This window comes from Ostrea edulis, chromosome 5 (genome assembly GCF_947568905.1).
Source record: "Ostrea edulis chromosome 5, xbOstEdul1.1, whole genome shotgun sequence".
NCBI classification, from domain to species: Eukaryota; Metazoa; Mollusca; class Bivalvia; order Ostreida; family Ostreidae; genus Ostrea; species Ostrea edulis.
Window position 1 is genome coordinate 23,193,523 of NC_079168.1, and position 72,089 is coordinate 23,265,611.

The 72,089-nt window shown below is 35.6% G+C and overlaps 3 protein-coding genes across 12 annotated transcripts in view; 1 reads left to right on the forward strand and 2 right to left on the reverse strand.

The window, feature by feature from the left end:
• Nucleotides 1-751, reverse strand: part of LOC125651260 (sushi, von Willebrand factor type A, EGF and pentraxin domain-containing protein 1-like) — an 8,366-nt gene extending 7,615 nt beyond the window's left edge. Inside the window, exons 1-3 of the mRNA XM_056164445.1 lie at nucleotides 525-751; nucleotides 185-380; nucleotides 1-90 (exon numbers count right to left, since the gene is read on the reverse strand). The exon at nucleotides 1-90 is cut by the window's left edge and continues 45 nt beyond it. Of these exons, the coding sequence (XP_056020420.1) occupies nucleotides 1-90; nucleotides 185-380; nucleotides 525-596 (358 nt within the window). The 5' untranslated portion in view covers nucleotides 597-751. The remainder of the gene's footprint in view (nucleotides 91-184; nucleotides 381-524) is intronic.
• A 4,743-nt stretch (nucleotides 752-5,494) lies between these two features.
• On the forward strand, nucleotides 5,495-35,450 carry LOC125652079 (sushi, von Willebrand factor type A, EGF and pentraxin domain-containing protein 1-like). Of its 4 annotated transcripts, XR_008802793.1 has the most exons (28): nucleotides 5,497-5,569; nucleotides 5,805-5,885; nucleotides 6,168-6,231; nucleotides 6,332-6,526; nucleotides 6,626-6,767; nucleotides 8,150-8,274; nucleotides 9,417-9,623; nucleotides 9,727-9,918; nucleotides 10,468-10,719; nucleotides 24,034-24,240; nucleotides 24,329-24,541; nucleotides 24,836-25,336; nucleotides 25,517-25,687; nucleotides 26,187-26,348; nucleotides 26,528-26,723; nucleotides 26,895-27,103; nucleotides 27,245-27,421; nucleotides 27,505-27,735; nucleotides 27,860-28,033; nucleotides 28,181-28,369; nucleotides 28,478-28,642; nucleotides 28,793-28,909; nucleotides 29,276-29,461; nucleotides 30,750-30,905; nucleotides 32,732-32,899; nucleotides 33,826-33,928; nucleotides 34,173-34,946; nucleotides 35,089-35,450. XR_008802793.1 is itself a non-coding variant. In XM_048881040.2 (27 exons), exons 2-27 carry the CDS (start codon nucleotides 5,817-5,819, stop codon nucleotides 34,330-34,332), a joined length of 4,731 nt encoding a protein of 1,576 aa, XP_048736997.2. In that variant the 5' UTR covers nucleotides 5,495-5,569; nucleotides 5,786-5,816; the 3' UTR covers nucleotides 34,333-35,450. The 4 variants fall into 4 exon arrangements, 3 of the variants coding, with proteins under 3 accessions (XP_048736997.2, XP_048736998.2, XP_048736999.2); XM_048881040.2 differs by having other exon boundaries at nucleotides 5,495-5,569; nucleotides 5,786-5,885; nucleotides 34,173-35,450; XM_048881041.2 differs by having other exon boundaries at nucleotides 34,173-35,450.
• Nucleotides 35,451-46,730: 11,280 nt separating this feature from the next.
• LOC125652726 (protein numb-like) lies at nucleotides 46,731-64,641 on the reverse strand. Of its 7 annotated transcripts, none has more exons than XM_048882104.2 (10): nucleotides 64,143-64,641; nucleotides 62,599-62,733; nucleotides 61,840-61,914; nucleotides 61,563-61,640; nucleotides 59,510-59,650; nucleotides 58,306-58,335; nucleotides 53,255-53,450; nucleotides 51,380-51,601; nucleotides 50,982-51,191; nucleotides 46,731-48,958 (listed from the first exon to the last, which is right to left on the reverse strand). In XM_048882104.2, exons 1-10 carry the CDS (start codon nucleotides 64,146-64,148, stop codon nucleotides 48,426-48,428), a joined length of 1,626 nt encoding a protein of 541 aa, XP_048738061.2. In that variant the 5' UTR covers nucleotides 64,149-64,641; the 3' UTR covers nucleotides 46,731-48,425. The 7 variants fall into 7 exon arrangements, with proteins under 7 accessions (XP_048738061.2, XP_056022607.1, XP_048738060.2 ...); XM_056166632.1 differs by having other exon boundaries at nucleotides 50,982-51,188; nucleotides 64,143-64,621; XM_048882103.2 differs by having other exon boundaries at nucleotides 50,982-51,188; nucleotides 59,504-59,650; nucleotides 64,143-64,551.
• Between the last annotated feature and the right edge of the window lie 7,448 nt (nucleotides 64,642-72,089).

Consider the following 72,089-nt stretch of genomic DNA (forward strand, 5'->3'; position numbering starts at 1 on the left):
CAAACCGCCGGACCCTAATCCTAATCCTAACTCGCCACCCCCGTTTTTTAATCACATGTGCATGTTTTATTGGTGTTGCCTCCTCACAATCTGAAACAATTCAATTAAATTAGCTCTTTAATTTCTTAATACATCATACATTATTCGACATTTTAAAATCACATTGACTAATTTGAAATTGTACATTTGATGTAGTAATCGTTCCACTTTCCGTCATCACACGTGACCCAGGCTTCGACGTCTTTACGAGGACAGAGCATGTTGCATGACGATCCACTGGGTACTTCCGACAGAATGGACACTGGGAAGTTCTCCATGTCAGTACAAGACAATAAATGCCCGGGTTCCAAATTTTTCACCAGACAAGTACTGTTTTCTTCCTGTATCATGAATTCACCAAACAACACATCAACATGAAAGTCAATCACGAATAAAAACTATGAATTTAGTCACAATTTATTACATCAATATATCACACACAGAATGAGAGAGAGATAAAGAAAGAGAGATGTAGAGGTACATACCTCAAAAGCTGATTCAAATCCAAATGCAAACGATATCAAAATTATTAACAAAATATTAATTGCAGCAAACATTGCGTACAGTTTTCCAAATGTTCAAAAGTATGAAGTGCGATTTCTGTTCTGGTTTGTGATAATCGTTTTTTCTGAGAACAAAGTTTGTTTTTAAGGACTTCTCTGAACTTCCTATATGCATATAAACAGTCTTTAAAACGCCAACTACCTTATTTAAATTTCACTGGGGAATTCCCATCCGTGGTTCAAAGAAATCAATAACTCAAACAATTTAAATAATTTTTAATTTCAACATTAAGAGTAATTTAGAATTTTTGTATATTGCCTATCACATCAACCATATATAACTCTCTCTCTCTCTCTCTCTCTCTCTCTCTCTCTCTCTCTCTCTCTCTCTCATTATTTCATGAATATCTCTATATCAAAATAATGAATTTCCAAATTAATAGGATATAGTTTCTATTTAACACGATACTCTTTGCATCCTATGTCAGATGCTGAGTTCATGATTTGTTGAGACATGCTGAGCAATATCAGCTATTTTCATTTTGTCCATTATCCAAGACTCTTTATGGTTATTCATTTTTATTTCGTATATACTGTGGTCACAATATGTGAATTTATACCTTCTTTGTATGTATAAATATGTGTGTATGTATATACGTGTATTTATGTATGTATGTATGTATATATATATATATATATATATATATATATATATGTGTGTGTGTGTGTGTGTGTGTGTGTGTGTGTGTGTGTGTGTGTGTGTGTGTGTATGAATGCCTATGTGTGCATGTTTATGTATGTACCGGTATTATCTACACTAAGCAAGAGTGGATCTTATATATGTACATGTCCTATAACACCGTTTCTCGTTGGTTTTTGCTGCTGACACATGTACATGCTGTAAATTGCAATCTACTACTTTTAATATATATACAGTGTGTGTTATCTGCACTAAGCAAAAGTGGATTTTATGTCCTACAACACCGTCTCTTGTTGCGTTTTGCTGCTGGTACATGTACATGTATATGTCTGTCTGTCTGTCTCTCTGGCACTAAAATAATGACCAATATTTCAGCGTTAAGTCTTTTTTCTAAAATAAAAATTATTTCTTATATATATCTACATTCTATTTTCATTTCTTTTGGAGAATTTCCAGCCGTCAAAATAGTTGTACTATATAATTTGCATATCGTTCACATTCATGAGGAAATGGCGATCATTTCATTTGGTAAATACATGGATGAGAGAGAGAGAAAGAGAAAGAGAGAGAGAATAATTGAAATCAGGTGATGAAAGCGCTATATTTCTTCAGTTAGGTCAATCATATTTAGTTAACAGTTATTTGTATGTTTTATGAAACATTTTAAAATGCTGTGTGTATCATGTATAAGCCTAGTTTTACTTTTTCAATGGATATGTAGGGGGTGGCAATTTCGCGAAAATCCAAGTTTTAAAAAAATCTTTCGAATGTAGAGCAGTATGGCGCGGATCTAGAGGGCTTGGTTCTACAGGTCGCCCGTTCAACTTCGGGAACAGGGAAGTGAATATTTATGTGTGGGGAATTTCTTTGTGCTTTGCACACACGCACCCCCCCCTCCCCCCCCGTGCTTTATGAATACTTTTCGTGTCTGATATCATTTCATCTTCAGTTTATTTAAATGTTATTTGTCTCTACTGTATATATGGAGAGGTGTCACTGTGCTCTTAATAAACATGTTTATGTTAAAGTGGTAATAAGTTAAAAGGAATTCCCGTTTCCTAATTCTAATGAATTATGGAAAGAAGATTTACTCAGTCGCTTATTTATGTAGAACATTATAAAAAAAAAAAAAAACCCCAAAACACAGAACAAAACATGCTCGCTTTGTGAACTTTCAAATCATTTTAGTCTACTTCGGGTTTAAGGGAATAAGGGAATAGAAATTGGCACCGATTTTATCTTCCGTGTCTGGGACGATGACATGATCTAAATACTCCCTCAGTCTATGAAAGAAAATTCGCGCAAACAACTCAGTTTTGAAACATTTCCATTTATTACAGTATCTTACGGTAACTTAAAATCAGTAATTTAATTGGGAGCACCACTTCCTTCCAGTGGAGAAAATTAATTTTACATGTGAAAATAAGAAAACAATGAAAAAAAGTAATACTTTTACACTAGAATAGCTAAAACTACTTTCTACAATAAACTAAGACTGGATCTTAGACAAGGTACATCATACAGAGCTAAATGAAATACGTCATATCAGTCAAACATGTGATGTGAACTCTAATAAAGCTTAATCAAGGATCAAATTGATTAATGAAGGTTAAAGGTGAAACGATCAATGGTACTTAAGACGTACATGTAAACGAGTCGCACAGGAGAGTATTTTTCATATCATTGTACTATTAACTATAGATATAATAGGAGAGTATTTTTCATTGCATTGTACTATTAACTATAGATATAATAGGAAAGTATTTTTCATTTCATTGTACTATTAACTATAGATATAATAGGAAAGTATTTTTCATTTCATTGTACTATTAACTATAGATATAATAGGAAAGTATTTTTCATATCATTGTACTATTAACTATAGATATAATAGGAAAGTATTTTTCATATCATTGTACTATTAACTATAGATATAATAGGAAAGTATTTTTCATATCATTGTACTATTAACTATAGATATAATAGGAAAGTATTTTTCATATCATTGTACTATTAACTATAGATATAATAGGAGAGTATTTTTCATATCATTGTACTATTAACTATAGATATAATAGGAAAGTATTTTTCATATCATTGTACTATTGACTATAGATATAATAGGAGAGTATTTTTCATATCATTGTACTATTAACTATAGATATAATAGAACAAAGGCAGCGATAGTATGTATGATTAGAAGTATCATTCATATCAAATTGTAACAGTATGGCAAGCAATTCATGAGCAAGGGGCAGTTTATATTGATACTTGTACAAAATAGCAGGTAATTAACTGTTGTATCCCTTTTGTTTTGTTCTATCTAACTATCAATCTATCTATGTTTCTATCTATCTATCAATCTATCTATGTTTCTATCTATCTATCTAATGCTTTTATTCAATTACCGTGTCACATGCTCTTCATTCAAAGTTTGCCAAGACAAGAATTTTCATCCACCTGTATGTTAATTTTGATAAAACGGTATCATTTTTGGAAAATTAGAATGCCATCACATCTCGGATGTGTATTAAAGCGTATTCTTTGGAATTTCTTAAATAATTTTTTCTCCATCAACATGGACATTTTTCTAGTGAAATTTGCTCGAGCCACTGAAGATAAATATTCCACTATCTTATAAGAAAATGTTAAAAAGAAACTTTGTTTAATCAAAGTGAAATTATTTAATTCGCTTTCCTTTCATCACTGAAAGTAGATAAAATGTAATACATGTATACTGTAATTAAAAATTAGGTAATGTGTTGAAAGATCATTGTCCTAAATAGAAAATAAAATTATAAAGGCGAAGTCAAAAGTGTTAGATTAGATAGCTATTTTTCGTTCAAAATATGCTCAATAAGCATTCACGATTCATTCTATTTCAAACTGCTATGCAGAATACATGCATAAAATACATATAAAACGTTTATTACATCTGAAAAGAAATTTCATAGAGATAAACTGTCATATCTGATTAGATTACAAGGATTGTTAGTAGAAAAAGTCCCACTAATTACACCGACAATCAGTATCGCCGAATAGGATTTATTCTCTCCATTTTTACAATACAAAATACTATTTGAAGAAACCGGATTCCTCAGTCCCGCAGCTTTGTTATTTTTCTTAAGAGTGATTAACAACAGAATACATGTACATATTGTTGGTTGAAAATTGTCATTTATTGATGACGATTGCAGAAGATGAAAACTTATTTACAACTCCTAATAGGTAGATCCCCGAGTATCAAAAATACAACTCAGACTTTTATAAATCTTGTCAAATGCAAACATCATTAAATAGAAGAATGAGGTGACACCTTAAAATATCGCCATACAAAGCACACAGATAATAGCAAGAAAGAAAATAATCAGTAAAAACGGGTAAATACGAAGAGGAAATAGCACCCATTCAATGGCTTCAAAAAGAATGCTTGGTAGTCACAAAGACAATACCACGTGACACTTAATCCTTATTTCATTGGTTGCTGCTGCTGATTGTGCAGATGAATACAATCTTTTGATAAGTTAAAATGATTGATTATGATTACTGATGACATGATATGTGAAATAGATACATGAACTTCACTTGCGATCAAGAAACTAATACATAGATGGTTACATAACACAGACTACCTTACATGATATGTACAACACAGTTATTGTTGTGCAAGAATTGTAGTTCATTCCCTATTCTGATCAGACTTATATGATACAAAAGTCTACGGTGTTGGTTCTTTCGTACTATCATTAGTTATTACTACAAGTTATATAAGGGGGGAAAATGAAATACAGAATTTTTTTTTAAAAATCCATTATATACCTGTAAAATTTGAAATTTAATGAGTTTAGGTACAGTTTGCATTTATTCACGGCCACAAATTTAAATTTTACAAAATATCAACCCTAACTCGGCATGAGCAACTTCCATTTAGGTGAATGTTGCATCTTAAAATTGTGTAATAGGGCAATACAAATTTCGTATTTATATACCTTCAATCAGTAAATTTGCATATTCATAGAATAATAATAGTTTTCTTCAGAATTCTTTTTATGTGTATAATTTTTTATTCCAAATATTTGATAAAAGTAACACGCTTTTAAATACTCTAACATACAAATTACGAAGAAGGAAAAAGTACAGATAAGAAATAATAGTATTAATTGAAAGATATATGAATAGATTTTAATCTCTTCTTAGATTAAGGAGAGTTTACTCGGGGAATTCCCTAACCTTAACGCTGAACAAGAGGTAAAATAAAACCTCAAGTGTGAAGATTTTTAAATAACGATCAGAAAATTCAATCGGCAGGATAGATCTCAAGAATCAGGTAAGAATCTTAGATATACAGCATTGATGAACCGTACATTATGAATTTCAGTTTCAGCTTTTGTGTGTAGCAAATTCATTTTCATCCTATGATGGTTTTATCTTGGTTAAACAACTAATATGATTTATTATTATACATACTTTATACATATTTCATAGCAAGATAAATCAATTAATTTACGGCTCGCTCTTTTCCATTTGTTATTCTTTTATCTAGATTTACATTTGCCTTCCAGAGATTTACAACAATGAATGTACTTCTCGGTTGCTTGTTCTTCCTTCAAGTCTTTCAAATTTCTGTGCAGCATAAATCAATGGTAATTTCTTTATGCAAAACGAGTAAGCTATAGTGTTGATCAAATGTATAAGTATAAAAACGTGATTTAGATTAAATGTTTTATATGAAATTTCAAGATATTTTTTTTTACGCAAAACATCATTTACACCGGTGATTATTCGTACATGTAATGTGAGAAAGTGCTTATTTTATTTTTATTTTTAATGCTATTATTATATTTTTTAACTCAATATCATATTTCTAAACAAAAAGGTTCCAGTCTTACATCGGCATTCATGTTTAGACTAAACTTGTTTTGAAGGGACCCCATAGCAGTGAGACGTCATTTGCTCTAGCTGCACCAAAAGTTTTAGCTTCCTCGACAGGTAAACTTTAAACATTGTTAAGCTTTGCTTACGTGTGGTATACAATTTCATGTGAATTTTCAAAAAGTAAATACAAAATATTTTGAATTGCTCGTTTTAGATAATGCTTTGATAGCTTACGAAACACATCACATAACAAAGAGAAGTTCCAAGTTCGACAACTTTGTAAATGGATTTAAATCAGGGGCTTCAATTGGAGGTTCCATTGGATCAATCTTCGGACCAAAGGGAGCGGCCATTGGAGGTGCCATTGGCGGAATCATAGGAGGAATTGCCTGTATTTTTATCTGCAAAGGTTTATAGATTATTTATTATTAAATCTAACGAAATGATTCCATACAAAATCTGACCATTTGAATTGTGATAAAAGAATACAATAAATGCATGTTTGCAGAAGAAAAACCCAACCAGCCGCCATCCTTTTCATCCTGCGCCGGTCCAGCTAACTCGGAGTACTTTGCAGACATTGGTGCAACAACAGCAACAGTAACGTGGAACACACCGACAGCCAGCGACCCTGAGGATGGCTCTCTTTCGTAAGTAATGGAAATGAAACATTGTTATAATATTTATATGCAGACTAGTCTGCTCGCAGATTGCCAGATTAGCACTTGGCGGGGTGGGAGTCCGGATTCCAAAAGTCAGTTATTATACTTACTATCCCGCTACAACATACATGTATCTGTTCATGTATAATAAAAGATGAAAGGTGGATATAGCTTGTTAAATCTCTGTATTCCGGGGCCCTTTCAATAACGTATTCTCGACCTTTTTGCATGTGTTGTAAAATTTATTTCATTTAAATGCTTTATTACACCTTTTAATCCTCATATATCACAAAGTCATAAATTTGACAAATGTTTACTTTGTTAGATGTTAGACTAGTGTATAAAGGCAACTTTTTCGTTCACAGTTTACGGAACAATGAATATAAAATATTTTTAAAAGAGCTCGAATTTTCAACCTAATATGACATTCATCCGTGAATTAATAATTCTATGCTGATATTCCACGCCGACCATAGCTTATAAATTGTGGTACGAGATTGCTAGCAGCAGTACCAAAGAATTTTTCAAACACTTATGAAAATTTCTAAAACAATGAAATATACGTCATTTAGAAGTTTCTAATTTATGAACTCCGAAGATTTCACTTTGGTTCTCAGTCACTTAAGCTAAACTATACCAAGACAAAACCCCTCATCTTTGCAAAGTTGTGTGGTTCTTTTATGATGTCAAATTGACCAGTGTTCCGTGGAATATTCTCCATATCATCGGTCAGTAATAGGTGAACAAAGCTTCCAATTTTAAGCTGACCCGTCAATAGGTAAACGGATGAAATATCCTTATAAAAATCGTTGTAGATAATTAATGATAACTTCAATTGAATTAAAGAGATCATCAAATCATATATACCTACACGTAGCTCCAAATTCAAATTTCGCGATCAATAATTCCTGTTGATGCGCGCATCAAGTTAATTGATAAGAACAATAATTCCTGTTGATGCGCGCATCAAGTTAATTGACAAGAACAATGATTGATTTGATGCGTGCATGAATTCAAATATTGTGCGCAATAATTAAATTAATGATATCTTCAAATGATTAAAAATATCTTCAATTATTTAATTTTATGTTAATTTAGTCCGACATAGTAGACAACTCTGGAACGGAAGTTATTAAAGCAATCCGATGAAAAGAAATTGTAATGAGTATGATGAAAACAAAATATAAATTCGTTTTCTAATCTTCAGTCTAGAGTCTTAAAGTACACAAAATAGAATCTGAGTGTTAAGAAGCAAATGGTTCCCTTGCTCCAAACTTTGTCGCGTATGCAGTGACCTTTCGCTCCATTAGATGCTATACCTTACCATCATGGATATTTACTGTATATGTGAAGTCGTTACATCTTTGTAGAGTTAGCCTGGTTCAGGGTGGAGCTCCCGGAGGAGATTTTGACAGGGGTTCTCACACTATAATATACACCGCCTCCGACAGCGTGGGAGCCACGACCTACTGCTATTTCTCATTCAAAATTTCAGGTTAGAATTATACTGTGTCTCATAAATTATACACTCTAAGCAATCATACTTAATTAAATTGGTGGATTTTCCCCTATTTCGTCCCTCAAAATATGAAAAATCAATTTAAAATACCCTTTTCTCTATCTTAAGTTCCTGTGTAATAAAGCCAGGAAACTATTTACCGCAAATTTTAAGTCATATTTGGTAATTTGGAATAAATGAAGCATTTTCTTGTCTACTGTTGATTTCTAAACATATACGTAAATTGAAATGTTTGTTTTATTTGATATTTTTGTAAATGACATATTTTTCAAACATACAAATTCAGTAATAATACGTAATCTTGTTCACAAAGTCGTTCTGTAATTCCGAAAAGAAATACAAAGGTATTAACTTTATTATCAAAATATCAAAAATCCATGAAAACTAATATCTATGACGTCATATATATATTAGTTTACTGATGATTTTCTGAAAATACCATGTATTATTTAGTTACCTAGCCATCTAGTGACCTGGTACGGGATGATACCAGGTCACTAAGTTCTATGCCGAGCCCGGTATAAAACTTAGTGACCTGGTGTCATCCCGTACCAGGTCACTAGATGGCTAGGCAACGAATTTACCCACCGATGAACTATTATGATAATATGTATGAGGCTATTGCGTACCAGAACTACAGACAACACCGTACCATAAATGTTCCTTGTTGAAAGACTACTGTATTTAAACAAACTTTTGCATGGACAAACATCATACCATTATACGTATACATCATACCATTATATGTATACATCAGCGCAAATATACCCAGTGTGATTATCAGTAATTTCTTCTTTTTTTTTGATCTCGTCTGCTGCCAAACTTGCAAACCGTTTGGCCGCCATTGTTGTTAACAAATGCAACAAGAAAGATAACTCGCAAGGAAGCCTGGTATAAATTTTGACGGTGACATGGGATAGAATATCCCACGTCTTCACGTGACCGTAATGAGCCAATCACTATTCAGGATCTCCCAAATAACTTGTCAAAGGTGGGGTAAAAGAAAATATTACGCATACATTTTTCAACACAGTCATTCGTACGTCATTCAAAAAGAAAGTCATTTTAAGGAGCCAAATTAGGTTTATATACAAACAAATCATTTGTTGTATTTTCAGTGATAGGTTGTGATCCTATTCAGTGGCCCGACAGTGGATATGTACGGTGCGATAAATCAGAGTTTTTGTACGGATCAAAATGCACAGTCGGATGTTTTGAAGGCAATGAAATGGTGTCTACCACAACAATAGAACCAAATCGCATTATGTGTGACAAATCAAGTGATAACAAACCCATTTTGGACAAGGTCGTCCCAAGTTGTCAAGGTTTGATTCAAAATTTTCTTGTCATGATGGAGGCGTCATCCTATTGCATTGTGTGATAAGTATTCGTTATTTGAAATATTTTTGGGTGGTTTTTTTTTTGCAGCCATAATTTGTCCTGTTAATGTAACAGAATTAGACCCAGCTCATGGTTCTCCTGTCTGCACTCACAACAATCACAAATACGACAGTTCCTGTGTAACGCAGTGTGAAAGTGGCTATAGTTTGACTTCCGGTATCATATTCTCTACTTGCCAAAAGGATAAGACGTGGTCGACTGATCTTCCTGATTGCCAGGGTAAAATGAATTATACATATTGTTTCTTCCCATTCTCTCATCTTACAATTGTGTGATATGACTCGACAGAAAGCCCTTGCATTTCAAAAATTTCGGTTGAGCATCACTGAAGAGACATTATTTGTCGAAATGCGCATCTGGTGCATCAAAATTGGTACCGTATCAGTTTTACATTATGACTCCTGGGTGGAGACCTCTGCTGGTGGACTGTTAGTCCCCGAGGGTCTCTACAGCCCAGTAGCTAAGTACTTCGTAACTAGCTTGAAAATACGGATGAATATTTAATTGTTGTGATAAAATTTAGAAATTCATTTCAAAATTTAGGATTATCTCCCTCATGCATAGCTCTTATCCTTAGATGAATTTGACTCCACTTTTTGGCACTCTGTTTTCCCCTAAAATAGCTCTTAAAGTTTATTGTTATTACGGATTTCAAAAATTTCGGTTGAGCATCACTGAAGAGACATTATTTGTCGAAATGCGCATCTGGTGCATCAAAATTAGGACCGTATAAATTTTACATTCATTAAGTTTCTAAAATTCTTTCAGATAGCGAAGATCCTCAAATCATGAATTGCCCAAACACAATATACGCATACACAGATCGAAATAGTCAAACAGCTGTAGTAAATTGGGTTACACCCACGGCAACAGACAACTCGGGATCACCAACTGTTACACAGACGAGGGGACCCACTCCGGGATCCAATTTCCAACTTGGGTTGACAGAAATCAGATACAGAGCCACTGATGCTAGCAGCAACACGTCACCCGAATGCATATTCTTCGTTAATGTTGAAGGTGCGTGAAGTTTTTTTCTTAAATTGTTAGATGCAGATGCATTGTGTCTCTTTGTTCTTCAGAATTCATCGCAATCCGTAGTAATAGTATAATAAAAATATCTGCTTAGGAACTCGAGTAAAATTAGGCTATATTCTAATCGGAATAGATGGTGTTGTACCATTCAATTTTTTTCAAATGAACATTACGAAAGAAAAATATTTTTTTGTCAACGCAGTGTGTGCTAGTTTGGTGGGTCTGAATGACAAAATCTTGTTGATGTGAAAAATGTCATTTATTAATGTAAATGACAAATAATATGCAATGGTAAATACAACCAATAATAAACAAGATATACATGATGAAACATCACAATCAACATGCATTTAATATTCACAATTATATGGCCCACCAAAGATGGGGAACTTAACACCCCCTAAATTGTGACACTCCTTGGCACAATACCCCCATCCAAACCTGTGTTGACATAGACTTGATTTTTATTTTTTTTTACCAAACTTGATCACCTAGGCATATATACATGTATGTACATTCATTTACCATATTCTGCAACTCGTCTGATATGTAGTATATCTCTTGACTGTACCCATAACCGTACACTTTTTCAAAAATAAATTCTTTTACTACAATATATTTGTAATACCTTTACAAAGGCATTATCCTGTTATTCGCTCCGCGGAGCGAATAATATTTGACGTTGTTGACGTTACGCCAAAACTGTCAATGGAGGAAAAATAGCAACTGAAACAAAAAGCAAAACCTCGAGTACCATCCATTTTGAGAAGGTCAAGTGTTAAAAATAGGTGAGGGTGCAACTAAATAGAGAGAATATACCTTCGTAATAAACATGAAAATCTGAAGTTTTATTTTATTTGTAGCGTTTGTATTCGTATTGTATTTTAAATATAAGATTTATTCAGAAATATATGAATGATATTTTGAAAGATCGTCCTTATATATATACTCCTGTTATTCGCACCGGTGCGAATAACAGGAGTATATATATACAGACGAAGTTTCCATTTCAAGCTAAAACGCTCTAAAAAGGGAAGAATTCCCGGGAAAAGGGTTTCTTTGGGGGAGAGTATATAAATCAAAGTACTTAAAGTACTCGTGGGAGTTGAACATTGTGGAAATTCAGTTAGAAAAGATAGTACTGGAAGGGTAGGGGGATAAATGACTGAATATTATCATGATTTTAGATACAAATCAACTGTTGTTGTTTTTCAAAGCGTTACAACAGCAAACATGGATAATGGAAGGCCCATGGGCCACAACGTTCCTCGAGTAACTGAAGTCGTGTTGTTGTTTTCTAGAATTTCATCCCTTTATATTCTCATGAAAAATGTGACCACATATTATGGCCCAAACATTCAAATCAATATGGTTATCAATGCCTTGCAGTTATGAAGAAGTTTTTCCCCTGTATATATACATTCAAGTTTAATCCTAGTTATAGCTAATTCTAAGGATTCATTACTTGAAAAGGTAGTCCAATATGCTAAACTGTCACCTGAGTATACTACAGTCCTGTAGAGGATCAATGGAATGGTAAATAATTGTATAATAACTCAAAATAAATGAAATGCAAAAAAATTAAAAATTGTCGGGCATCGGAAATGCACAAGCCGAGTTGCGCAAGGAATGGGCATAGAGGGAACCGGCAGAAAAGTTTTCAAGAATTATCAAGCAGGGAGCAAAATTTTGCGTACATAAATTTCAGCCGACTTAAATCCTTTGTGACCTTGACCTTTAACCCTTGACCAAAATCAATAGGCTTCTTTGTCTCATCAAGGGCGATAATCCATCTAAGTTTAATTGAGATCCTATAATTTGTTAAAAAATTATAGATCAGAAAACAAAATGTTCTCCAAATTTCAGTCTATTTATAGCCAGTGACCTTGACCTTTGACCTAGTGACCCCAGAATCGATAGGCTTCCTCATCTTACGGAGGGTTACAATCCATCTAAGTTTGAATGAGATCCTATAATTTGCTCAAGAGCTATGGTGCGGAAATGAAATGTTGATGCCTGCCGCCCAAAGGCACTTCATCAGATCATAAGCCGAGTTCGACTTCATCGCAACTCCGCTAAAAATGAAATACTAGTCAAATAATGTTATTTATTGCCAAGGTATTTGGGATATTATACTGTGGCTCAAACAGGGGGTGAATGAACCTGACAGTATGGAAAGCATATAGTGGAATTAGACTTGTGATGCTGGAAATCTATAGTGATTAATAAACTATACATGTACAAGATCCATAACTATTTTTTTTTCAGTTTGTGAGGGATAATCCTCATGTCTCTTTCATCTGTAGACAAATAAACAATGTGTTTTGACCAGAGCAATTTCCAATCCTTTTTGCAGCATAAATTCAACATTGTGGCAACTGGGTTAAACTTTGATAGTGAAGTAATACATGGCAGCACCTTATCCCATGCTCTTAAAATTTCTGTTTGACACACACTCATGACAGAGTGCAGCAAAATCCCATTGTAATAGGGGATTCAAAATGGATAACTGGTACAAAATATGGTACATACTAATAGTATTCAAAAAGGATAATGAATTTGACATATTGATGTCTTGGAAAAGGAAATTCTGACATCGGGGCTCTAAGCGTTTTCAAACATTGTCATTTGATAAAAGTGTTCTACATTTTTAAAAATAGAGATTAATATGTCTTTACATACATAGGTGAGAAAGTTTCCATTATTCCTAGCCGAGACATACCATTTATGCGCAAAAAAATTCATAAACAAATATCACACTACTCACGTAGAAAATGTGGACCTTACCGTCAGATCATCAAGCGCAGCGAAACACGCCATTTCGAGATTATAGTCGACGAAAGCTCGGTAACAGTAATGAATAAGGTACACTCATTTTGTATCTATTTTGTGACTTTCTTTATTAAAAGGAACAGTTCTCTAATGTGTAACGTGCAATTACTACGTAATTCAATAACTTGAAGCATGAAGCAGTTTCACTTTGCCACCGGATATAAGAAATTTTATTTCGTATTCCGATCCCAATCGAAAGTTGTTGACGGAATGACGTGTTTTAATTCAATCTTCATGTAACATCAAGCATTTTTTATATCACATTAAAAAAAACCCAAATATATACACATACACAATGTTGTAGAGTTATTTCTTGTAAATTTTCTGAGGTTTCGCACCATATTCGATATTTCGCGCCACGGTGTCAATAGGGCTTGTGTGCAGTTGTCGTTCGTTTCCCTATCAATGTTTATAAGTGACGCTGTGCTACAAACGACAATTTTCAACCTTATCTTTTATTTTTCTATGTCTATCAGTATCAATTTGATCGAAATCTTGTATTCAAATTGATTTGAATACAATATCATTGCATTTATTTACATGTCAATTATCAAAATTAGATTAATTCAGAAAAGTTACATGGATTATTTAATGGCGGATGTTTATAAAAGTTTATGTTGATTTACCTAGGAGTAAATCAGCTGACACAGAACCCCCGCTGACGACCACTATACAAATCAATACAAATTACTGCGCAGAAAAGTGCGTGATGACCCAGGGAGATTGAACATAGTTCAACTCCCAAAAATGGGGCTTGGAATTTTTGGGGGTGAATTTCAATGAATACATTTAATGAATGAATATAGTGCTAAAATTATTCGCACCGGTGCGAATAACGAGTATATACAGACGAAGTTTCCAATTTCAAGCTATAACGCTCTAAAAAGGTAAAAAGGGAAGAATTTCGGGTGAATTTCAATGAATATGACATTTAATGAATGAATATAGTGCCATAATTATTCGCACCGGTGCGAATAACAGGAGTATATATATACAGACGAAGTTTCCATTTCAAGTTAAAACGCTCTAAAAAGGAAAGAATTCCCGGGGAAAGGGTTTCTTTGGGGGAGAGTATATAAAAAATGGGGCTTGGAATTTTTGGGGGTGAATTTCAATGAATACGACATTTAATGAATGAATATAGTGCTAAAATTATTCGCACCGGTGCGAATAACAGGAGTATATACAGACGAAGTTTCCAATTTCAAGCTATAACGCTCTAAAAAGGTAAAAAGGGAAGAATTTCGGGTGAATTTCAATGAATATGACATTTAATGAATGAATATAGTGCCATAATTATTCGCACCGGTGCGAATAACAGGAGTATATATATACAGACGAAGTTTCCATTTCAAGCTAAAACGCTCTAAAAAGGGAAGAATTCCCGGGAAAAGGGTTTCTTTGGGGGTGAGTATATAAAAAATGGGGCTTGGAATTTTTGGGGGTGAATTTCAATGAATACGACATTTAATGAATGAATATAGTACTAAAATTATTCGCACCGGTGCGAATAACAGGAGTATATACAGACGAAGTTTCCAATTTCAAGCTATAACGCTCTAAAAAGGGAAGAATTTCAGGTGAATTTCAATGAATATAGTGCTAAATTTTTTAGCACCGGTGCGAATCACAGAAGTATATATATATATAATATAGGGTTATTGAACTTATATTGGTGAATATTGGCACGAGTTGGCTGTCAAAATGCACGAGCTTGCGAGTGCATTTTGACAGCCAACGAGTGCCAATATTCACCTATATAAGATCAATAACCCTTTTATTATATAGCTAAAGTATTTAATTGTTAAATTATATCCCTTTTCACTCAAACTACTTCAAAATAGACGAGAATTCATCAATATTGGCAGTGTGCAATAACAGCATGCATTTCTTAACTGTTCAATATTTAACCCGTCATTAATGCATGAAGAAAACTGATTTTGTAAATGGGAACATCATAATTTATGTACAGTAAAACATTTTGCTTACGTAAATATCAAATACCGGCTCTGTCAGATTCGGAGGACCGTCGTCTGCCATTTTGACTTGTTTACGTCGTTACGGTAACGTCAATATTGAACGCTCATACTCGGAATGTTTCGGGCGCATACAATTTACGCAATGCAAAGTTAGCGTTCAATAAATTCTCAGGATATTGAACGCTAACATTTTCTAGATTTTACGCAGATTTTATATTAGACTATTTATTAGCTATATAATAAATATATATATAGACGAGGTTTACAAAATAAGGCATAATCATGTGATCCCCCACCCTCCCCCACCTCCAACCTATAAGGTTGTTTTAATTTATACTTCTTTTACCTGTGCCATATGCAAATGTTTGAAAATTTGCATGTTCCTATAGTAATTGAACGGAATAAACCAAATTTAAAGAGCAAATAACTCTTACACTTTATCGCGAATCAAATAACATGATAATGCCTAAAATAATTACACATTTACTTAAAACATACCTCTTTATTGTGAAAAGGAAACAGTAGCACACAATATGTAATAATTTTTACGGGTTAAACGTACAACAAATATATACATTTGAAAATGTGCGTCTCATTTTACAATTACTATACAGTACAATGGAATTCCTTCCCAAGAAATTTATACACAAATTGAACAGGAAAAAAAATAACATTTACATCAAATCCAAGTTTTTCCCTTGCAATTAACATACCATCATGTGTACATTCTATGAAAGGAATCGGGGCGTCTTAAAATAATTTAAACCTGTATTTGTCCATCTCTACTCATTTTGAAAAGGTTTTTAATTCAATAATAATAATTTTTAAAAAAGACCATTTCTTAAAATGTTTGATCCACCGTTCAAGCAAGATTTCCATTATACGGGACTAACTTAGCGTGGTTTTTCCCTTTCTCACGCAATCTGAAAACGACCCCTCTAGGGAACAAAACAGAAATGATATCTTAAACCTAGTGTACCTCACTTGAATAGAAAGCAATTATTGAATGCGAACAATAAAAAAAAAATTGAACGCTACTCATGCAATTGTTAGTAAAGGAATGCCATTGTTAGTCAAAACTTAGAAACGGAATAAACGTGCATTTCAATACACGATACAAAAAAAATTTATATAATTAAAATTAGAAAGTTTACTTTAACCTGTATTAACAAAACAAAAATGAAATTTAATGCAAGAGACAAATACATAAGCATTTGAATGAAATTTAGTTGACCAGTTAGCATTAATTTTATTTCATGTGGGGGGGGGGGGGTGGAGAGAGAGAATCACGGAATAGACGCTATACATTTTATTCCGTGATAATATTTCGATATTGAAATTGTGCAGTTTATAATTTTTTATTTGTATTTAACGGAATAAACGCTATACTAAAATTTTCCTAATATTATATAAATTGAAACACACTATGAAAAGGTTTACCCCGTAATATTATATTTAGAGATTTAGTTGGCCAGTTAGCATTAATTTTATTTCCTTTTGGGGGGTGGGTGGATCAAGGAATAAACGCTATACGGTTTATTCCGTCACATTATTTAGAGATTAAATTGGGCAGCTAATAATTTTTTGTTTGTAGTATAATAAATATTACATTTAAGGTATTCCATGTATAATGAAAGGATAATGAACAATTTTGATTGATTTAGATCAACATAAAACTCTATTGTTAAATAATGATGAAAGTGAAGCAGATTAAATTCACATGACTGGTAAATAATTAGAAGCTGGCCTTTTTGCACTTAAGAATTTTTGGAAGAGTTGTCTGCCCTTTGTAAAAATAAGAAAAATCTAATTTTCTAAAAATGTGTGTGGTCAATGATTAATTTTATTTCATATTTTCATAAAAAGAAAATGTATGTAACTTTCTACCAAGAGATTAGTATGAATATATAATTTGTTTTTAAAATATTGGAATAAAAGATGCTTTTCCCATATAATTTAATGTTAAATTCTAGGTGAAATATATCAAGCAGTAAACAAAATTTTGAAAATTCCTACCGTGGGTTATTTTTATTTGATGAACCCTTCAAAATAATACCATGATTGCAAATATTCCACCATCCATTTATTAGATATGAAATATGGTCATTATACATTGAATACCTTAAGTAAGGGGGGGGGGGGCGCTGCATGAAAAATGCATTTTGGTTGAAGGCTGCATCAACGCTATATTTAAAAATTTCGTGCGGCGGGAATTTATTAATCAATACCACGACAGCAGAATGTCATCACGCAACAGACACATTCACGAATCTTGGATGGCCATTCAAGATGTTGTAGGACCAGCGGCACAATGGCCAATACTGGTGCGGCGATTATTTTTGACCCCCTGTTTAAGTCATTGGGAGAGGTTGTTGATATGTACATTTGTGTACGTTAACGGGTTAAACCCAGTGATGTTCATTGAATGGGCAACATTGCAATTTAGTACGAAAACAAATTAATAAATAACGTCAACAACGTCAAATATTATTCGCTCCGCGGAACGAATAACAGGATAATGCCTTTACAAACATGCTAAACACAATTCAAATTCTAAAATGTTATAAAGTATATACACATATCTTATTCCTTAACCTCTGTCTCGCCAACCAACATTGTTTAAATTATCTATGTGGTACCATGCAGACATTCAACAATCCTGTCAAAACCATACTTGACTAATTGAGGCAACAGGGGTCCCTGTCCCCATGATGCCCAAAAATTCAAGCATCCCTTGTGACCCCTGATTACAACGTTCTTAAGTACCTAGCATCCTACCCAGTATTTGACTTATGGAGGCAACAAAAGCCCCCGTCTCCATGATGCCCCAAAAATCAAACAGCACCTATGACCCATTATCACAAGGTGTTAACTACATTTTTGATAGAGGGATCCTGATATATTTTTTAAAAGAATCTTATTGCCACCTACCCATGATTTGGATTTTGTCACCTGAGATGTCCATGTTTGCTGCCGTGCTAGCTGCACCTATCCTAAAGCTATGGGTTTTATATAAACTGGTATCATATCCTGCCCATAACAGAGAAAGCTGCAATTGCTGTGTAAAATATTGTCTTGTAACTGGTTTTCCATCAGAAAAACAGAATAAAGCCCCCCCCCCCCCCCCCACCCATAGTTCACAATACCTCGTTAATGCTTGAACTGGACACATTTCCGCATCCTGATTACTTTCAATATACAATACTTTACATGACTTTCCTTTATAATGCTTAAAGTGTTCCATACTTATTTCGGCTGCATGAATCTTACTTTGAGCATTTACCACAAATTGAATGGACTGCCTGGAGATTGTATTGAAACTAGCTCCTGTAATTTCCCCTACTCACAAGAAGGTGTGAAATGCTAAGAGGTACATTGCCTTGAGTAAAACTTGTACAAAATATGCAAAACCCAAAGGTCCCACCGACTATACTATTTTTTTTAGTATTTCTGGTGTTATTGGCAACCTTGTATCAGCCCTGGACTTTTGCTTTCTATACCCCACTAAAGCTTTCTTAACAACAAAGTTCTGAGAGATATCTTGAAAACCAGCCATACATTGCACATAATTTAGCATAGACAAATATGATGCTGCAGTATTATAAGCCCTGTTCTTGTGCATGCAGAAGGCCATGAAAAGTATTATTTTATCTACAGCTAATGGTAAAACTGTACCTTGTGGAAAATAAATTGCTAAAAAATTCCTATAGCACTGAACAGCCCGACCTAATTATCAAATGAATTTTTTGACAAAGAACTTCTAATAATATCCGTGGACAGCTGAGTCAGTGAGGCTCGACCAATATTGATATATCTGCCGGATGCTGATCCATATCTGGAGCAAGCCTTTTGAACTCCTCTATCTGAAAACGAGAAAGCCTATCAGCTAACACATTATTCAACCCTGGGATATGCACTGCCTCAAACTGAATATTAAACCTCAATGTCTGCACAACTAGTCTTCTAATAAGTATCATTAATTCTGAGTCCTTAGCCGTCTGTTTGTTGATGCAATGTACTACTGCAGTATTGTCACAATATAATTGAACCCATTTATTAGATAACTGGGTAGCCCAAAGCTCTAATGCTATAACAATTGGATAAAGTTCCCTAAAAGATATGTGTTTTGTTAACCATTCTGATGACCATCTCCCTGCGAACCAATGGGTTCTAAATAAACCTCCAAACCCCACATCACTTGCATCTGTATACATCTGCAATGCGACAGATGTTTCAAGCTTGGGCTCTTGAATCAAGCCTTTCCCCATTAAAACTATCCAAGAACAATGACCAAGCCCTTAAGTCTAGCTTTGCCTCCTTATTAAGCCCCCTCTTTTCGTTTGGTTGTTGTATGCCTCTTGTCTGATCAATTATCCTACGCAAAACTGTGCGACCTGGCAATAAAACTGCACAAGCATAATTCAACAGACCTATCAGCGACTGTAATTCCCCAAGTGTCACCCAATTTCTTGCCATGAACTTTTTCACCATTTCCCGACATTTTTCTAATGGCAATCTAATTTCCATTGACACTGTATCCAACTCTAACCCCATAAATACTAAGCAAGTTGTAGGTAAAACAGTCTTCTCCTGCTTAATTGGGAGACCTATCCGCTTTGTCATTGTCATAACCCTATCTAATCCAACCTGACACAGCCTAGCAGGGGCAGGGGAAACAAATAGAAAATCGTCAAGAATATGTACACAACCTTGTATACCCAATTTATTATCTGCTATCCAATGCAATGATGTGCTGAACACTTCAAACAACTGACAGGAGTAGCTCAAGCCCATAGGCAAAGTTTTATCAAAATAAAAACCATCATTTAAAGCAAACCCGAACAAGTTAAAATTGTCTGGGTGTACTGGAATTAACTTATAAGCATGCTCCACATCAAATTTAGCTAGCTGACATCCTCTACCAAACTGCAGAATAAGATGACAAGCATTATCTACTGATTGATATTTTACAGATTTACAATCAGAGCAAATTCCATCATTCACTGAATTACCCTCAGGTGAAGAAAGATCATGAATAATCCTGAATTCTCCTATCTGAGCTTTTGGAACTAATCCTAAGGGAGATGCTCTAAAATTCTTAAAGGGAGGTTCCTGGAAAGGATCTTTAACTCGACCTGCCCCAATTTCTTTCCCAATTTTTCTTTCAATACATCCATTCTAGCTACAGCTGATGGCAAATTTTTTATTCAACCGAAACTCTTCTTTACCTTGAAAAGGAATCTTAAAGCCCTCTGTAAAACCATTAACCAAAAACTTCATCTTATGCTTATCATACCCAGCAAGTAAACACTGTAATGCATCTGCCTTTATCGGGGTCACTATCTCATGTATCTTATTTTGGAAAGGGTTGTGCGGCACGAAAAGTGGACTGCTTAGTTTGGGGTTTACCCTTTTTCCCTTCTGTTGTGGATGTGTTCCCCGTTTGTTTGTTTGGACAGTGTAATCTACTGTGGGTGCCCTTACAAACCTGACAGAAGTGACCACATTTGCACACTTTGTCTGAACAGCTCCCTTCATTGTTGAAGGTGAAACAATGTTTTGTTCGCACTGAATTTGAGGGAAACCTTTTTGCTAGGGACGAAAAGGACCGTTGTTCTTAAAGCTCGACAACGCCATGGCCATTGCTTCTGTGTGCAATTCCCCGTTTACCCCCTCCCATGGCAAATGGTCTGGATCTTGTTCCCTCCACCTTCGAAAAGTTTCATCATAACTTAATGCTCCCTCCATATTTGACTTAATTTGCCCATATTTGATTAAATTAGGGGCCTGATGAGGATGTCTTTGACAATAAATACCAGCATATATATAGAAGGCATCCTGCCACTGTGTTAAATTGCTTATCTGTTTTCCTGTTTTCTTTCTAACAAATTGCAAATTGCCATCTTTCTCTTCTGCAATGTAATTAAATTTCTCTTCAGATTTCTTGTGTTTTAACAATTCTCTAAAATCGACATACTTATTCGACACAATATCTGCACGCAACTTAGGATCTACTCCCAAAGAAATTGGGCACGCTAGCCCATAATTTACTGTTAACGCTCTACTTTCTGTGGTTTGACTAGTGACAGGTGCAACATTACCTAACATTTCTTGTGCAATACTAAGATTTGGGGACTTATTCGCTCCTTCATTGGCACCATTTCCATCACCCACATTCTGCGCGGTAGCCTCGTCAGTGGTACTTCCAGTGGCAGGACTGCTCTCCAATAGGTTAGGCTGGGTACTTGAGTTGTTCTATTGTAATATTCTACCAGGCAACATACCACTGTTCTGTAGGACTGAAACAACAGTTTGTGTAATGACCGGGATGGCTGCTGTTAACATTTGTGTCATCGACTCAGTAGTCAGGTTCTGGTTGCCCACAGACATTGGAACAGGTGTGTCTCCGTGTTCATTGGCCACTTGTGTAGCTGTGTTTATCTGTTCAGGTCCTGTACCTTGCCCTACGCCTAGAGTCGGTCTACTGCGAGTGTCTACGGAAACTCGCGTCCGACTTCTTGCTTTGCCACGTGGGGTTCTTCCTACGGACGTTGACTGTGTTGTGCTCCTCCTAGGTGTTGCGCTTCTCCCACGAGACCCCCCCCCCCCCACCTTCCTCCGCTTTGGACGTGAAGTGACCTGTTCCATAACCTGTGTTCAACTGAAAAATTCAATTCATTATTCCTTTGCCTCAGAGAGTTTAATTGTTTACATAACAACGATTTGTTGTCAGACTCTCATACATAGTTCTACTGATTTAATCAGATACATAAAATGTGAAATATCAGCTTATATCTGGTAATTATATTTCACTCTGACTTAAATATACCATGAGAAACAGATACACAAGGTGTTCCTTATAAACACATCAATTCCATCTGAACTCAGTATCAGTTACCCTATTCCATATGAACTGAAATATGTTGAATGCCCAGTTCCATATGAACTGTTCAACTGTTCCATTTGAACATATACTTATCAAATTCAGGGTTCCATTGAACCACAAGTTCCATACGAACATCTTTCTAATATATGCATCAAACCAAATTCCATTTGAACTGGCAGACCAATTCCATATGTGAATTGGCTAAATTATCATACGCTCTATAAGTAATCTCCATACAGCATTATAAGACCAATTCCATATGAACTGGTTATTACAAAAAATTACTGATTTAATGTAGTATTATCCATCCAGTAATGAGCCATCTGTGAAGTATAACATTGTGTTATTTATTATATAATTATTTTTTTTTAAAGCCCATCATTCTCAAAACCCCATCATGTCATACTTAATTTAATTGTATCGTATAGCTGTCAGGATGATCCCTCTAATGTTCCGAAAATATTTTGGCATGCCAAACTGCCAATTGAAGTGTACCCCCGTCTACATAATTACTATCCATAGATTTCTTCACCCCTTTGATTTTCCAGTATGTTATGGCACTGTTTGGTGCGCGAGACAATTCTGCCTTTAGTAACTTGTTTGCCTCTCTCACGTTCTCATTGCATTGCGAAGGTTGTATCACACGAGTTACTTCCCTTGGCAACAATTGACACACAAACACTTGTTTGAAGTTATATCGCACTTTCCACACCTGTGCCATTGCAATGAGTTTAAAATTCACTTCCTGGGGCGTAATATCTAGGGAGTCCATATCATTCCCCCCAATTAGAATTATAAGGCATTTGGGCGACGATCCCACAGTGTTGATGAATGAATTCAATTTCTTCACATCCCTTGAATTTGTAATGTTTCCCCCGCTTATCCCATACAAGTGTGTTTTAACATTTACATTATTCAAGTTAAAGTTTTTGAGCTCAGGTTTGCTCTGCATATAGGATCGTAAACGTTTCACGTGGGAACTTCCAATGACTACAACATCCATGCCGATTTCCTCGGTAATATCAAATTAATGTTTACCTATATCAGGCCCAGGTTAACTCTGGTTAGCATCCGATGACACTCAAACAGGTACACTCAAATATATGCAACACAAATTGACTTACATGTGCTTTGGCTATAGGCCCTAATGATCTTCAGAAATGAAATTGTGTTTACTCTGGACCTGTCCAGCCATTAATTAAGAAATTTCTAGAATTCGCCAATATGCGCCCTCTAGATGCAAAGTTGCGTAACTCAACAAATTACCTCCCCTTGCGCTAAACATGAACAGTACAAGAGAGATACCTCTAATAAGATATACAAGCCTACAGTTTGCCAAAGTTAGTGTATTTCATAAACTCTATTTTAGCAATGTTTGAGGAAATATCAATTAGTTCCAAATCAACGCACAACATTAACAGATTACAGATGAACAGTCCTCAAGCTAAAGCAAAGGAGAATTACAGATATTCTTATCACATCTTAGATATTATGTAATTTACAGAAATTCGGAATTATCAGAAATTTGAATAATGAACAGTCCAGTGAGTTTACAATTGCTTAGAATAACATTAATGGCATTTTCACTAAATTTCTTTCCAGAAATTCGTTGTGATCCACCGCTGATCGTGGACAAGTACCTCTTTTACCAATGTCCAGATGGTTACAGTTACGGAGCCACGTGTCAACTGCAATGTATGGGAAGTTTTCCTCTGATTGGTAACGACACGATCACGTGTGAAAGGAATGATAGCTACGCCCCGCCCCGTGGATATTGGGAAATGGGAGAGTCTCAACCATATTGTTCAAGTACGAATCATACAAAGAAAAATTATTTTACATGTTTTATAGATTCAGCACTACCTTACTATCATTATAAATAATTTATCAAATGCAGAGAACCCTTGTGATAAGCTTCCAGCGCCAGAGAATGGAGCCATGGTGTGTGACACTTGGATCTTTGGTTTACAATGTCAGATGCAGTGTTCTAGCCAGTACGACATTCCCTTTGGAACAGTCAGCTCTAATGGAGCCCCCTTCACGGGACTCTTTACATGTTCTGAATCCAAAGGAGTATACACACCGTCAAACACGGTGCCAGGCTGTACACGTACGGAAGATTATTTTCCATTTACATTTTGTACTGGTTGATACACAAGATGGTAATCACCATTAATCTGCTCCTACTATTATTTCATCATACACTACATCCAAAGAGACAACAACTTCGTGGAAGAAAGAAATGTCTTGATATGAATAATAATCAACACTAAATCGACAAAATCATAAGAATATGAACCTCATTTTAGAATTTTGAAAAATGTAAATATGACATTTACTACATGTTCTTTCATTTGTTAAGTCTGACTTCGATGAAAACATGACCATACGAGTTTTATTCCAGAACTCCGCAGACCTGGAATGACTACTGTTCTCGGAGAATTCTTTTATTACACCGGTGACTGTAACGATCCTACTGTATTGGACGAAATCAAACAGAATTTCATCAATCAGATGCAACTCCTCGAAGCCCAAGGATGGAATGGTGTGTGCCCATCACAAATTGACTGCAATGTCAATAATACAGAGGTCACATGTGGTCCTGTGAACGGCAAGAAGAAGCGTGACGTTTTAGATGTCCTCCGGGGAAAAAGAAGCACCCATGAGATACGGGTTGAAGTAACAATGACAACAACATGGTACAACTTCAATTCCACAGGTGGTACAACATTTTATTTCCTTGAAGATGTCCAGAAGAAGGTGTATGACGTCGTAAAAGCTACTGCAGCAGCCGGCAATTTGACCGTAAGAGGCCTGAGTCCTGATATCAGCAGTTTTGCGTTGGGATATAGCAATCCGAATTGTCCAGATGGAACGATAATACGTTGGTCAACGTTGACATGTGGTAAATCTTTCTTGTAGAAGCATTCTTCTTTAAATTGTTTTATCTTTAGAAATAAGAGAAAAAGTTTAATGAAAAGGAAAACTAAAGGTTTAGCTCTGGTGTACCCTCTTTGTGTCACTGTTTTTCATAAAATAGTGTGCATTTGTAAACTCCCATTAACAGATGTTTTCTATTTGAAAGTTCCATGCTCGGCTGGTACATTTTTGGATACATCAGATCCTATGAAGCCTGCTTGCAAAGACTGTCCAGTCGGGACTTATAAAGAAATTCCAGAGGATCTCGCCTGTATTCCCTGCCCAACAGGAACAATCACTGAAGCCACTGGAGCAATGAATATCACAAGCTGTCTGAGTATGACTTAATCTCCTTTCGCGATTTTTAAAAATAAAGATAAAGAAATCAACATGGGTATATGACAACAAAAATATTGACGCCATATAGTTTCATAATATTTTTATTTTATACGGAAAAGAGTTGGACAGTAGGCTACAAACGTCCTCTTCATTGAACCCACATCTTCTAAATACTAGAGTGTTTCAATTACAAACTTTAATACAAAGACGGAGCACTGACTCGCAATATATTGAACATACATAAATTTGTCTCTTTCAAGAAGAATAACAAGTCAAGGGGCTATTATGTGGTAATCATGGTAGACGTTCACGTTTTATGCGTACGCAGCTTAGAGGCTCAAACATCAGAATCAATTACACAAGATGTTTGTGGTAGATGTTTATCTAAATATTTCAAAAATTCAGATTCATTGCTCTACAGTTTGATGTTTGACATTGCTGTATGGATATATTTTTAAAATCAGTATGATATGAAATATTGGTATTCCTAATTTCAGAGAAGTGTGGGCCAGGCGAATACTCCAAAACTGGATTGGAACCGTGCCATCTTTGTCCAAAATCCTTCTACCAGAATGATGAAATGTCGACTTCGTGTACACCATGTCCACCGGGTAAAACGACGACGTATAGCGGAGCCACAGGCAGTTACAACTGTTCAAGTACTAAACGTTTAACTATTTATCATACACATTGTTTATCGTCAAACAAGACTACCAGGGTGTAACATTTCATTTTCATTTTTTTTATGTTGTGTGTACTTTAACTTCATTAAAAATGTTTCATCATTACCCTTTTATATTTTTTTTCAAATCGCTTGATTTAAGTCCATATTTCACAGATTTTGATGTACGAATTACCGAAGCCATGCAGAAAATAAGCTTTGATCCTCCTGGAACTGATCAAACAACATTGTGCGTTTCTTCCTGGGTTTCTGCACCAAAGGCCATGGCGAATATTTCCATTTTTTATTCGGAGTCCTCATCCATGATCTTTGGTGTATTCTATAAGGATTCTTTAATTGTCTATATCAACAGGTAATTAACATGTTTGTCAAAATCATACAAAAGTCATTATACTTACATCGCTTGAAATGGAACACTGTCAACGGCAAGGGAAACAATCAATTTAAAAAGCCAAGAAATTTAATCGGGGTGCAACGTTTACAGTTCCCATGGATAATGAAGGTTGTCTTTGTGTATTTGCAGTCATTCAATGTCCACTGGTGTCATTCTACCAACAGAGACATGGTCACATATAGCACTACAGCTGGATTCCAATAGTCAAATTATGTCAGTTTTTCTTAATGGTATAAAGGTCTATTCTGCTTCAGTGGCCAGTGCAGTACCTTCAGGATCGTCCTTAATAACCTCAACTTCATCATTGTCCATATCACTAAATGAAGCATCTATTTCTGGTAATTTCATGTTGGTTGGGTTGTTTTGTTTTGTTTCGTTGAATATACCTGGTATAACTGTTTTTCATTTTACAAATTACGAATAATCGTAGTTTGAATTGTCCAACAAATGGCGATTTTTTTATCATTGCTCATTAACAGGATATGTCCTTTCTGGATATCAAGTGGAGTTCTCAGTTTTATCAGATGCAGACATAACCTCCATTTCTAGCATGTGTCACACCACCAGACAAAGCGCCTTTATTTCAATGAAAACATTTGCCAATATGTCACAAGTTCAACCATCTACAACTTTCCTTTCTCCGAGCATTTGCGACAGTGAGTTATTGTAGATCACTCTTGCTTCTTAAAAACCGTGATAAATGATAAACAGCCATTGAGTTCATCCTGTATTATTGCAGATATAAATCAGTGTGATTCCAATCCATGCAACGGACACCTTTGTATAGACAAAGTCAACGCATTTAAATGTCAGTGTAAAAATGGATACTATGGCGACACATGTCAGAATCCTCCTGACTACTGCAAAGACAGTCCTTGTAAGAATGGTGCCACGTGCTCCAACTCAGGAAATAACTTCACGTGTTCTTGCCCAAGAGGATATAAAGGGAACCAGTGTCAAATTCAAATAGGTAATTCTCCATCTCTGTACTGTTGAAATCGAAAAACATTAGAAATGGATGAACTTGAACATTGCTACAGATGTACATCCAGTGTGTTTAGTTTCTTTAATAAATTAGCTAATTTTGTTTTAAGTGGATGGCGGGTGGAGTGCGTGGAGCTCATATTCTGAATGTTCAGCTTCTTGTGGAGTTGGAGTGAAATCTCGATCCCGACAGTGCAATAGCCCTGTGCCTGATCCCGACGGTACGCCTTGTGATCCAGCTGGTACCACTGAAACGGTCTCCTGTAATACAGATACTTGTCCCAGTAAGTGAATACACATCTATGGGATCTGAAATGAAGTAAACATATTCCAATTCTTAATTTTCGTTAAATCATTTGTTAATGAGATTTCTTTTTGTTTAAAACAAACGTAATTTTCCAGCAAATGAAATTTTGATTTGAATTTCAAAGGTTGTCCCCCTCTGAGGAGGGGATTTGGAAGCAAAGCTAATTGCACTACCTACACTGACGGCCATCAAGTTTGCATCATATCTTGCCGCTCAGGGTATAGTTTCCCTCCTTCTAACCAGCCTCTTCCAGTGTATGTATGTGGCCCAAACACGTCCTATACCTGGAATGGGGCGCCGCCAGCATGTGGACGTAAGAGAATCTAAATCTACAACGAAATCTAAATATATTTTGTTTATGACAAATGTTTATATTGAGGATTGAAACTCTAGTAATGAACGGACTATTTCCTTTATACAGGTGCAAATTCGCCAAGCAGGATCTCAATGGTTTCTTACGTTACATACAGTCCCGACATACTGTGTGCTGATGCCACGACTGCTGCTTCCAAAATAAAGGCGAACTTGGAGTCATCTTTACCATGCTCCCTCAATGCATCCTGTTCAGTTGATGTAACAACACCAGGTTAGATAAAATGTATATTTACCTTTCAAAGTTGCATAAACACCGTAGTTACAAAAACAGTTCATTCTTGAAATTGTACTTACAAAACAAGAGCAACTATCTAAGAAAACAAAACAAATTAGGATGAATTTCCACCTTAATAATCTCTAGGTTGCTCTACCTCGGGACGCCGCCGAAGGTCTACTCTGTCACAAACCATCACTCTAACCCAGACGTTTACTTCAGGCGATAATTTAAATCTTGAAGCATTTGAAGATTCTGGAAATGGTGAGCATTTGTTTATAGTGTTTTTATTTTAAAAAAAACATTTTGTTCTTCAATGTAACCGCTTTCTTTCTCTTCATTCCGTCCCATAGGTATCCGGGTTAGAATAGGTCTTCAGTACCCCTTGCTTGTCGTAAGAGGCGACTAAATTGGGCGGTCCTTCAGATGAGACCGCAAAAACCGAGGCCTCGTGTCACAACAGGTGTGGCACGATAAAAGATCCCTACTTGCTCAAAGGCCGTAAGCGCCGAGCATAAGCTAAAATGTTACAGCCCTTCACCGACTATGGTGACACCTCCATACGAGTGAAAAATTCTCAAGCGGAACGTTAACCAGTATTCATTCAATCAAACATTCTCTTCATTCCAGTGAGTCAACCTCTGTACGATTTGTTAATGGGCATCTCTGCACTAGAGGCTTCAGCAGTGCAGATTAATAGTTCACACAGTGTCTTGCAGTTTGATATCAATGGTGTTCAGTACACATCAACGGCTGTGACAACAAGCTCTGACGTAGAGTGTCCAAGTGGTCAAGGAAGAAGCGAAGCACTTTGCAGTAAGTTGTTGTCCTGAAATCAAGTGACGAAAGGTATTATGATCTCAGGATTCAATGATTACATATATTTTATATATATATATATATATATATATATATATTGTATATATATTTGTGTTTTAATAATGTAAAGGAAAGGCGTTATAATACAAAGCGGAAGCATGATAACATTTTTGTGTTTTTCTTTTACATTATAACGCCTTTGATTCGCATTATTACGCCTTTAGGAATATTTAAAGTTGTATGGTTCGAATTTTGAAAAAACTTTCCACCTTGTAAATCCACTGTTAACACATCGCATGTACGTATTTGTGAGGCTGTATGAAATTTCATACATTATTTCACTTGGTTTAGCCAGAATTTACAGTTTAGCCGTCACTCGGCCATTTCAAGTAACAATCACGTGACCAGTTCAGACTTTCAGATCATCGGTAGTTCTATGTGTAAAGCTGTGTATTTTGTTACAACAGTACTTTTACATAAGTTTAAGAGAAATAAAATTGTGAAATACCTCTTAGTAATTCGTTGTTTTACGCTCTTTCAGTTAAAATTAAAGTTAGACAGTTGACGCTCATGGGTCTATTTACAGACGCCTAACATTTATGCATACTCACTATATTTACGTTTAAGATAACCTCACTGTTTTCTTTTACATGCAAATGTTTTCAAGCATGTAATTAAGGGAAAGTTAATAGCTTTAAAAACTAATTAATCTGCTTTAATGTAATTCTGTACAAAAATGATTCTTGAACGTCGGATCATACAGCTTTAACATTGTAGAATTATATTTTGAGACTCTTTCATCGCCAACTTTTAGGGCGTTTCAGGTTTTGAACAACTGCTATGAGTCCATCATCCCTACTGTCCGAAGCCTTTCTATATTCTTTATAAGCGAGCGTCTTACACCGAACAAGTGAAGTCTGTCCAAAACATTTATTAACTTATTTTGTGACTTTAGGATCAATTGTCTATTGTTGCTCGCACAATTTGAATCACTGTTACGGGGAATGAGTCTCATCATACATCTGTACAACTTCTACCGCTTTCTGATTTGAGGTAGCTTTATTGAATAAACAAAAACAGGTTGATGACGTCATAACATCATGACGGCGTGAACGTTTACTCTTAATCACTCCAAGCATAACAAAATGACAAGCTTAACAGTTTAAATGATGTAAAAATGAAATGGGTACGATGATTGATGACAATTTTACTGAAGGTTAAAATAGTATAAGATGCTTTAGATCACCTGTATAGGTATAGGTATATGTCTGTGGTCTGCTTTCAGTTGATTGTCCGGCGGGTACCTACTCACAGTCAGGTGGTTGTGTATTGTGTACAGTCGGATTCTATCAAGATGAACTTGGAAAGTCCTCCTGCAAATCGTGTCCCAGCGGGCTAACTACAAAATACCAAGGAAGTCAGGATGTGCTGGATTGCTCGGGTTAGTTAACATATAAATGTTTGTACAAATCTAGCAAGATTCTGTTTTATATAGCAGATTCCAGATTCCGCGATTCCTTATGAAATTTAAAAGAATTAGGGCAAATTTTAGATGCTTATCGTTGAACGAGAGGAAGTAATGTTGGACCCTTTTGCACTCGAAGTTTAATGTGCGGAGTTTTCACAATTCATATTGTTACATTCAACACAATTGAAACATGATATTATTTATGAACAAACGTAGAAAAGGGGAAAGTTACTCACAGGATTTTCGTATGTCCAAAAGAAATATTTAATCCTTTTAATTTTCTTTACACTTTTTATGCAGACCTTAGATATAATCAAAAATTTCTGCTTTGCATATTTTCACCCAGTTCATTAAGTGAAAAGGTGACGATAATGAACAGTGATAAAACTCATAACTCCTATAAAGAATAAAATACTTAAGAGTAGGGCAATTACGGACCCTAGACATACCAGAGGTGGGATCAGGTGTCTAGGAGGAGTAGGCATACCCTATAGATAGGTCTCACCCATCATAAGCCCTATATCCTGATCGGGTAAACGGCGTAATCCGTAGTCAAAACCAGTGTGCAAAGAACGGTCTCAATTATCATGAAACATATTAGCATCTGGTACATCAAAATTGGTACCGTATAAGTTTTACATCAGATAGCATTTTACTCCATGATAGTTTGCATTGATTTTGTTGGTAAAGATTTACATTGCAAAGGGAAAAATCACTTGCATTATTTTCAGACATGTTCCTATTCATTCAAATATCATGTTATGAGATTGATCACTGTTCGTTATCTTCACCTTACATGTGATAATTGTGCGCAAATCATACGAAAACTCGCACATTCAAATTAACATCATGATTTGGTTTACCAGGTAAATTAGTTTGGAAGGTCCTTAATTAAAAAGCATTGGGTTCATTGCAGGGGTGTTTTTTCAACGGAGACCTTCAAATATATTTTTTATGTTGATGACAATACTGACTCCTTGAATATCCTTTTTTCACTAATACGATAAAAATAACTAAATCATATGGTATATATATCAGTATTTTGCCTGTGCTAATTATAGGAATATTAGTTCATAACTTTTGCAATTTTTTTCTTTTTTCTTTCAAATAACCCTCTGTTAAGACTTCAAAATACAGTGAAGACAGCATTTCGCAAATCCTAGGGTCATTATAATAATCTAATATGCAAATACATTGTACTGCATGTCTTTGAGTGGAATGCTATCTGACGTTTTTCATACCAATTGTGAAGCATTTCTTTATAAATTGTTATGTTTACTTCGGATTATTCTGTTACTTTATCAAGATAAGAAGCTTACGGCGGGTGTAACAGGTCAACAGAGGGTGCTTTCTCCTCCTACACACCCGATCCCACCCCCTGGGTTCCATGTTTGCCCTACTCTCAATTTCGTATTCTTTATGACATTGATCGCTGTTGGATGTTCATTATCTTCACTTTTACAAATACATGTATATTCCGATTTTGAAAAACCCTTTTTGGGGTCACAGAAAGAATGTACACTATAACGGTGAAGCGGTGTTTTATTCCTTAGATTTTAGAAGATACGTATAATTTAATTTTACAAGAAAATTTCTGTAATAATCTAACTTGTATTATAACGAAATTTAAACATATTACATTGCCCAATTATGTATAATAAAAGTGGAATGAAAAACCAGATATATGTATACATGTACATGTATATTTGGTTTTTTGCCCCGCAAATAGAAGTTACAAACTACGTTTGAAAAGAATATGTACCTGTGCGTGTCATCAAAAACTTTTTTGTTTCAATCAGAAAATAGTACCTTCTTAACAACGACATCTTCGGCAATAGCCTCTTCAGCTGCAACCTCTTCAAACTCTACTTCCACAACTTCGCCCGTAACACCGACGCTACCAACAACTGTTACGTCACTCTCTAGCACTGAAGATTCCTCACATGAAAGTTCAAAAAAAGAAAAAGGTATGTCTGCTGTCATTGTTTATGTATTCAATTATTTGTATGGTCATTTCCATCATCTTGTATTCTACATTTACAAGTCGCAATAGTTCAGTGATTACAGTGTATAAAATGAAAAAATAGTTAATGGTTGCTACTTCGCCAAATGTTCGATATTTTAAGTGAAAAATTATTGTGGGTTTAAGAATGAGGTTTCTTTATCATGCCAAGGTTTACCAGGACACAGGACCTCCATTTTTAAATTGATATCCGAAATTCTTTTGACTTTAGTTTCTAAGGCGGTACGCTTTACATACTATCTATGTAAAGCGTTGTAGCTATGATGCTGTGCAGTGACGGGGAATCGAACCTGGGAGCTTGCGGGTTGGGTAGCAAATGCCGTAACCACTAACATACTCGTATAATTTAGAATCAGTTTTGTTCAAACCATGGTCTTCGGTTTGAAGTTGTTCAAAAATCTTCTCAACAAAAGCAAAGTAGCAGCCTTTCAAGATTAAACCTTTCAAGATTAAAACTTGTTGTGCCTTCACTCATGGGGAAAAGGTTTGGATACCAACAATTCTACACTGCATATATAATGCTTGTAATTTGACAATGAGTACCCTACTCATTGTCAAATTACAAGCATTATATATGCAGTGTAGAATTGTTGGTATCCAAACCTTTTCCCCATGAGTGAAGGCACAACAAGTTTTAATCTTGAAAGGTTTTTTTTTAAAGAGAACTGCAATACCACATCACTATACAAATATCCTCGTGTAATATCAAATCTAACCCCTACCAGCACTTGACCACTGAATTGTTCATGCAAATGTATACAGGTAATAAAAAAACAAAGATCAGAGCTATGTGTCCATTAGTCTCTCGTTAAAGTTTATTTCCATTTCTGATCAGCAGTGTATATGCATGACATTATTCTGTATTTTCAGATAAAGATGGCGTTTTACTTATAGCATGTGTGATTGTAGCCGTAGCTGTGCTTATCACAATCCTGTCGATCATCAGCATTCTTACATTTAAACATCTGAAAAGGTGAGGTCTACTGGATATTGTCAAGTACAAACTTTCATCACTACCATGATGTAAATTCCGTGACTGTAATATGAACATCTTGCAGTATAACGATACATGTCTTCATAATTCGAACAGCTCAGTAAATTACAAAACTTCAAGTGAACGAACAAGCTCCTCCAGGAGTTGTAAAAGAATTCAAATTACTCTTAATCGAGATATCTGCATGCTGTAAAATAATTTTTCTATTAAACCTCTTTCACAGGATTCGTTTTCACCGTGAGTCGAGTACAATGAAGGGAAGCTGGGCCAGCCTCAGTATGGTAAAACCACAGGAAGTGTGCAGGGCGCCCCCTACATCACATATTTACCACGGCATGCCTGTTAAAACGAAGTTTCATCCATTGACAGTGGAAACGTTTTGACCCCACCCACAAAGATTCATGGCTGTGAACTCAAACCTTCGTATTACAGCCATAGTATATGTGTGTCATTAATGTTAATTTATGATGAATGGTTCGGTCAACTAGAAGTGATTGAATGTCTTTGCGAGTATACTCGGCGATATAGTGAATTATAAAATATATGGATATCAATTAATGCAATTCAGTTGTATAGTATATTTTGCAATAACATAATGTTATGACAGACAATGATAAACTAGTATAACAGAAAAAGCAGTCAATATCAAATTGAAATATTTTGTGTTTATGTTCACTTTTTAGCCGAGTTGCGTAGCAAATCTCTGCTTTTAAATTGACGAAGGATGGGCGTCCAGTCGGGCGAGCGTCTGGGTGGGCGGCGTCCACAATTAGCTTGTCCGGTCTCTAACTGTCATACTTTTTGGTGCATCTTTGTCAGATTTACATAACATAATCACATCCAAAAGAGGAAGGTTCCTATTTATTTTGAGGTCCAAAGGTCAAGGTCTCTTGGTCACTAAATGCCATAGATTTGAGCTTGTCCAGTCTCTAACTTTCATACTACTAGGGGCATCTTTGTGAAACTTATATAACATGGTCACATCTAAAGGAGGAAGGTTCCTATTTATTTTGAGGTTAAAGGTTAAGGTCACTTTGTCACTAATGCCATAGATTTGAGCTTGTCCGATCTCTAACTTTCATACTACTTGGTGCGTCTTTGTCAGACTTGCATATTTTGATCACATCCAAAAGAGGAAGGTTCCTATTTATTTTGAGGTCAAAAGGTCAATGTCTCTTTTTCACAATATACTGTAGATTTGAGCTTGTTTCTAACTTTTATACATGTACTTGTTGGTGCATGTTTATCAGAATCCTGATGACATTCAAGATTCATGTTGCTTTTGAAATCGAAAGGCCAAAGGTCAAGGTCATTATCACACTAAATACCTATTGCGGCCATTCAAAGCTTCATACTTATAAACTATATTAAATACGTGCATGTTTTTACTTCGTGAATGCAAGTGTGAATAATTTTCCAAACTGTAACTCGGCCATACGCATCTTTGATGCGTTTTAGCAATTTTTACAAAAATATGCTAATAAAAATTAGTGAGATTGTTCGTCGTTTTTATTTTGATTTTGTGCAGGGAATATTGCTTCAAGGGTTTTAGATTCAGTGTACTTCTTTGGGATATGTTATACCTTTCGGTAGTATCACTAGTCTTAAACACAATTTTCCTTGATGATTTACATATTGCATCAACAAGAAAAAGTAGATACTTCAGAATCGATGTGATAGCACAATGGAAGATTCTCGAGTTGATATTGAATCTTCAGTACCTTAAGATGCTTGTATATTAATGATGACAAATTATCATCCTGCTGGTCTTCAGAAGATTTTTATAAAATATTTCCACATATATTGCCATGTAAATATTTGATGATTTAAAGAACTTAAAACTGAAATCTGCACAACCTCAGACTTCTTGCATATTGATATGAATAATCATGACCCTGTTGGTCTTGAGAGGATGATTTTTAAAGATTCTTCCCTGTAAATTTCCATTAAAAAACTTTATTTCCCTACTATGGCGCCACCCTACACCCCAAGCCTAGAGCCATAATTTGAACAAAATTGAATTTACACTACCTAAGGCTACTTGTATATTGATACGATTAACCATGACCCTGTTGTTCTTGAGTAGGAGATTTTTTTAAAGATATTTCTATACAATGTACAATGTATATCCTAAAACAAAACTAAAATTCCATATTGTAGCTACACTCTACTTTTTGGGGGCCTTCATGCTTGCATGCAAGGTGAAGATAACGAACAGTGATCAATCTCATATCAATTTCTAATTGTGGTACTGTTGCTCTTGGGGAGAAAAGATTTTTTTTTTAAAGTTTTTACCTTTATTTCCATAAAAACTTATCACATTGAGACTCCACCTTACCCCATGGTGTCGTGATTTGAAAGACTTGAATCTACACTACATTGAAATGCCTGCAATATGACTGATCATGACCAGTGATTCTTAAAACACTGTAACACATGTAAAACTTTGATCCCCTGTTTTAGTCCCACGATAAGCTTTTATCTGGGAAGCTTTCATGTTAGTTTTGTCTTTCCTTGACCAGTAGTTGTTGAGAAGAAGATTTTTAAAAGTTGACACTATATTTTCACTATTTCTTAATTATCTTTCCTTTGAAATGGGTTTGACTTTTTATTTAAATATATATGAATATAGAAACTGGTGGGACTTTATATCAGAGACATGTCTTGAATTTATCACTCATCAGAAGGGAAACTAATGACCTTGTGGCTGTTCATTTTTATTCCGATTTTCACAACATGCATAATTATAGCATATTAGGCATTGAAAAACTGTATAGGAATGATATTTACCGGAAATATAGAGAAATCTATGGAAGAAAAAGCTTAATACAAATGTACCAGTTGGCATAAACAAAAGGGAACATCACTGTCTATAAACTATCTTAATGAACATTTTTGCGTGTATGTATATGTGTATTATCTATTTAAATTTTTAAAAAATTATGTTTATTAACATGAAGTAAAAATATTAACAGTTTAGTTTCGGCTTAAACAGTTTTATGAAATAGTTTTCCTTGGCTTTGCGTAATTGTTCATTTTCCTCTTTTACTTTGTAAAATGGGAAAATATAAAATCTGCCTTCCCCGCACGAATCAAAATGTCCGCTACACGGTGTGTTTCTTATTGTAGGATCTCTGATCTGTTGTTTATGTACACGAACACGGTCAGCCAATCTGGTTCCTGTTTGTCCTATATAGTTTTCTCCACATGTAGGGCACGTCATACAATAAAGTAGATTTTTAGATTTACACGTCATAGTTGAATTTCCTTTGAAATTCAGTCCGTTTTTGAAAGTTATGGAGTGGTCGGTTTTTATAAATTGGCAAGTGCCGCATCGTGGATCCTCGCATTTGAAGACTGCTGGTTTTTCGGGGTTTGATGTAAATTTGACTTTAGTGAGCATGTTTTTCAAATTTGGTGGTTGACGTCTGCTGTGGAGTATATCCGTGGGCTGAATGAGGTCATTTAATGTTTCTGATTGTTGAAGAATAGGGAATAACTGCTTGGCAACATGTTATCAATGTACTGCAACAAAGATACAAAATGAAAGTTTAGCACAAGTCACGATGGCCTATCGAGCTTCCATTCACTCCAGTACAGATATTTCACCAAACACGATGATGCTGGGTCGAAACCTTACAATGCCAAATGAAGCCATTATCCATATGCCAAAGCAATCCAATGAGAATGATATATCGGATCAAGATGAATGTGTCCTAAAGGGGGGGGGGGGTAGTTGACGAGGGTACACAAAATATCAACAACAAAAAACATCTAAAGCAAAATGCAGATTATCAAAGAAGTACTATGACACGAAAGCTCGAGCACGAAACTTTGAAGAAGGACGGGCATTTCGGCTCTTTGATGCATCTAAGAAAAATGGTCTGTGTAGTTAACTTAACTGCAAGTGGAAGGATCTTACGTAATAACGAAGAAAAAATATGATGCAACAGTTTTAGTCAATCGATCTGAAAAACAAAGAAGAAAAGTCTAACATATTAACAGATTACTTCCATACAAGGGCAGAAATCCACCAAAATGGTTCAGCAAATCACACATACATAAAATCTACATCACGTAACCAAGGAAAGGTGCATGATGCAGATAGTAGTTTTATTATCTTTCCCTTGAAGCTGATGATGGGAGGTGACCGGTGTGTACAGTATATGGACCTTTCCCTTGGGTATAAGGAGGTGACGAAGTGCGCAATCTAGGACTCTTGCCCAAGTGGCATATGGAGGGATGGACGAGTACAACCTATGGTCATTTTGGGTTGACACGGAGATGCAAGTGGCCACTACATTTCAAGGATGCAACCATCGTTGTGTTGCTGAGTCTGTGGAAGGGTCTACCAGTTGTGGTAGTGGTAACTACTTGATAGGTGAAATGATGTCACCTGGAACGCAGCCCTGGGAAGGTTGTTGATGAAATGTCGGTTTTTGTGTGTGTATCTGAATCAGCCCTGATCCTATAGAGTGTTTTTCTATTATTTTTTTTAGATCAAATGTTGTCAATAAATAATCCTTGAAAATATTGATGTTGTTGTTTGTATATAGGCCTTTCCGAAAACATGAGTTATCTCTCTTTGTATTCTTACATTTAGTGTGAATATGACAACTTCCGGGTAGTAACACAGTCAGACTGCGCATATATTATATATATAGTTATATTAGTATGGGCGCTGTTCAAAATCGAGAACAGATGCAATCATTTGTACGAGAGAGTAAGAAAATGTTAATGGAAAAAAAAAAGAATTTCTTGATCGAGTCGGGAGTGATTTTCGGGGGGAGGGGGGATTTTAAAAATTAAATTGGAAATCACCCAGACATTCATTTGTTTACATATGTCTCCAATAACGACTGACATAATTATTTTGTAGGCAATTTTTTTTATTACAGATATTTAAAACGTCGAGTGTCTGTGGTGAGAAGATCTTGCATACATGTAAAATGCCCCCCCCCCCCTCTTTTCAAAATAAAAAAATCAATTAAATTAGGAAATCAACGCTTTCATTGTTTTATCAGGGCTAAATTTATTCCACCACCACCAATCGACTCTTTCAAAAATAAACCAGATTGCAATCATAGGGTAACTTTCTCCAAAGTACCTGGACGTGCAAATCATTTTGTACACTGCAGCATGAAGCTAGGATTGTTAATATCAACTGATATGTTTAAAATGCAGTAAAATAGGTAACTAAATAATATTTTTTATTAATTTTGTTGAATATTCCTAGACTGATATAAATTATTTTTCATAGACCTGTGTGATCCCGGGGGGAGGGGTTATTCTCAAATGTACTCTCTGGGGGATAGGTAAGTTTACCCCCCCCCCCCTAATACAATGCTTTTGACATCTCTGTATCTTCCCTCTTTTATTCGTTTTAGCCCCCTTGAAATCTACTTGATTATGTATAGGCACGTATCGTGTCATAAAAGAAATTGCAATGACAGATTTAGATACCCCCTTTAGCCACAAATTTACAAAATAATTTGAGTAAAACTCCAAATATTTTACTCAAAATGGCTCTATTTACAGGTACATACTCTTGTCGACTATAAATTCAGGGTGTTCAATTATACGTTATTTTATTTTCAAAGCATTACATGTCTAAATGTCAGTTTAAAGATGATTTGTGACGACGAATTTCTTTATGGTTATACTTGTATTTGAAACTGTATAAAATTTGTGGGCAGACAGCTGGAAATCTGTCAGTGGCCGGCCTCTGTTTCATTTACAAGTAGGCCTACAGGCTGGGTTAAATTTTACTCACCAATCGAAGGAGATGAACATTTTCAGAATCCAGATGTGTCAGTCCGACATACCTAGACGTACATCGTGACAGAACTTTCATCACTGAATGTACATGTACTACATTGATATTGAACAAGTAGCTTCTGATATTTTATTATAAATCTGACTGTGTTAAAACACGGGCTAAAGATCCTGAGGAAATGTATGCAATATATGATATATACTAATTTCAGTTAAAAAACACGTGAAATCCTGGAGGGGAAGGGGGTTAGTTAGAATAATCTTACTGCGTCTCGAGACAGGCCCGTCGTAGGAAATTACATCAGTTTAACGATAGAACATCCTATCGGAGAGGGGGGTGTCCTCCTCTACTTACAACATTAATTTTCTATTATTTTTACAGGCAAAGTTGGTTATTTTCACGTGTATGAAGTAAACCTATGCATTGAGATCTTTTATTAATGTTAACATATTTGTTGGCGTGATTACTGTAAAATTATACAGCAATATATATGCGGCCTTCTGCACTGTTGATAATGACGCTTCTCGAATTATACTACCCGGAAGTCTTAACCTACTGTTACGCAAGCGTACAACGTTCCGGATCAAGGAAAGATAACTCATGTTTTTGGATTGGCCTATACCATGAGCACTTTTGTTTGTTGCCTTAATATGCATCCCAGTAGTATTTTAGTTCAATTCCGGGGGGAAACCATCCCTCATAACTTATAAGTACTTACCTGCCATGATACGTCAAACACACAAGATTGTCTCTGCCAAATCCTTATTACATGTATCACATTTTAGGATGTCCTTCATCTGCCATCTCCAAGTGGATGGGAAGCCATGCAATTTGAAGTTTGAAAGTAAGTCGAAATTAAAGAATTTTTCCCAATCAATAGCATTAAAACCTATGACTTTTCAACACTATACACGACCATTCCTCACGATAAATTAAAGACTAGACGTTTTGACATCATAGACAGTTGCTTCTTCAACAAAAACGGAAAACGGAAATATTCATATCTAGTGATCAGTCATTCAAAAACTTACTTTGTTAAACACCACTCTGATTCCACGCACAAGTACTCTGAAGTTGAAATAAAAAGTATGCTAGAGTTCCTCATTGACAATATCTTCGTGGTCTTTGGTGATCAGGTCTTCCAACAGTCTGTTGGAATTCCCATGGGCACGAATTGTGTTCCTTTGTTAGCAGACCTGTTTTTATATTCATATGAAGCAGAATTTATTCAAAAACTTCTACGTGAGAAGAAAAAATCTCTCGCTGTGACCTTCAATTCGACATTTAGATATATCGATGACGTTTTGTCTATTAACAATGATAGCTTTCATTCATTGTCGATTTGATATATCCGTGTGAGCTCGAAATAAAGGACACCACAAAGTCGTCCACTTCTGCTTCATACTTAGATATTTTATTGAAAGTAGACATTAACGGCAAACTGACAACTCAACTGTATGACAAACGGGATGATTTCAGCTTCTCCATCGTCAACTTCCCACATTTATGTAGCTATATTCCATTATCACCTGCATATGGTGTTTATATATCTCAACTGATTCGATATGCAAGAGCTTGTTCTGGGTATAGTCAATTTTTAAATCGAGGTAAACTACTGACAAACAAGTTGATGGTTAGGGGATTTCAACAGTCTCGATTGAAGTCAGCATTTCGCAAATTCTATGGTCGTTATAACGATCTAGTTCGTCAATACAACCTCGCATTGGGTCAAATGCTGTCTGACGTGTTTCATACCGATTGTTAAGCCGTTCTTGGCACACTGATTTTGACTGCGGATAACTCTGTTTACCTGATCAGGATATGGGGCTCAGGGCGGTTGTGACCGGTCAACAGAGGATGCTTACTCCTCCTAGGCACCTGATCCCACCTCTGGTGTGTCCAAGGGTCCGTGTTTGCCCAACTATCTATTTTGTATTGCTTGTAGGAGTTATGAGATTGATCACTGTTCGTTATCTTCACCTTGCATCTAACACCAGCCCCCACAGAGTCCTGTAAGTGGTGTGCCCTTTGACAAGAAGGAGATAAATTTCAATCGTGCAGCAGATCTAAAGAACCATGTTCTGAAGAAACATGAGGATGCCACCTTCGTTGTTATCATACCACAGGATGAACTACTGTCCGGGAACAACTGCTTCTGGATTTCATACCACCCTGCGCACCACAAGGCTCTCATGGACCCGGCAGACAAGGCCTCCAGAGCATCCAATCAGATACGAGCTCTTTTTGACTGGACGAGGAAGATTTCCTTTATACCCAGAAAGACGAGCCAAATGTGGCTGGAGGGATGGGAGCTTCCTCCGACAGGTTTTTAACAAAATGAGGAATATAACCCTTCTTCACCAGGCCTGCTTAAGTTGACTACATTTCCCTGGTCCCTTCTGCAATCACCGCTTCTTTTTTGTTTTTTTAGCAACGACACTACCTTCTTCCGGGTCGAGCTAGAAGACTGCGTACTCTTTGACTCAAGGAGCATATCTAGTTTGTTTGTCCAGGACGATGGCTGTCCAAAAGCCAGTGGTGACCCAACCTGATGTCGCCTACAAAACACAAGACTTGTTAAACATATGACCCACCTTGCCTCATCCCTTGGGATAGCTCCACAACTCATTAAGAAGGTTTCTCCCGCTCTGCAGCCTACTCCCAGAACTTCCATGGAACCGGAAATAGAACTCTTTGCCGAATCAGATCTTGAATCTCCTGTACTTACTGGCCGACATAACGTGGAGAAGATGCGATCTCCGGAATTCAGGGAACCAGTCAAGAAAAAGTCTTGTCTTCTTGATATGGATGAGCTCTTTTCGTATCAGCCTTCTCCCATCAAGCCCTTCTCAAATCCAAACAAAAAACTGATATCTGTTGCTGTGACTGTAAATCCCAGTCGTGTTGCTCCGATCTCTAAGTCTGTTCCTGTTACAGATACATCGCTTCTCTCTCCACTATGGATTCGACCCAAGTAGCTGCTTTTCCAACTCCTGTAGCTTCCTTGGTCGCCACACCAGAGTATCACCCTGCAACGTTACCCACACCTACCTCCACCCAGTGCCAGATCTCTACATTGGGTCCACTTGCACTTCGGGCAAGGAACCTCCTGGCTAAAGGATGTATGCCCCTTCTGCCCCTGCCAGAAGACAATAGCAGGTGACATTCAGGAGTGGAGATATCACCATAGTGTTGCCACCTAAAGAATTATACAGTACGACCATGGAGCAAAAGCTACCGGAGTTGGAATTTACAGCAATGACTTTGAGAAGTACACCTGGTGGAGAAGGAAGCGTGAACCGTGCCAGTCTTTTAGACGAATTCAACTTCTGGCAATTCCCGGTACATCTGTTCTTTCGCCGCGGAAGGTGAGCAGTCCTGGCCTGATTGATTTTGTCTTGTTTAACGTCCCTCTCGAGAATTTTTCACTCATATGGAGTCGTCACCAAGACCGGTGAAGGGCTTCAAATTTAGGCCTATGATCAGCGCTTACGGCCATTGAGTAGTGAGGGTTCTTTAGCGTGCCACACCTACTGTGATACGCGACATCCGTTTCCAAGGTCATCTCCGAGGACCCGTGACAGACACACCTGATGTCGAGCGTTTGGCGATGAGACTGTCACTACCTGTTTTAACGACTTAAGTCTGTCGCGGCCAGGATTTGAACCACGACCTTCCGCATGATGGGCGAACGATCTACCTCTAGACCACCACGGCGGTGAAAGTGCGTGTGTACTTGTACCAGACCATTAGGTACATTGCTGTTGGAAGATCTACCGACGCACAAGATGAGGATACCATAATTTTTTCGAATATGGGAGCTGTAAGAGGAACATACGGCGGGGTGTTATTATTGCAGCTATTGATGCAGCTGAGGTACCCCTGCATCTTTCGGAGTACATCCCATAATTAGCTACTATAATCAGGATTCTCTTTTAATCAATTCAGGTGAATTAAGATGCTTGGGTGGAGAAAATGTAAGAGCTGCTAGCGCAAGCTTTCTTTTAGATTTGGGGTGGATTTTACTACCATATGGCTGGTTAAAATGCTGTTTACTTGTATGAGGAAATGCAATGGGGTAATAATTTGTGATGGGTTGTGGGTGGATTTCATTCAATTGTTTTGATGATTAATTTCATGCACGAGTGTATATGTAAACGGTGCATGAATTGTTCCATGTGTGAACTGATAGTCACGTGTTTTTTATGCTCGACACATACCTTCTCAATTCATGAAGTTTACTTGCATCTGTACAGCCTTGCTTTACACATACCGTTGCTTTTATTAGTTGTAAAAGCACAGATTCACTTGGGTCACTGGAACTTGTTTATATCCCGCGGCCATTCTTTTGCCAAGTAGATGTAATTTGACAGTTTTGTATTTTTGCTATAGTATAATTTAGTTGATGAATAGTTACAGCCTCATTCGTGATGCAAAAGTTGTTATTGATGCTGTTTTATCATTAGTTACAAAAATTTGCCAGGAACTAGTTTTGTCACACTTGCCAAATTTCACGTGCCAGACATCGTCCGCTGTATGTTACATTGTTTACGCACGAGAAATACATGTTTTGATACTTTACAGCGAGCTCAAATGTCCATTGTAATCCTGAGTGAATAATCCTTTGTGTATTTGTTGAATCACATATTTATCGTATACTGTACGTCGTACAAAAGTGTACGATAGTTTTGTTTGACATTACGGCAGAACTGTTGTGCTGTACATGCATGTACGACGCCGTACTTTGTGGTAATTGGTTGAACGTCACCGTACAGCTATTCTATTGGTTATCCCTTGTCATGTGACACTTACGGAAAAGCTATTTAAACGCGAGAGCTAGCTAATAGCGGCAGATAATTTGTTACTTGCACAGCGCCAAAATTTGAAATCAATATTTACTGAGCTACTTTTGCCAAACATAATAGGTGAGAAAATGTAAAAACAATTATCTCCCAACTCACGGGACACCTGCTATCATTGTATCAAACATTTTACCTATTCTATAGCCTATATAATGATATCCATATCCCCAGCATTACTGTCCGGTAGACATCACCAACTCGATATTGTGTTAAATGCATATGAAATATTACTGATGATGTGCCATGCAATGAATTACTCTTATGATAAGGAAGATTTCTCTTTTCCTTACACCACCCGTATCACAGAGCCTCAATATATCAGGAATTGATTTGCAACTACATGTGCAACGATTTTACTAAATATTTTGAGCTCCCCATGTATGAAACGGCCATCGATATCTGTGGGGAGCTTACAATATTTCTCAACCTTCCTGTACTAACCATGAACATACCAGAGCATCCACAGCAAAGCATCAATGGTACATGCGTATTAATAATTAATTTTTTCCAACCTACCGAGGTTAATGAATCTATAATGGCGTTGTATAATAACTTATGTATCGAGAAAGGAATAAGTCAATAAGTTCATTCCTCACTATATGGCTCGGCGAGTTTTGACAGAGTTCTTGGACATATCAGACTAAATTCGGTATACTAGATCATTTGCAAAACACTAAAGGATAGTCAAACATCCATGAACAGATACCAGAATTGATGGGAAAATAGCACGTGGTCTGCTTATGAGACAGTCATGTGGTCAGTACTCGGCTCGTTTCGATAAGATGGGCTGTATTTTGATACTATTGTCATTTATATCTCTACAGCGGTAGTTTTTCGTATGCATATTTTAAAGGGTTTTTTTTTTTGGGGGGGGGGGTCCATTTTATTCATTGAATACCATAGTATTGATATCTTTATTAAAATCTAGCATAAAAATTGGAACCTACACGTATATATCCTTTAAATCTTTCAATTTGGCAAAACTTGCTTAGGTGTATTATTTCATATGATAGTATGACTTAATTATATAAAGACTGCAAATATTGTAAGGATTCATCAGAAAGGTTCGTTATGGATAATTCCCTAGTGGTTGGGTTTAGAAGCCCTCTTTATATTACTGGTTCAAGTACTTGTATTACAATTGCATGCATGTTCAACTACATCTCATATCCATTCTCATCATTCCTTTCAGGACATGAACTTGACTGTACTTCATTCAGAGAGAAATGGACAGTAATGATGAAATGCATTATCTACTGAATATCACATTTCAACAAAACAAATTTCAACCAATATTCATTTTACCATGAATTTTAATACTTGTAGGCAGCTATATACTTCCTCTCAATATGCATTTAGTTTACATCCAATGTAATCAAAACAAAATAAAGTTCCTGATCATTTCAAATCCCCTCTCCTACTTGAACCCTGACCTCCTTCCCCCACCGCACTGTAATCTATAACTGTTGTTCATAGCTTTATCCTTTGTCGAACTGTGAATTCAGTTTTCATTCAACATTAGAAGTATTACAAAAGTAAATCCAAAACATTGCAAACATTTAAGGTGCCACCATTTTGGCCCTGCACTAAGGTCCAAACTTCCGCTTTGTGCGTCATGAAAACAGCTTTATGATCTTTTGAAATGTGCATTTAGAATACATTTAACATAGCAGACAAAGATGATTTTTAAACATTAATCAATACCTCAAGCCTAAATCTCTGCCCCAGGAGAATTCCATGTAGTTATTAGAACTTAAAATGTGTGATTGTTAATACAACAGAGGCCAACTGGAGGCTTTTTTGTGGCAGATCTGCTGCATGGTGTGGTAATTCTGCAACAGTAGGTTTTTAAGGCCTTTATCGATGTGGGTGGGTATAATTATGAATATACATCTTAGGGGGACCTTCAACCGATCTCGGAGAGGTGGTTTCTGATTAACTGGACCCACCCGTTTCAGGGGGGTCTGGGTCTAAAGTTAAAATCTAGCTATTTTCAACAAGCTTAAAAAACATATTAGTTATTATTTTTCAACTCAATTTGGTATATGGGTTGACATTCAACAGGCCGACTGCAATAGGTAGGTCACTGGAGTGAATCAGGTGACTTTATAAAACTCTTAGTTAAAAACACGAAGTCTGAAACATCTATATTGAAACTTTATTAATGCAAAGATTTATGTTTAAAATATAAACATAACATTAGAATTGCAATAAATCATGCAGCTTAGTAAAATATTATAGATTTACGACTTTTACCATTAAGATTAATTACCAGGGCCACGAAAAACTTACAACTAAGACCAAAATCTTATTTTGAAATTTCCTTTATTCTTTACATGTATTACATTGTGATTTTAAAATAAATAAGAAAAATGCAGTTATGTAATTATATATTTTTAGAACTATGTAACATTTTTAGTTTTAGTTGTAAATTCTCTTGTAAAACCGTCCTGGCCCTTTATACTGATATACTTCGCTATTCCCATAATTCCAGAGAAAGCAGGCACATATCTTTGTAAATTTGAAAAGCACCTAGACAACATCTGCCATATAAAAACGGTTCCAATAAAATTATCTGCAGAGCAGATTTCCTTTAAATCTGAATACATAACACTTCTGGATATCGACAGTGTGCGACACTACTTGAAAAATTAGTCCAAAAGTAAAACCTAGATCCTGTTCTCCCATTCAAACCTCAAGGCAAAATAATTCTATAGGTACATGTCTATATGTACTTTAAAATGGAAGGGTATTTAAAAATCATACTTTTAAACTTGCAAAACATGAAGGACAGACACGCTAATCCTCTCTAATCTAAAACCATTTCTTTAAATAATATTTAAAACAGATCTGTAAAATTCTCTTAATATGTCTATATACTGGTCCTTTAAGACTTTATCATGGAGGATAGTAATGGCAAAAATGCTTAGTTTTATAATAAATTCAATTGCAGTGCTTTATCAAAACACAAAGCATTCACTTGAATCACAGACAACAGTTCACAACTTTTCTTCTTAGATATGTTTAACATATTACCAGCAACTCCCTGATCTCATTAAAGACTCAGGATTATAAATACCTGAATATAGCATTTAGTTTGTTATATTCTATTTACAAATAGCACTGCATCAATTGCAATTAAGCATCTGTTTTGCTTTTATACTATAATAATTAATCACATTACAAAACTCCTAATTTACACTTTTATCTAAATCTATGACTTACTGTGGGTAAATATAAAATTATATTAATTCTAGATAACTCACTTAAAATATGCAGTCTTCAGAAGTACATTAAATCTAGGCAATATACCTCTTCATATCAAGTTTGACCAGGCTCACATTTATATACAGTCTGCACATCTAAAACAATATATGCACTTATAGATAATAATTATACAAATAAAACATAAACAATACCTGTGTGTAAAAATAAATGTTCAACATTCACAGTGTGAAATCTACATAAAAATGATATGAATGCAACATGAAAGGCTACTGAATGTAAACATACACGTATCATTTTCAAGTCATATGAAAGAATACAATTGTGTTTGAAAATAAAATCATTTTGAAATAAAAATAGATGCAAGTAAACTTAATGCTTTGCATGAGAGGATATCATAAGACACCAGATTTACATAAAACTGCAAATTAAGAACATGGAGTAAAGCTTTAAAAGTGCAATGAGTCCTGTGTAAGTGAAACATTTAGAATGTTTAATGGTATCTGTCAGCTTTGACACTGGCTTCTCTGTTGAAAGGACCAATTTCAATCCCCATATAATTCAATTTTGTTATTTTCCTGAATAATGGAAGTAACACAGTTTTAAGCTAGCCCTATAATTTCACTTCAAATGTTTTCTGTGTACCTCTGCCACTGTTAAATGGGTTGCTGCGATTCGATGCAGTCTGTCTGTTTGTAGATTTTTCTGCCCATGCAACATCAAAAGGATCAACACTGGGCCCTGATGCTTTAGACGTTACCCCAGAGGCTGAATCTCCCCACGCACTGCCATTCACCTGAAAGCTCCGTTGTTGAGCCATGTCCATAAGAGTGGGTTTTGCTTGCTGACGAGAATGACCAGTCCACTGACTTGTGGAAAGTTCACCAGTGTCTATGGAATGACTCCGTATGTGCTGCAGGTGAGGAGCATGCGACCGAGGAGGAGGTTGTGGTTGTTGTGGAAACTGGGCAAATGCTCCACCATTGCTGACTGTTGTTCCACTTATGGGAGGAGCATTAGCGAAAGGATTTGTAGCTTGTGGTGATGACCATGTAGATGTGGGCATGGCAGTATGGGCAGGGCTGCTACTGGAAGAAGCCCATGGGTTGGTCTGCTGAATGGGGGCTGCTGGGTGTGACAAAACATCTGCAATGCAAAGAGACTGACACATTTAAAACAAGGAACTGGAAGTTCTGTGTAATATAAAACTATATTAAAAATATCATGGGAGTTGATTGTGCTTTTCTAAGTAATCTATAAACTGTCCAAAAAATTTCCTACTTAATTAAAGTCATTTGTATTACGATATGCTTTAAACTGTATATCACTTTTATTTCACTAGACCTTATCTTCGCATGGATACAATGATATATTTATTCAAAAGACATAACTTTCGCAAATCATTATTTATTGTCCAAGTCTTCTAAGGGTTGTTCCAGAAATGATCAAATGGGGGGGGTCGGGCGGCAAATGATATTTTTTTGTGTGGGTGGTCGTATTTTTTCGTATTTTATTTGGTCCGTGGTTGGACTGTTAAAACAAGAGGTACTGTGAGCAATGCTCACTAAGAATACCCCCCGCTTACCCCAATCTCCCAAAGGGTGTTGGTAATAGGTATCAACTACCTCTTTTCTGAGTGTAAAAAACAAATGGCATGACAAACCGAACTATATTGCTACTTCGATGTCCAGTGCACTTGACCTTTGACCTTTTGACCCCAAAATCGATAGGGAACATCTTCATCCCATGGGTAGTCCATATGTATGATATGGTGACTGTAGGTGGAAAGGATAACGCTTTAGAGCCCGGAAACCATATTGCTACTTCGATGTCCAGTGTGCTTGACCTTTGACCTTTTGACCCCAAAATCGATAGGGAACATCTTCATCCCATGGGTAGTCCATATGTATGATATGGTGACGGTAGGTGGAAAGGATAATGCTTTAGAGCCCGGAAACCATTGCGTCTACAGACGTGTAGACAGACGGACAACCCGATTCCAGTATACCCCCCCACAACTTGTTGCGGGGGGTATAAAAATATTTATTATGGGTAGTGGGTAGTTTCTATTGTTTTATTTTGTGCCACATGGGTGTTGAGTTTTCAGAATATTTTTATTGTCGCTCTTGTCGTGTTGGTTACAAAACGTCGGAGGGAAAATTGAAAACGTGCTTTCGAAATGCTGCTTTCGAAATCGGAAATCGGAAGTAACATAGAACTATTCGAGTTGTCGCTCTTTGCAGCGCATAACTTTCCATTACGGCACTCTTCAAATTAGAGGCGCGTTTAGTAGGGTCCCTTTGGACATGATGGCGGCGAACTCTTGTTCTGTAGATTATTACAGTTTACAGTGCATCGATTTTGGGATATTTTGAAACCAATAGGTATTCCGTTTTCTAATAAAAATAGGCAAACCTTAGTTGATTTATACAAGGGTACCGATGCGTTATATTTATCAGTCAGTGTGATGGTAATATAGACGCCTCCGGGCGCGGGCTCCATTAGAAGACGAACGATTCGTGGAAAAACATATCCATACCCATTTCATGATAATATCGTTTGGACTCCCAATCTTTCGAACATTCCCGCCATAGATGCCTTTGATTGTTGATGTGACATCGTTTCTTCAGAACTACTGTGATACAATGTTGCACAGGCATTACCGCGTCATTGACTAGAATGTTTGTCCCGAAAACCTCGCGAGATTTGTACCGTTTTCATTTTTAAAAATATTTTTGTGGTGGGTCTGGTTAGTTGTTTTTTTTTTTTAATTAGATGGGTCATTGTAAAATGAGTTTATCAATTTGATGGGTCATGGGGTAATTTTTTATTTTTTTTTATGGGTGCTTGGTATATACAAAAGGTGCCTCCCGACCCCCCCATGTATTTATTTCTGGAATAGCCCTAAGTATAAGAGTATATTCGCAAGAACTAAATTTTCTTGAATGGCTAGTCTCTAGAAATTACACATTAATAACGCTCTCGCAAATAACATGTGATTTACCATGTTTACAGTAATCTAGTTTTATCTCAGATCCCTCTTTCTCTTTTTTTCTTTTTTTAAAAAAATATTTACATCAGTCTTATCACTAAAATAGAATCATTATCACCTCTTACAGATTCTTTACATTTCCTATCCTCCATGCATCATGTTTTTTACTTAACTTACGTGTTTGAGAGGTGTGCTTGGGGCTGTGTGCTTGGAATGCCGGTGAGGTGAGACTTTGAGATGGTGTAGACTCCACCTTCTGGGTGGTGCTAAATGGGTCATCTGAGCTGAGCTGTGATAATCCCATGGTCAACTGCTGGCACATCTGGGCTATTGAATCCTCTTCTTCTTTGGAAGGGGACATTTCTTGAATAGGGGCACTGACATCTGCTTAAAATTCACATTAAAAATTTCTAAACACTAATATATACTGTTACACACTTTCCCAAAGAAAATTTATCATGTCTCTTCTCAATACATTATACTTATTGATTTTGATAATGACACTGCATCAGACTTTCTACATGATAGGCAGATGAGAAATTTAGTAAATTGACTAGATGTAGAGATGAACTAACCTGTAGTTGGTTTTGGTGGTGAGCTGTCTGATATTGCCCCTTGTCTCTGCAAGGTTGACGGAAGTTCATTGACTCGCAGTGACACAGTGCGCTTAAATGGAGATGATTCTTTCTGTAGATTCTCAAAACCTCTAAATGATCCTTGTCTGACCAGCATATTTGTAGTGGCTTTTGGTCGCTCCACAGCAAATGGGTTGTCAACCTTCTTCACAGGTACTGGTTCTGAAGATAAATAATGTATCAATTCATGATATTTCAACACACTCCGAAATGTAATTCACCTACATTTTCATTGAATTTATATGTATGCTAGTGTATGTAATATGTGTATGTAAAATATTACTTCAACCATACAAACATAGTAACACTTAAATAAAGTTTACTAGATTATCACGAGTATTTTCAATGATATCTAGAAAGCTGACAAGTCAGAAGGGGCCCCGCAATGAATATATCCATCAGGTGCTCTACCAATGATCTACATTTATCTGGTCAGGTAGTTTAATCGGCATGGTTGGTACAGCCACCCTCAATTTTTTCTAAACTCGAAGATATCATGTACCATAGAGAGATTTTTTTAAAAGCATAAGTTCCATAACTCCTAACAAAACCCATTGATGTGAAATCTAAGCATTATCTTTAAATTCTATGAAAATCTTCTCAAGTATGTTATTGTGTACCGTAGAAAGTGCTATTATCTTTTATTTTGAAAATTCAAAGTCCCATAACTCCATAAAGACAAAGTCGACAGATAAGAAAATCAAAAGGGCTTCTCCTCTGCATAATCCAAGTATCGTGTATAAAATTTGTGAAAATCTTATCAAGGAAACTTAAGTTATCATGTGCTGTAGAAAGTGATGACGAATGGACAAGAGTCTAGGGTGAGAACATTTTTTTCTTAACCACTCATCCCATGGGACAAGTATAATGACCACTCATCCCTATAATGGTTTTACTTGTTCTGTACTATTTTCATACTTTACTCAAAAAAAAAAGAGTGTATGTATATATATGAGAATGTATTTTTTTTTTCATTCTTTTATTTTTAATCATTAAAGACATTTATGTACTCTGTCATCAAAAAAAGTTGACTGAGTCATTAATCAGTGTCTGAATCACATATAAATGAACCGACTGTTTGAATCATTAATCAGTGTTTGAATCACATATAAATGAACCCGTGCATCATAGATTCTTTGAAAATAAAACAACATATAAAACAATTGATTGTTCACTTCATCATATTTCTACTTTGCAAAAGGATGTTTTTGATACTAATCCGAGCATGCTCTGAATTGATTTGTCACATATGAGTAAATGACTTATAACTGTGTGTATGATTAAAATTACAAACATAAACACAATAAAACTGTTTAAAAGGGTTATCTGATATGGGGTTTGGCTATTATCTGATATGGGGTTTGGCTATCACATTAGTGAACCTCCCAGATGTTGATATATAATTTAAGTAGTCTCTCTCTCTATCAGTAATCTGTGCACTGCGAAAGTTTTCAGTGAGAAGGTTGTGAAGAAAAAACAATTTTCAGATATATTTGAAATAAAAGTACCAGTAAACTTGGCAGATACAGAAAATTTTACTTGTTAATGGAAATGAGTGCATTATGGCATTCGATCTTTCCAAGCGCATTTTCTTAACCACGACAAGCGGACGAGTACTTTTTTCACCCTGCAGACGTCAAGTAATTACTATATGACAACTGCCTTATGGCAAAGTCCCAAAAAGTTTCAATGTCAATTAGAAAGTTTGACCTCCCACAAAGTGCAGTACTTCCCAAATGCAGCAAAGTTGCCGCATGCATGTTCTGTATATCATTCAAACTATTCAGCTCCTAACTGCAATCAAACTGCTCTTACCAGCCAGTATGGCACTCTGTGGATCTGTTATTCTCTCAGTCAAAGTGGTCTGTCTGAACGAGCCCATTCTGGTGAAGCTGGTTTTGTCCTGAGAGAACGTGACTTGTACCCCGGTGCTGGAATCCTTGTCTCGCTTCTGTTTGCGTTCTAAACAGATCGCGAAAGCACAGCCTACAGCATGGCTCAAACGCTCCCCCTGCAATCACCAACTTCAACGTCAAGACCACCATCATACACTGCAACACTTCACTTAGAAATCTAGTAATCATGTGATTGCATGTATTAAATAAGAACTGTTTCCTTTCAGCCAATGAATGCAATTGAAATTCAATATCTTGTAGAAGTACACAAAGGGATGAAATTTTGATGAATTTTAACGATTATTTCATTTTCAAAGTATTATATACATACATAAAAACAAACCGATCATTTAGAATTTTTCTGTGACTCTGTGCTGCTATTTTCATCTAAAGCTATATACATTACTGTAATTGTTTTTATAAGAAAACTGTCATCTCTGACAGAGGCTGTTATACACCAATATCCTAAAATGTTCACAATAAGCTGCCTGAAGCAGTAAATATTCGTAATTCAAATTTAATGAGAAAAATGAGGCTTATTTTTCAAGAAACAAAGTAAAAGTATTTCAAGATATTCTTGTAATGTAACAAATCCTTATCATTTTTTTTTAAATAATGATAGCTAGAAGAAAATTTTGGTGTTAATTCCATGTGATTAAGCTTCAGCTAATAGTAAATAATATGATAAGCAACTTTAATTGCCATTTGAAAATACGAAGTTTCCACCTTTTGTACAATTTACAAATGACAAATTCTACATGTACAAAATACAACTATTTGACTATTCGTAAGCATATAATGAGCAACAGAATATTGAATATACAAGAGCCCCATGGACCTTAATGGTCAACTGAGTATGCCCATTTTTTGGTCTCTAGGAATCATTGTTACCTGTGTGCTTTTAATACTTTTCCATTTTTATACTTTATACTAGATGATTAGATATATTGGTATAACCATCATACACAATAAATTACAATTCTTTTACAGGAGAGGAAGATTTAATTAGCACATCACAGTGAAATGCAACTTTCTATTTAATCTCTAGAGGATTATTTGTTGAATGCAAGTCACCAATGAATTCTTTTTCAAAAAAAAAAAATTCAATTTTTTTTATATATATATATCACATGTATTTCATTGAAGAAATGCAGAAAAATTTGTGGCAACAGTGCTTAGTGGGTTTTTTCCTTTCGTTTACTTTATATTACATCATACCAAACACTGAACATGCTCCACCATGGGACCTGAGCCTCGAACCCTGAACCCAGGGATTTCACATTGCTCATTATAATCATACAAACCAGATGTTCAGAATTAAAGATTCTCTATTGCATTTTCAATACATAATGTACAAGGCCAATCTAGCCCCACCCTGCTATCTGAACCCTAGAGTCAATAATTTTACAACTTTGGTAGAGGGCTCAATGTCCATTATAAATCATGCTAACATTTTGCCTCCTTGAAGTCCAAAAGTGAAGAAGAAAACTTTTTGAAATACGAGGGACATTTGAAAAGTTCTGAATATCAATATGCTATTAAATATGGAACATCTTTACCTTAGAAATGTTTACATTAATCCTTCCAAAATACTCTTCATTGACTCAAATACACCTTTCTGGGTCATTTTATCCTTGTGGAAAATGCTGATCTGTATGCCTTTTTAGGTATACCCTTCATACACTGGAAAATGGCACCTCCAACAGCATGACAACTTTCAAATCGCTGACCACAGTCTTTCATGATTGAGTTTAACCAAACATCACATGGAGCTAAATCAGGACTATATGGTAGGTGTAACGAAAGACCAGTTCCATTTTCCTTCAAATAGTCTGTTACGACGATTTGTGTACTGGTGCACTGTCAAGGAGAATCTTGCTCTCTCTATTACCGGTTGTTGGAAGGGTAGTTATATGTTTAACGACCTTAGATAGGAGATTTTTAGTATAGAACTGACCAGTAACACTTGAATATTCTGAAACCGGAACCTTTAGTGTCAAAAAATAACGCATACATCACTTTCTGAACAGACCTTTTTTTGTGCGCTACCTGAGGTTTTGGTCAGTTTCTCCAATCCAAACCTTGTTATTGCATTTAGTGTATAAATTCAAGTTTCATCACCAGTAATGATCTTATTTAATCGCCATTGATCAATTTTCATAATTGCTAAGAAACTGGATGACCCTTTCTAGATGGATGCATTTTTGCCCTTCTGCTAGGCCCACCAAGCACAAACTATCCGAAGCTTTGACTGTAACAGTTCTCTTACAATGCTGATAACAGCTGACAAATCAATGTCTGTAATATTTGCAAGGTCTTCAATTGCAGTTTTCACAGCAATGATGTTTTTTCCATTATATGCTGACAACAGCCAACAAGAATGTGGAACATCTTCAAGTGACTTTCCGCCGAATTTAAATGACATGTTCACCTTAATATTGATGCATATGAGAGTGATTGGTCTCTGTAAACTTTGTCCAAATCAGCTTTAATGTCTGTTGGCAAAAACCCTAATAACGAGCAAGATTTGAAGTAAGCTCTTTGCTCAGTTGAAAACTTGTTCTCTTTTTTACTCAATCTTTACGTCAGTTTACCAATATATCATGAATATGACGTACATAAAATATATCATATTTGATACTGATTTCAGCATATAATTTTTATCCAGGAATATTCCGAACTTTTCAAATGCCCCTTGTGTAATACATTTTTATTATATGACCCAGTTGGCTCCACCCTGTGGCATAAACCCTGAACATAGAGGACATGGATTTCACAGTTTTGGTATAGGGACCATTGCTCATTACAATCATGCTAACAGTTTTATTGCTTAATGTCCAGAAGAAAAGAAGAAAATTTTCTAAGATATAATGCATTTTCAATAAATGACCAACTTTGCTTTCCCTTGTGGCCTGAACCTTGAACCCAGGGGTCATGAATTTTACAGTTTAATCGCTTATTATAATCATGCCAATAGTTTGACTGCTTGATGTCCAGGAGTAAAGAGAAGATTTTTTAAGATTACATCAATTTTCATCATTTGGGCCACACCCCTCATCAGGTACCAGGAAGGCAGAGACCATAAGATTCACAATTTTTTCCCCTCGACTCATAGATGTTATATAATAAAACTGGTTGAAATTGGTTCAGTCATTCCAGAGAGGAAACTAAAAATATTTTCAAAAGTTTACAACCGATGCACATTGAACTAATGACAATGCACTGAAACAGATAGCAATAGGTGACCTAAATAACAACAAAGGTTTGAATGTATTTCTTACATGTAGAATTCAAGACAATTTTTGCTATTTATTAAATTTAAAAAAGTCAACTTTCATTTCAATAACATTAACAGAGTCACACTAATATTATTCTTTAAACAATTTACCAGTACTTTTCCAGTAATACAATACAGTTGTACTTTTTTATTTATGAAGAGCCCTTAACTATCGGGAGTAGCTGTTTTACTGATTTTATGGTATCCGTACTCACAGAAAGAACGTTTACAGACGATGCCTGCTTTATTGTAGTTTGACACTTACTAATAATGAGAGGGTCATACGACACGGGGATGAAATATTTAGTCTTGTTTTTTATCAAAAGAAAATATATGTACTAACAGTGGGAAAGAGATAGAATACTACAAAAGTACATTGTACTACAAAAATTCCACAAACAAGCTCTAACAAGTATTTCATCATTTAAGAGCACCAAAATCCATCTGTTGTTCAGGATTTAAATCCTTTCAGTAAAATACTTTCTTTTAATCATTATGACAGTTTTTCAATTTAGTCATTACATGTTTTTGAGTACTTTTGACATTATATTGAAATGAATATACCATAGCATGTTAAATAATATGTCCTTCACTTTTCAAATTAGAAATAACAATCCCAAAAAATAGTGACACTCTGGCATGAAAAGGAAGCAGATATTATCATTACATAATAATTATATTTCCCTTCAGTTCTACAGAAAATCTACATGGTATTACAAAATGTTTCAAATCATAATGACCCTGAAATGTTACATGAATACATAGTGCTAAAATTTGACTGCACACTAACTGCAAACCTTCACCAATAAAACAATTGTTAATAGCAAGCTTCCATCTGAATCACCAACTTGAAAGTGGGTAAAATCTGTTATTCTGAAAAAGGTATTGATTTTAGTTATACAGTTGAAGTTATTTTCTGCATGCAACATGCTGCAATAAGATAAAACAATGCAATTTCATACCAAAACAAATGAGTATCACTTACATGATTCAGATAAATGTAGGCAAATGAAACTGTATGAATAATCTGATTGCTTTAGGTGGTTCTACTATTATAGTAAATTAGTCAAAAAGAGTTATTTTTCAAAAATTGTAAAAGTATGTAGCAAAACATACTATTGAAGATAAAAATAAATGTCAAATATTCTTTAACTATATGAACCCATCCCTATAAATGCAAATCTGATCTTGCAGAAAAGATGAATATGATAAGGTGAATCAGAGAGAAAACTTGATGATGGCAAATCCCTTAACAGATTCTGTGAAATAGATATAGACGTATATAACAAACATTGTCCAAACAGCTGAGCTTTATTTATCCTGAAGTGAAAGGGCATCAATAGCGAAAGCTTAGAGGCTAACTCTAAATTCATGGACCTCTTTTCCACTGTATTGATCTCGAGCATTTTTTATCCTCTATTGATCCCTTTCAGTCGCACGACATGAATCACTCTACATTACTGCTTTTTTTCTTAAGTCTCGTGTTAATTTTACGCTTTGCTACAACGATTTCCAGCCCCAAGGGATTGGCCATCATTGGTTGTAAGTCCTTTCTGTCTAGGAAGCCTACACAGTATAAATTCTGGAGTATACTGCTATGATATTACAAACTAGAACTTGCTTCATGCAAACAGTGTAAATACTAGAATGCAGAACAAGAGCAGGCTTAACTACAGCCTAGCTTGACTACTCACGGAGCGGCGATTCCGGCCCTTGAAATACCACTTGGTGAGAAAAACAAACAAGTAGGCCAACTTATATAACAGTCATTCAGCATTCACATAGATTTCATTCAAGATTACGAAACAAAAGAGCAATCTTTCAAATAAATAAATCATATAACTTGAAATGACAAGTACTTGCATGCTTTCATTAATTGAAATAATTTACATCTACACAAAATGACAAACAAATCAAAGCTATTAACTTACTCAAAACACGATGGTTGAAGCTAATTTTGTTAAAATTTAAATAAAATCCATGCATTATGTCATGATTTACAGAGATTGATCTACTGAGTATATGTTACAATGAAAATAAAAAGTTAAAACACAGATAAGCAAGAAAAAATCCCGACACTTGGTGCAAAGAGAAAGCCACGCAGACACTACGTTACACTGCCGAGGTGGGTGGATGATACGCCTGCTCTCAAACTGACCAGACAAAATCACACATGTAAAAAGTTGAAACTCTTTGATATATTGTGCTAAAGAGCAGCTTGGATTTGCTAGATAAAAGGATTTTTTATCATAAGAAGAGCAATATATAGAGTTTAAACACAGGAAGTAGGAATTTATCTCAATTTTCTATAAATTCTTTTATTAACTGCAGTTTGAACTGGAGGTTAACACATAAAAACAATTTCATAATTACTAACCCAAATTTGATAATATTGATTATTCAGAGAAGCAGAAGTTACAAAATTCTATAACTAATAATTATTTTAACTAAGACTGTCATCACTCTTTCTCCACACTACAAAACTGCTATCAATTTCACACTAAATTAGATTATATAATTCTAACTTCAATAACGTTTTATACCCATCACTCGAGAGTTTAGTGATTGCACACTCCCTAATTTTGTGAAATTATGGCAATTAAACACATGTACACACACTTGCACATTTGTATGTTAAAATAGTGACCAACATAGACTCTACACATTTAACATGCCATACTTGTACACTAAAAAAATGAATTCATGCCAAAATAACAAAAAATAGTTAAAATAAAACTGTTTGATTATATAACCTAGTGATGGTGTAATAGACCAAATTCTGCTGATACACAAAAGGGATTGGCCTGGTTGTTTTGACAGCAGCCGGCTCATTGACACATCTCGGCAGCTGTGTGTCGGGACTAAGGGAAAATTGTAGTAAATAATACTGACACTTACGGACTCTTTCACAGCCAGGAAACCATGACACATCCATCGTCTGGTGGTTCCATCTCTACATATATAGGCGAATCCTTTCTCATGGTTACGGTCCGGTGCACAGAAGGAGACCTTCTCAATGGTTTGGTCAACTATCATACTCTGCAAACGTTAACAAGAATCTGATAACAAACTGTGATCTTTTACTTGCACATGACTTATTTATCATCATTGAAATTTTAATTCAAAAGCACGGTACTGTAAATCTATTGGATTTTAATATCTGTGATGATGAACAATTGGTTGAGTGTTTATCTACTGATAGAAAGATATACTCAGCAGAAATCTCCATTACACAATATGCTATCTATACAAGTATTCCTCTGTCTACAAATTTTATCATAAATCCATTAAGAAACTATTACTTCAGGATGCATAACACATCATCATAATGGCTGACTTTCCAACCATAAAAATCAGTAACATATTTCTTGTCTTTTTAAACAAGTTATCTCAGTGGGTTAACATTTAGCCACCGATCTATGGATCATGAGTTCAAATCTCACAAGCATTTCACTTTTTTCCCACTTAACTTTCTAATAAAACTGCATTTTTTCACTAAATAAGTACTAAAATTTAAAGTTTTCAATTTCAAAATATTATTGTGCATATCCTAAACTTTCTATTCATAACAGTTTTCTCTGGTTTGATATACTGTACAATCATACATCCTTTAAATTATTTTTTTACTTAATTATCATGTGTGTTTGAATTTTCTAGTACTATTAACATAAATGGGAGAGAGACAGGCAGCGACAGAGCAAGACAAACTGACAGACACACTCATAAAAAGAGTAATACAGAGAGAGCTGTGAGGGCAAAACAGTGCATTTTGGTGATTGATTCTACAATGTAAACCTAATCATATCTAAAGATTTCTACAAATTCCAGTCCTTGTGTCTTTTATTGATTTCGTGGTCTTGCTGCTGGAAATCTGTTTATGCAGTCTCCAGTTTTTCTTGAGATCCAACAAATTTCCCATCTTTATCATCATAGCAAACAAAGTATTTGATTTCTAAGCATTTACTAGTGGCTATGAAATTGATGACATCAATTTGAAATCAGCTATCAAACGAGAACTAAAGAAGACCAATTTCAAAAGAATTCTGAGACTAAAAAAGAATATGGAGACAACTGCACATTAAGGTCCACAGGAGACATTAACAAGTATTTAAATGTCTAGCATTACCAATCGCAGTTGGTGGAATCAATGCAGTGACATCCACCAAAAGTCTCAGGCCACTAATTTGTTCCAATTAAGGCTGGGGATTTAGAGTTCTGAAACCTAGGCAATCTTTAGAGATTACTATTGCTGTCCCCATTTTTTGGCTGACCTAGAAGCTAACAATCCTTGAAGATACATCTATACCACAACAAACATATGATAGTCACTCAATGTGAAGTATCAATGCATGATTTCATTTTTATGCCTGCTCACACTTTCTAATCAATAAATTCATCATATGTTGATTTCTCTGTTACACTTAGTTGACAGATGACGGTTCAAAATCAATAATGTTATCAATGGATTAATCTTTTCCCCTCAGATTTTTAACTCGGTTTCACATAGCACGACTTTTACATGGTATTGGATTGTTACTTCATTTGATTACTATATATATACCATTTTGTACTACATGTGCTTATTAGAGTTTGCCCAGAGAAATGTAACCTTAACATCAGTTATCTTTATTTTGAAAATATACAATATCGTACAATGTTTACGTGGTTTTAAAATCTTTGCTTATGATGATTTAAGTACAGCTAACAGACCAAACTATCCTATATGGCATTCTGATATTCAGTCATGGATATTATATTGAGTTTGAAGATTTCAGATATTTATAGCTTGCAATAGCAGAAATTACAAGTATATGGAATAAACTCATTGAATTGATAAAAAGCAGAAAGCTACCAGACTCCATGGAAAGCAGAGAAGTTTTGAAGATAAATCATATTATTTCTATTCATCTACTGAAACTCAGCTTTTCTGATATAGTCCCCAGTGTCTCACCTTGCTGATTTCGTCAACAACTCGTAAGGCATCCCCCGAAACGTAGAGCACAGCCCTTTGGTATTTACCCTTACATTGCTACAATAAAACAAGAAACTAACATACATTCTGTAACTAAATCGTATCTTATTTCTGAGAATCAACTATACAGCATTACTATTCAACATCAGACATCGCTACATATGCATAGTCAAGATATCTGAACAGCACCTGTGTACTTTCAGTTTTAAGGATATTTTCCTCAGTGATTCTGGGTAAATACTATCATGCCACTTACAGTTTTCAGCGTTTTAACTGCCTCCTCACAAACTTGCATGCCCCTTGACTCAAACACTTCAACACAACCAAGGTACTGCAAAATAACAAGATACATTCATTATAACATATCTCACAGTCTACATCAATGCATGCAAATGACTATGCTATGTATTTCTGTACCTTTTAACCCGAAACATTAGTGTTAGGCAGTAAAAATAACCATGGATAATCAGTACAAAACATTAGTGTTAGGCAGTAAAAATAACCATGGATAATCAGCATTCTTATCTTTGACATCTAAAAATATCGATGAAACATGAAATATGTGTTCTTTCTATCTTCTGTATGACTGGTATTCAATTGGCTATCAGATGATACGTACCACACGTAGAATCTTAATTATTCAAAAATGCATGAGTTTGTCTCCACGATTACATGTGTAGGGAATGGTAATTTCTTATATAACCCTCGATACATTGAATTACAAAGACTGATAACATGACTGTACATGGATAATTGACATGTTTTCTGCACACAACTACAAATTACACACCAGTTTAACAGGCATCTGTATGCATACACTACACTTACAACCAAACCAACATTTAATATAAATAGAAGGTAATACAATCACTCTGCACAATGAGGCATATTATCATGGATTCTGATCTTAATTCCACATGCCACGTCTAACTCAACCTCACATAAAATAAAGAGCTTTGTAGCTATACTTGTACATTAATAAAATAAACAGAACTACATGAATGTCAACAAGTACCCGAACTTGGAAACTACATGTTCCATCTCGGACTTTCTTCTCGTCTTCCTGCCACTGGTGAGGCTTTGAACACTCAGGAACGTGGTTCTTCTTCTTGCGAAAACTCAGGCGCCTCTTGAGGCTTTCCATGCCTGCCTGTAAGATAAATTGAACACTTGTGTCATATACTGTACTTAAAACATGCTGAACATCTACATGTATAATACACAGGCAGATAGTGCAGATTTTTCAATTCTAACTCATAATAAGTGAACTCCTACTGTACATATATCAGTGTTGAATGGCTGGATTGTAACAAATTTAATACAAAAAAAGAGTTTTCTTAAGCAGTAAGGCCCTGTCAACACAATTTCGCTAAATTCAGTTCAATTTCATCAATCCCAAATCCACCAACAGTGTTTTTCTTGGGGCCATTCTATTAACAAGTAAGCAGACAAACACAGCAAATCTAAAACAGAAGATTGTAATGTTGGTAGTACTAAATAAAATGTTGGCAGTACTATGAAATTTCTAGTTTATACTTTACATGTTTACACTGATGAAATTTCTAATAATAATGATAATGTTTACATAACAAGCATATGAACATTTAATCTCCATGTCTTTCCTTGGACATGATACTGTTAATTTTCATTCTATTTTACATGTGTTACTGAGCCAAGATTTAAGTTTGCTTTTCTGTTTTCTCTGTAGATAATTTTTTCTTGCCAGTGCCATGTATTTATAGTTTTGTAAACACATCTGGAGACTTTTAATTCATCAACACACAGCTCATTTCTCATTCATGAATACACTATTTACAATGAACATTCCAGCAATGAATTAAGACATTAGACAGACCATTGAAAATCAATGATTAAGAATCCTACGGTATTCAACTTGAACTATGAGCACCTTGAAGACAAAATGGTCATATTTCCCTTATAAATCTACCTACTGTGTGCAGGCTTTGGATTTACATCAATCTCTCACAAGACTAGCCAATCCTGTGTGACAAAGTATAGTCAAGACTAATTTCTTTCCTATAAACTGTCAAATCCTCCATAAATTTATATCCTCTAGCTTTACTCGTAGTACTGATACACAAATGACCATAACCTCAACACTAAGGCTCGTCAGAAAATCAATCAACAAACTTTATCTATAGATTTTAATAAAGACACAAGATTTAAATTCCTTTAATCTGTCGCAGCAAGTATGAACTATGTACCCAGAATATGACCTACACATGTACTGCAAGTACATTGTAATGTAACTCTTCTTAAAATAAAAAGTATTGTCCACAGCATGTTATAATCTCGGTTATGATGATGATGTTATATTGGTAAATGTTATAATAAAATCAAAACGTTTTTATGTGGGGGTATGTGTTTTTGATAACAACAAACTGTATATCTGCAATATTTTAGTAAATACCCAAAATTTACATCTTTCTCAAACAATCTAAACAGTACCTCTGATAATTCATCCACAAACTAAAATGACCACACATTGTAAAAGTTGCACATATATACAGTAATACTACATATGTTTAGGTTACTTACGGTCATGGCACAATGTGTATGAAAGGTTTGTCCAAAACCTCCAAGAAGTAAAGTTTTATCAAGTGAAATGATGGTGGATTAAAGAATATTCTGTGGTACACAAAATTCACCGTCAAACCAACTGCATACATGTACTGAGTGTGAACCACAGAGAAAAATTATGTATAATCAATTTGGACTTTCAGGCTGTGACTAATCCTGCATTACTCAAGATCTAATGTGGACAAGTCTACGATGTTGAAACAGTCTTCTGTCACCTATACTCATAATCAACACATCCCAAAATTGTTTCTCATCAAATTCAACGCGATTATCACAGTGTCCATTTGTCTATCACTTGTCAAGTAACTAAGTAATTCACAATTTTACTTTTCTTTCATTTTTATGTAATTCCAAAAATGAGAATTTTACTTTAAAGTTCTTTGAAATAATTATTTTCTATTTTTTGACAAAAATGTGTTTCCAAACATACTTGTTAGTAAGTGACGGAAACAGACACAACGTGAATATCTAATACTTTTCATATCATGTACATATCAAGTTTTCCATTTCCTTCCTGTATCAATAAAAATTGTCATTGTTTTGCAACGATTGGCTTATATTCAAAGTATTTCAAAAGGCCAACCATTACGCATCAAGTTTCTTGAAAATTAACGGGTAATCAATTGCTGCAACTGATTTCACAGCAGAGAGCATGTATTAATTTATCATGAGCATGCTGAGTGTTTATCTTCATACATCAAATACTGAGAGCCCGTGTTTCTCTCTTTCCCTCTCTATATTTATTATCATCATATATGTACATTGACAGATAAAGGGGTTAAGTGTAAATCTAAGCAAATAAAATGACAGAATCACCTATTGGAGGTTTAACCTCTTTCTAAAATATGTGATGTTTATCTTTAATATCACCATATTACTAATTCAGGGCTGTCACAGCATATTTTGGTACAGGGACCGGGACCCTTGAGATTGGGAAAATTAGTGTCACTTTGAACAAAATTGGGAAACTTACAGAATGCATAGAATTTTCCCTCACATCATGCATTTCGATTTTGATTGCTGATCATTTTTTTTCCTGTAATACTTCGCATTGCATTGAGCGACATTTTTTTTCATCAGTTCGTACGCGATTTCGTACTGGTCACGTTTTCTTTGCGAGAACACAAAACACGCTGTAGCATGTACATAATGTAATACCTAAATTCTTAAAAGTTAAATCAATGGTTTAGAACATATTCAGGCCAATACCTATTTTTCAGTCAAAACTCAGCGTAATGTTTTATATTAGCTCCTAGTACAATTTGCTGTATCATCAGGACCGCTCAAACGCTTCAAATAAAACGCATCTCAGTCATTTAGATGCCGAGAAGATAAACACAATACGCCGAAAAGATAAACACGATACAGCGTTTTGAGTTTTGGTTTGTTTGTTTTGTTTTATTTGTTTGGTTTTTTTTTTGAGTTCGAGGGTTGGTCGAGTTGGGAATTTTTTACTTATAAATTGGGAAAAAAGGGCACTTTCTTGGATTGGGAATGGGGTCGAATATCGGACCCAATTCAGGTAGATTGAAGGCCCTGTAATTAATATATCCAAGTAATTTTTTTTTACCAAAACCATGCCCATGCCCCTTTATTTAAAGCTTCTATAATAGATTTGTTTTTAACATCCCTTTCAGAATTTTTCACTCTTATTGATATCTAACAAGCTGTATGTGAAGTATTTAGACCTATGTAAGCTGTATGTGAAGTATTTAGACCTATGTATGGTGATCAGGACCATAACAATCAGAGTTCTTTAATGTGCCAACCCCTGAGCACTGCGAAATGGGACCTTCATTTTTAAGACCTCATATACAAAAGACGTGCGACTTTCATTTCTAAATGCAGAGAGCATGACAAGGAGCAGTCAATACTTATTCTTATTCCTTTGGTTTGACTCAGCCAGGGCACAAGTGGGGCTTGAACCCCTGACCCCCTTGTCACAAAGTGAACCCTAACCACTGAGCCAGTGCAATCTGTAAAACATCTTCACAAAAATTTTGTTTTTATGACCAAAAAAAGTTGACCATGACCCTTGCATTACCAGTCAGGTGCTCACACTCACTGATTTAACAAAGCCAGTAGCTATGGTTTGCAAATTCTTCTACTATCATACTTGCCCCAGCATAGAAAATGGACTAGTTCACCCCCCACTGGACTAACAAACAGAGTTGGCTATATGCACAAGTATGAAAAGAGAATGCAAAAAAAAACCCATTATGGTTGGATTAGGGCACCCCTACATTACTAACCAGGTGCTCTTGAAGAGCTATAACTTTATTTTAACAGGTTGGGAACACTTCCCCTATAGCGAGATATTCTCGCTAAAACGCGATCATCCCTCTCTAGCGAAATTAAATATATTCCGTACAACTGAGAAAAACACCCATAGAGTATATCTCTTTGTGTTTCACGTGAAAAGAAGAAAAAGTGCTATATTGTCTGATACTTTTGCAAATTTTTATATTAATCAAACAAAAACACTCACGATGTGTATTTCAGACTGCTTCCTTCTTATGCAGCAACTTTGATATGCAATTTCTTTACTATATTGTCAATACGCCGGTTTCGAGATACGTCCGAGTTATTTCCCTTTGGAGAACTCTCGTACATAGTAAGGCGCGAAAGAATTTGTTTACTCGCGGGAGTGGGACAGATATTCATCACAGCGTAAGTGAATGTACTCAGTAAGTTTCTCATACGCTGTTTGATAACCCGAATTCGACTGATACACAAACTAAGTAAGTGATAAGTATTTAGGGAGTAATTAAATACATAGAATTCTTATCCTATCACGTTATTTCGCTGGTCATAAGTACCATATCCAAGATATTTCTTGCAAATATGACATTGTTTGTATGTTTCCTCTTTGGTAAAACATTTCTTTCGATAGTATTTAGTATTTCCCACATTTACATATTTAAAGAGAAGCCGCTTTTAATACATTTCATTGTCTTCCTCGTTGGCTGCATATCCGCTCTGTCCCACTTAAGCATTCAAAGTTCCACTAAATGCACCTCCTATACAGAAGTGTTAGTATCTCGAAACTGGCGTATTTCATAGAAACTTTCAATTCACATCATGTTGAGTGTGTGTCACACTTATTCAGTGTTGCACGGGATTTGCCATTATTTTCAATAAAGACGCCAAAACCTGTTTATGGTCATGTTTACTCTCTCGCGTTTTAGCGAGAATATCTCGCTATAGGGGAAGTGTTCCCAACCTGTTTAAGGTCCATATTCATGTGATAACAACAAAACACATATGTACATCTCTTGATGTTCAGTCATATCCCTATATATAGTGAAAAAAGAGAACAGTTATGCAATGACGACACCATTACAACTATGAAAGATGATAGTCACTTAGCTTACTACTGGTATGTACTTCAGTCTGCCATGTCTATGGCTCATGCGAGTCAAACGTGCTACACATTTAAAAACATTGACACTTCTCATTAAGCTCTTAGATATTTTCACAATTTCATTTCTACATGCTCTACCTTATTTCAAAATCCAGAATCCAATACATTCAAAATTTCCTTCTGTGTGACAATACCTATACCATGTACACTGTATACACCTGTCTTAGACTTGGAAATATCTACGCAAACTGAGGAAAAACATAATACAGAATTGTGTGTCCCATCCAATTATAGTTTGTAAATGTACCGTACATGAACTGGCCGGATTTTAGTATATACAAATCCAGTTTATGAAAACATGCCACAGTCGTCACGCTTCACAGGGTTCAAATACACAAACTCTCGATTATTTTCACAATTCACTTCATATGTTTACGTGCATTCACAGAAAACATTATAGTATGTTAAATTTTATTCAAAATACTTTTTGAAAACCATACATCAATTGTAATACACCATACACATTGATAAACCACCCACTGAAATTCTTCTATCAGATGCGGCAGCCATTTTCATTCATGAATGTTTACCTTGTTGTATCGAGATAATGTGCGTTATGAGTCATGTGTCACAATTCAAACCCGTTCAGGATTCACCTACCTTTATTTATGGACTACACTCCAAGAAACAGACGAGTCTTATCCACAACAACTTCAAAAACACATGTCAAATGGAAGGCATTATGTCAGATGCCCTATTTTCCTAATCCTCACACCATGACAAAAAAATGAAGGTTAGGCCTAATGCAGTGATTCTCGGTTTCAACTGTGAAACGGATATTAAAGCTTTTCCTTTTCAAAACATCCAAATAAAATTGACATAAAATATCTAAGAAGTGTAAAAGTATCGTTAATAACCACAACGGAAGAACCACTTCAACTCGACAGGTACGAAAATGCTGTGCGCATGCCTACCGGAAATTGAAAAAAAAAATTTGCTTTTTGATCTAGGCCTATGCGCCTATGCGGTAGGGGAGCCTAGGATTCGAAGTTGTCGCATAAATCTGTTTGTAGCACAGGCGCTTGTTTCATAGACTTCGCAGTGTTATTATATAGATTTAGCATAACTTAAGAAGTACATGAAAGAATAATTATCTGGTCAGGTGCTCCGCCTACCAATAAGTCGAGCTATCTAAGTATCTTAGCAATCAAGCACAAACCTGTCTGACCGCTCCTCCCTCTTTTATAAATGTCTTCACACCTTGAAGACAAATAAACCCAAGATCTTTATCCCCTGGCAGACATTTTCACCGGTCAGTTCCAAGGGCTGAGCTGGTCTGTGTCGCCAAATGTAACAGGAAGGGAGAAGATGTAACGGATCAGACCGGGATTCGAACCCTGTCCCCTGAGAGCGACCCTGATCACCAGCGACAGCGATCACCGCCACACACGTTGTTTTGCAGAGAAGTGCTCCATTTTCAGTTGTATTTTTATCGCTGTTTTCCGTGAAATGCATCGAGGGAGGGAGGGGGGGGTGAAAAAGTGGGACTACATCAATAAATAATCAGGGCGTAGCTAGGACTATTTCAATGTGTAGGCCCGATTGATGAAGGTTTCACCGAGACACAAAGCGCCGAGGGGTGGGGGGTTGCCCCTCCTGCTTTGGGAATTCGGGCGTCGCCCCCGAGAATTTTTTGAAGTATTAGGACTCATTTGCTGTACTCTGAGCATCAAAATAGAATCTAATGCAGAAGACATTAAATATTGTACAACTTCGAGTGAGTCATTGCGATCACCATAAGTTTATAAAAAAATATGTAACCACTATTTCTATCATGTAGAATACATTATGAAAATAAAAGGCCCGACGGAATAATAATTTCATATCCGATTTTAAAAACTAGAAATATATATGAACGTATTTTTTGCAAACATTTACAGACAAAAATATGTTTTGAAAATGAAAAAAAAATGCATAGGCCCATAGCTGTTAGCTGCTGAACTGTAGCTCTCTGAAAAACATTGGGACAGATATGCATGTCCCAGTATTTTTTTTTTTTTTTTTTAGAGAGCTATGTACAGTTTTGCAGCTAACAGGCTAAATTGACCGTTATATTATTTTTTTAAAGCCAGGTACATGTATACGAACATATATATAAGATATGACCACTATGCACACACACACACACACAGAGAGAGAGAGAGAGAGAGAGAGAGAGAGAGAGAGAGAGAGAGATAAATTCGTGTGTGTATCGGCATGATATGACAATCACGATTTTAAGAAACTAAGATGTACATGTATATTTGAATACATGTTTGTCATATAATTAAATATTTAAATGTCATTAGTTTTCTTTTCTAAAAGTGTAATTCTACAAGATTTGATTCCTTTTTTAAAACAGCCGAAGTATTTCATTACAAATGTAATCGTGTATGCAGATATTTTACGTACACGTACATTTGTTAACTTCTTGTCTTCATTTTCAAAACCAATCTAATTAAAGTAAGATCCTTCAAATGATCTGCGCACGTAGCTAGTTCACTAGCAAGTATATATAGGCATGCGAGCGGATCTAACATCTGAGATTGTCTCAAAACCGGTAGAATTATTAAATCCGTTGCTGACTATTTTCACGTATCCTTTTCGAAATCCGTTTTCCAAGGAGTTTTAAGATAAATTCACGAGGCTGTATGTCCTACAATTAAATATTAACATACTGGGTTTTATTCACTGCATGCAGTTATAAAATTTCAAAAACTGCAACGAAAACACAGCCGCGTTTACGGGGCTTTTCCGTGTCTTTGCTATAGCGGTGGCTTTTTAGTGACATCAAACTTGCGGAAATTCCCTTCAAATTCCTAAACACCACTGATTTTCCCTTCAACAAAATTGATTCGGAAAATCTTGTATTTATGATCTTGATGATGAACTTATTTTTAGTAGGTATTTTAAAAGGGCATTAGTTGTGAAAGTGATGGCAACCTTTGTTTTCCTCTCTCTCAAAATCTCTCAATGGTATAGGAATATACATGTATAATAAATGACTAATAAAAACATTTATTTTGTACAAAAACAAAAGAAAGCTCATAAAACTATGTTAGATAACAGCTTTTAGTGTACAGAAATGTATAAAGGAGTTATGAATTTGATCACTGTTCGTTATCTTCATCTTTCATATAAGGAAGAATTATTGTCTTGCAAGACAATGATTATTTAATCACCAAAATCACATATTCATGTGCCTGTTTTGAGCTAGGTTAAAAACTTGTGTTATGTTGATATGATATAGAGCAATTTTCATTAAATTCAATTTTTGGTGACAAAATTACAGATATTGCAATTGTAAAAAAAAAAAAAAAAAATTATTTCATCGTGTATTTTGCACTATAATCTTACAACTAACCATTGGATACACTGATAGAGAGGGGAAAATTGTAATGTATTTTCATATTTAAAGAGGCATTATAGCTGTCATTTTGTCACCAACAAATGAATTCAACGAACTCTATATTATATATTTCAGTAACAACACCAGTATTTAATTATTTAAAACACTCAAAACAGACACATGAATGTATGATTTTGGACATGTATCATCGTGTGCATGGTTTTCTTGTAGGAAGCGCCTACAATCTTTACTTCCTATACATTGCACTAACATATAAATTTCTTCTTTTTAGCTCACCTGAGCTGAAGGCTCAAGTGAGCTTTTCTGATCACCCGTATTCCGGCGTCCGTTCGTCCGTCTGTAAACTTTTCACATTTTCAACTTCATCTCAACAACCACTGGGCCAATTTCAACCAAAGTTGGCACAAAACATCCTTAGGTAAAGGGAATTCTAAATTGTTAAAAAAAGGGCCAGGCCACCTTCCAAGGGGAGATAATCAAGAAAAGGTAAAAATAGGGTAGGGTCATTAAAAAATCTTCTTCTCAAGAACCACTGGGCCAGAAAAGATGAAATTTATATGAAAGCTTCCTTATATAATGCAGATTCTAAATTGTTAAAATCATAGCCCCCGGGGGTCAGATGGGGCCACATTAGGGGATCAAAGTTTTACATACAAATATATAGGAAAAATCTTTAAAAATCTTCTTCTCAAGAACCACTGAGCCAGAAAAGCTGAAATTTATATGAAACCTTTCTTATATAATGCAGATTCTAAATTGTTAAAATCATGGCCCCCGGGGGTGGGATGGGGCCACAATATGGGATCCAAGTTTTACATACAAATATATCGGGAAAATCTTTAAAAACTTCTTCTCAAGAACCACTGAACCAGAAAAGCTGAGATTTATATGAAAGCTTCCTGATATAATGCAGATTCTAAATTGTTAAAATCACGGCCCCCGGGGGTCGGATGGGGCCACAATAGGGGGTCAAAGTTTTACATACAAATATATAGGAAAAATCTTTAAAAATCTTTTCCCCAAGAACCACTGAGCCAGAAAAGCTGAGATTTATATGAAAGCTTCCTGATATAGTAAAGATTCTAAATTGTTAAAATCATGGCCCCCGGGGATTGGATGGGGCCACAATAGG

Coding starts and splice junctions, on each gene's coding strand:
- LOC125652079 (XM_048881040.2), top strand. CDS start 5,817: ATGAATGTACTTCTCGGTTGCTTGTTCTTCCTTCAAGTCTTTCAAATT. Junction 24,542..24,835: donor CACGGTGCCAGGCTGTACAC/GTACGGAAGATT, acceptor GTTTTATTCCAG/AACTCCGCAGACCTGGAATG. Junction 29,462..30,749: donor AAGAAGCGAAGCACTTTGCA/GTAAGTTGTTGT, acceptor GTCTGCTTTCAG/TTGATTGTCCGGCGGGTACC.
- LOC125652726 (XM_048882103.2), bottom strand. Junction 58,336..59,503: donor CTGTGAAAGAGTCCGTAAGT/GTCAGTATTATT, acceptor TTTCTCACCAAG/TGGTATTTCAAGGGCCGGAA. Junction 53,451..58,305: donor AGGGCCGGAATCGCCGCTCC/GTGAGTAGTCAA, acceptor TGGTGATTGCAG/GGGGAGCGTTTGAGCCATGC.